The sequence below is a fragment of the Pleurodeles waltl genome, chromosome 7 (assembly GCF_031143425.1).
Source record: "Pleurodeles waltl isolate 20211129_DDA chromosome 7, aPleWal1.hap1.20221129, whole genome shotgun sequence".
NCBI lineage: Eukaryota > Metazoa > Chordata > Amphibia > Caudata > Salamandridae > Pleurodeles > Pleurodeles waltl.
Window position 1 is genome coordinate 1,108,666,970 of NC_090446.1, and position 72,089 is coordinate 1,108,739,058.

Here is a 72,089-nt window from a genome sequence, read left to right on the forward strand (position 1 = left end):
GGACTTGCAGGCTCTCAACACCACCATGATCTCCATAGCAGAGGTGCTGGAAGACATGGCCAACATCATGAGGGACTGGGCAGCACACCAGTGGGCCCCTACCATTAGCCAGCCTATTGACCAGCCCTCCACTTCCGCTGCAGCTAGTGGGCAGGAGGCCCCACCACAGGACCAACAGGCCACCAGCACCCCTCCCCCTGCAGAAGGTGAACCACCCAGTAAACATTCCCTGTGACCCATACAGAAGCCAGAGACACTTGCCAAGACCAAGACCACCACCAGGAAATGAGACTCTCCTGATTGTCCCCCTTGCGTCCCACCCTGTCACCTTGTCCACTTTGAACTGCCTTTGCTCCCCTTCCTATGGCCCCTTGGACACTGGACCTGTGCTACAAACAGACTGGAACAATATCCTGGACTTTCCTCTACCATCACCTCATTCCATTGCACTTTTCAGTCAAGTATATGCAACACAATAATCACCCTTGAACACAATATGAGTGACACCTTTTTATGTGTTGGAAATGTGCATTTATGGGAACAGTCACATCTAGTGCAAATTATCTGAACACTGTGATAGCATACAAATAATGACCTGTAGCTGTCTGCAGTAAGCACATCAGGACACTGTTGACATATCACCAACATCTGTAGAAAAACAAGCCATAGGTGACAGTAAGTTGAGATGCAAAGAATGTGAATGCCTTCATGCTACAGCCACACAGAAAACATTAATATTCAGAGTAATGGTCAGTTGCACTGTCTCACCTGTGTGTCATTGGAAGTATTGATGTATAACTGATGTTCTGTTGTTCACATCCTCTGCCTCCTCATCCTCACTGTCCTCATGGTCCACTGCTGCCACAGGTGCATCTCCAGTCCCCTCCTCCTGCAGAAAAAGCACATGTCATCTGAGGGCCAGGTTGTGCAACATGCAGCTTGCCACTACTATCTGCCAGACCTTGTCCAGTGAGTAGCACAGGGATCCACCTGTCAGATGCAGGCATCTGAACCTGGCCTTCAGGAGGCCGAAGGTCCTCTCAATTATTCACCTGGTTCGCCCATGTGCATCATTATAACGGTTCTCAGCCCCTGCCCTGGCATTCCTCACAGGGGTCAGGAGCCACAATAGCTTTGGGTAGCCAGAGTCACCTGCAAATAGTGTGGGACAAAATTTAGCCTTACACAATCCTATGGGTATAACACTTGAAGGCATACACTGACATACAGTGGGTGGGGACTCTGGCTCCCCTATTAGCCACACACTGTGCCTCTGTAGTTGGGCCATCACATTTGGGATGCTGCTATTCCTCAGAACGAAGGTGTCATGCACCGACCCAGGGATACTTGACAGTGACGGGGGAGATGTACTGGTCCGCCAGGCACACCGTTTGCACATTCAGTGAGTGGAAACTCTTGCGATTACTGAACACCTGTTCATTCGGGCAGGGGGTGAACAAACGCAATATGTGTACTGTCAATTGCCCCAATAATATTGGGTGTATGTCCCGTTGCATAGAATCCGGCCTTCACAGTGGCCAAATCCTCTACCTGGGGGAAAGAAATACAGCTGCACATGTGTTTCACCCAGGCACACAATACCCTTGCCAGCACAATTGGGAACATTGGCTGTGACATTCCTGCTGCTAAGCCCACTGTCACTTGGAAAGAACCAGTTGCCAGGAAATAGGGCACAGATAGAACCTGCACAAGAGGGGGGATCCCAGTGGGAAGACGGATAGCTGATTTCAGGTCCGCTCCAATTGTGAACACAGCTCTGTACATGTGGGTTTGTCTCCTCCTCCTATTCATTACCAGTGGTAGGTATCCAAGGGACACAAGAGTGAGTAGGCCATCAGAATTTAAACATTGGAACCACCAGCTCAGTGTGCATACAGCATTAATGTGATGGAACAGTGAGAATGGCAATGTATGTGCAATTTTCGGCCATGACGCAGTTATGGAAGATCTGTATGTAGTCCACCACCACAAAATGGTGACTGCCTGTCCTGTACCTAGGGACAGGTAGAAGTAAGGTAACTCCACCGATGTTGGGCGTCATGGCGGAAGGTGGTCTTGCACCACCATTCAATTCCTCATTGGATAATATGGGGCTCTATGGAGTACAGTGGTCAATGGTGATCAGCTTCGGCGGTGACGGTGTACACCGCCACAGACGTGGCTACAATTTTCTGTTTATAACCTCACTTGATTCATGACTTTCCAATGGGGAACACTTACACGACTTGTGCTGCTGTGACCTGTGTCTGGAACCTACCATGGCCCGTGAGACCGGGGAAAGGGCCCCTGCCTTCACTTCGGAGGAGTTGGAGCGCTTGGCGGATGGGGTCCTACCCAAGTATGGACAGCTTTATGGGCCTCAAGACCAACAGATGAGTGCACCTTGCGCACAATGCATGTGGGAAGGATGCATGGAGTTGTGCGTGCAGGCATGGTGTCATTTGGGGGGGATGTCTGTATGTAGTGTACATTGTGGCTGCCAGGTGATGTGTCTGCCAATGAATTTGGAAACGGGATTTGTGGGCCATATGTGTGACAGGCTGGATTGTATGTGTAATGGTGTCCTCTTGTCTGCATTCCCTCTGCAGGTCAGCGCCCATCAAAAGAAGGGATTTTGGTGTGCCATCACCAAGAACGTGTGGACCCTGGAGTTCTACAGCAGGCGGAGCACCCACTGCAGGAAACAGTGGGAGGACCTGAGACGCTGGGCATGGAAGACCGCAGATGCCCAGCTGGGGATGGCCTGCCAACGAGGAAGGGATACCCATTGGAATCTGACCCCGCTGATTGCCCGCATACTGGCCGTGGCCTAACCAGAGCAGGATGGGCGCTTGAAGGCATCACAGCAGCCACAAGGGGGTGAGTACAGTGGGCATTACCACAGTAATTGGTAGGTGGCATGGGAAACGGGTGGTGCCTGTGAGTTAGTGGCTGCATCTTAATGCTAGGCCAGACCTTGCAGTGTGATCCAGGTCAAGGGTAATGGGTGTATGGCATTCCATGTCAGTCAGGGCTGTGTGGGTCCCAGGAGGTGTGCAGTTGGTGGTGTTTGGGCCTCCTCTTGCTATGACATCTAGCCAAATCAATGCCAGTGCAATGCATAGTGCTCAATCCTGATCCTTGTGTGTGACGGTGCTGTGTATGCCAACTGTGGTGTTGGTGCTGTAATTGACACAGTTCTCCCTTTCTCTCCCTTCCCCCCTTTCTCCTTCGGTCATCCTGTCCATGTGTGCATTAGCATCATCTGGCAGAGGAGCAGGGGCACTGGCGACAGAGGGAGCTGCATCCCACAGGACCCAGGAGGCTTAGTCCACCGACGCCGAGGGAACAAATGGGACGGATGGTGAGGGGAGCACCGCGGCAGAGACAGGAGGTGACAACACTGACTCAGATACCTTCTCCGATGGAATCTCCCTGGTGATGGCGGACACCGCTGTGACCACCCCAGCTCTAGGTGCAGCCGCCAACCCAGTACCAGCACCACCCTCCCAGTAGCCCCTCAGCGAGTTGCCGGTGCCTGTGCATCTTCTTCACCCCAGGTACCTCAGGCCCTGCCCCAGTGAGCCCTGCTGCCCTGAGTGAGGAGGCTAATGACCGCCTGAGATCCATCTCTGTTGGGCAGTCAACCATTGTGAATGCCATCCGGGGGCTGGCATTCCAGATGCAGCAATACAATGCATTCCTGGAGGGCATCCACGGTGGCCCAACAGAGATCGATTCAGGCTCTGACCTCCTCTCTGATGGCAGCCATTGCCCCTGTTCCTACCGTCCCTCCTCCAACTACCACTTCCCTGTCCCAGTCTCATCAACCCCAACCCATCCCATGCACACATATAGATGAGCATGCACACAAGACATCACACAAGAGTGGCACAGTCAAACACAGGCACCACACTTCAATCCACATGCACTCACACAAACACCAGGCAGTTGCACACACATCCACATCCACTGCCTCCACTGTCTCCCTCTCCTCTTCCTCCTCCACCTCCCTCACAGTCACATCCACACTCACACCTGCGTGCACTGCTTCAATAGCCACCACCAACATCACCGCACCAAGCAGCATACACACCTCACTAGCAGACATCTCCACAACATCCATCCACGCGTCCCCTGCGTCCTCTCCTACCCTGTCTGTCACCCCCCCCTCCTAAAGGACACAAACGCAAGCACTCAGACACCCAACAGCCATCCACCTCACATCAGCACACAGCCCATGCACCTGCACCCAAGTCCAGCAGACATACTCCTCCAACAACCATTCCCTCAACCTCTGTTCCCATCCCTCATCCCACCCCACCGTCCCTAAGAAGCTTTTCCTTCCCCAAATTGACCCCTTCCCTCCCGCTCCCCCCTTCCTGCCCATAAGAGAAAGGGCCCCAAAGACCCAGCCCAGCACTTCAAAACAAACAGTCCACGGGGACAGTGGAGGAACCTCCTAGTCGTGGAGCCAAGACAGTGAAGGATCCCACTCCACCAGCCAGGAAAGGGAAGGATCCCACTCCACCAGCCAGGAAAGGGAAGGATCCCATTCCACTAGCCGGGAAAGGGAAGGATGGATCCCACTCCACCATCCAGCAAAGGAAAGGATCCCACTCCACCATCCAGGAAATGGAAGGATCCCACTCCACCAGCCAGGAAAAGGAAGGATCCCACTCCACCAGCCAGGAGGGGTAAGGTTCCCACTCAACCACCAATGCATGAAAAGGTTCCCACTCAACCACCAATGCAAAAACAGGTTCCCACTCAACCACCAATGCAAGAAAAAGTTCCCACTTAACCACCAATGCAAGAAAATGTTACTACTCAACCACCAATGACAGGCAAAAAGCCCTCACCTCCAGCTGGAACACAGCAGCCCTCACCTCCAGCAGAGGCTGCCCAGGTGACACCTCCCCCAGCAGAGACAATGCAGCCCTCACCTCCAGCAGAGGCTGCCCAGGTGACACCTCCCCCAGCAGAAACAATGCAGTCCTTACACCTCCAGCAGAGAGCATTTAGGCCACCCTCCAGGGACTGTTGTACAAGGAGCCCCATCCAGGATCAGTGGGAAACTTCCCCACCTCACTGACTGTGACCTTGCACTCCACAGCATTGGGAAATGGGCATGGAACCCCCTCCAGAACCAGTAGGCAAATTCCCGACTTCAGCTGAGGTGCCCCCACCCGCTTCCCCCTGAGGTGCCTGTCCACTTCCGTGATGATGCCCCTGCACAGTGTTGTGCGGAATTTGTCAGGCTCAAGTTGGGGCTTGGACTGTGCCCTGTGGCCATGTGGGCCTTATGTACTTTGGACTGGGTATTGACCCTTTCCGGACATTTGTTTATGTCTGTCTATTCAAAATTGGTTCTTATGGTGGTTTTTGCTTTGCAAATACATTTTCAGTACTTCCGACCTCTAGTTCTTGTATTATTATGCCGTGTGTCGTGTGCCATTGGTTTTCCCCTGCAGCTGGTTGTGTGTATGCTGTGTGTGTGTCTGGTGTGTGTTGTGCGTGTGTGTGTCACTCTTCTTTCCCTCCCTCCCTCCCTTGTGTGCTAGGCGGCTGTACTCAGCGTAGTCGTCTTTGTCAGCGTTGGTGTTCTAGGTGGAGCATGGCGTAGAAGAGCATCGGGAAGACTTGAAGTTCCGGTTCCATGGCGGCATTGATCTTCTCTGTGTCTCTGTTGGTGAGTCTTTGGTCTTCTGTGATGTGTTGGAAATCGTGGTGGTGTGGGGTCATAATGTGGTGGGCGGTACCTTGTCTTCCATCTGGCTGTTGATGGCTACCGCCGTGGTGCGTGGTAGTTACGCCCTGGCTGATGGTGTGGTACATTGGCTGTCTATGGGAGTTATCACTGCCAAGGTCAAAATTTGGCGGTAATTACCGCCAGCTTGTTGGCGGTATTACCACCACTTTAACAGTCACCGCCAATGTCATAATGACCACCTAAGTCTGTTTGGCCCTGAGACTTCAGGAACAGTAAAAAAAGCTCAATCCAAGACCTTGAAGAGCACTTCTCAGCAGAGCAAGAGGTCAGGAAGGCAGCAGGGCAACAGCAAAACAGCAGTCCTTCACAGCAAAGCAGTCCAGGTGTGTCCTTTGGGTAACCAGTCAGCTCCTTTTGGCAGGTTGCAGGATCTGGTTCTGAGTGTCTGTCCCAGAAAGTGTCTCACTTGGTAGGGTCAGGGACCTAGTTTACATACCCAAAAGTGCTGTGAAGTGGGGGAGACTTCCAAGAGTGGTGTTTAAGTGCACAAGGTCTCCTTTCAGTACAGATCTGTCTGCCAGGGTCCCAATAGGGGATGTGGCTGTCTTTTGTGTGAGGGCAGGCCACTAGCCTTTGAAATGTAAGTGTCAAGCCCCTCCACCCTTCCAGCCCAGGAAGACCCATTCAGTATGCAGATGTGTGCAAGCATGACTGAGCATCCTGTTTTGTGGTTGTCTGGGTGAAAGGCACAAGGGACCTGTCAACCAGCCCAGACATGGATTAGAGACAGGCTGTAAGGCACAGATGGATTTTAAGTGCAGAGAAATGCTTACTTTCTAAAAGTGGCATTTCGAAAATAGTACTATGAAATCCAACCTCAGCAGTCAGCAGGATTTTTGCATTGCCATTCTGGCCATACTAAATATGACCTATCTACCCCCTTTCTAATCAGAATCTACCACTCAAACAGTATATCAGTGTAGCCCTAATGTTAGCTTATGAAAGGCGCAGGCCTCACAGCAGTGGAAAATGAAATTAGGAGTTTTCCACTACCAGGACATATAAAACACACAGGTACATGTCATGTCTTTTACCTACACAGCACAATGCCCTATGGGTTACCTAAGGCCTACCTTAGGGTTGACCTATATGTAGAAAAAGGGCAGTTTAAGGCTTGGCAAGGACTTTTAAATGCCAAGTAGAAGTGGCAGTGAAACTGCACACACACAGGCCTTGCAGTGGCTACTTATATGGTTAAGGGGCTACTTATAAGGGTGGCACAACCAGTGCTGCATGCCCACTAGCAGCATTCAATCTAGAGGCCCTGGGCACATGTAGTGCACTTTACTAGGGACTTACAAGTAGATCAAATATGCCATTTGGGTGTGAACCAATGTTACCATGATTTAAGGGAGAGAGCATATGCACTTTGGTAAAGTGGTAAAGTGTGCACAGTCCTAAAACCAGCAAAAACAGTGTCAAAAAATTGGAGGGAGGCAGAAAAAAAGTTGGGGGTGACCACCCTAAGGCTGTCAAGTCTAACATGTGCCCCCCCAGCTGAAAGTGGGGTGAGCTACCCAACCCTTTGGGAGCAATCATCGCTAAGGCAGAAGTATCTGGAGAGACCATCAACATTGGTGTGGTCAGTCCCCGGGCGATGCTCCACCGTAAAATCCATCCCCTGTTGAGAAATGGACCACCTCAACAGTTTAGGATTTTCTCCCCTCATCTGCATGAGCCATCTGAGGGGCCTGTGGTCTGTCTGAACCCAGAAGTGAGTCCTAAACAGGTGTGATTTCAGCTTTTTCGGTGCCCAGACCACAGCAAATGCTTCTTTTTCAATAGCACTCCAGCTCTGTTCCTGTGGTAATAGTCTTCTACTAATAAAGACTACCGGTTCGTCTAGGCCCTCCTCATTCAGTTCTGCTAGGACCGCCCCTATGCCATGCTCTAAAGCATCTGTCTGTACGATTAATTCTTTGGAGTAAGCAGGGGCCTTGAGCACAGGGCCATGCACATGGCTTCTTTCAGGGAGTCAAAGGCTTTCTGACACACAACTGTCCAATTCACCAACCTAGGTTGCTTTTTGGATGTGAGTTCTGTTAAGGGGGCCACTATGTGTCATAGCCCTTACCGAATCTGTGGTAATATCCAGTGCGACCTAAGAAGGCTCTCACCTCTGTCTGGGTTCTAGGTGGTTGATTCTTTAATCTTGGCCTGGAGGGGCTGCACCTTGCCACCACCTACTAGGTGTTCCAAGTACACCACAGAACCCTGCCCAATCTGGCACTTAGTGGCTTTGATGGTCAGGCCTGCCTGTTGCAGGGCCTTGTAAGAGAGCTTGGTTTACACCCAGAGAGACTTTACTGACCCCTAAGGAACGACCAAAGGAAGTTCCCTTGACGTGTGTTCTTACGTATAATCCTAAAGCTAACAGGATCAGATCAATGATAGAGAGTAATTGGAAAATATCATATCCTTTGGATATACCGAAACCTCTTTTTTTCTTTTAAAAGAGGCCATAATCTACAAGATTCTTTAGTTCATGCCTCTTTTACAGACCCAAAGAAAAAAGATTTTAGACAAATGTTAACTCTGCCTCCTATCATAGGACACTATAAATATAACACCTGTGCAGCATGTAGATTCACAGAAAACACTAAAAGTATAAGTGTTTATGGAGAAATAGACAAACAAGTTAGATTCTTTAATTGTAATACGAAAAACATTATCTATTGTATAAGATGTCCCTGTACATTGGTATATATTGGTCAAATTGTACAACCAGTTAAATTACGCATTTTGCAACATACATCCAGAAACAGATGTATGGTACAAGGGGCTCCTTTAATAGAACATTTTATAGACAAAGCCCATAAAGAAGATGACATTTGGTGGTCAGTATTATATGTGGCAGAAACACAACAACCAGGAATGAAGGTGAAAACCACATTAGACAAAATGGAGGCCAGATTCATTGAGAAGTATAGCACAGCTAGACGCTGGCTGATTGACCTAAATGAAATGTGGTCTCTTATAAGATGTTAAAATTATAGATGGATGGTACATTAAGTTCTATGTTGTATATATAGGATTGAAGCATTTCATGCCTGTGTGTATTGATATTATCTATTATTATATTCAATATCTATGTGCTCCTATTTTAATTTGTGATAGCCTATGCGTCGATGGGGTTAACACGCGTCCCTTTATTTGTTTTTAAGCACATGCTATGGTTCTTTTATGTTTATAAGTCTGTTTTTTAGGTTTACCAATATTTTGATCCACATAATCCCCTGGTATATGTGCGTTAGAAGATACATTCACAGTTCCATTCCTTTTTTCAGCCCCTTCCATATTACATATGGTAAGGGGATATGCAATTATATGATTTTGCGGCATCTACCATCATTTGTAAATATGGCTGCCAAGTCACGCGCCCACCGCGCCCCTAGAGAATCAATAGTCTGCTTTCCATTTCTTATAAATATGGTCATAAACATACACAAGAGTTTCATTAACACTTGAGGAGGGCTTTGCACTCGGTACCATAGAGGGATTCAACCAGTGATGCCATATAGCCACGGGAACATCGTTTATATAAATGTGAGCCAATCGATTTGTGAATATGTGCCTTTTCGTAAGAAAACGCGCGACCTTTGATGCAATCGTGGCGGCGCGTATTTTTTTATTTTATTATTTTTTTAGAAGATAAATTCACAATTCCCTTTCTTTTTTAGCCCCTTCCATATTACATATGGCAAAGGGATATGTAATTGTATGATTCTGAGGCATTGATTGGCATTGATAAATATGGCTGCCAAGTTATGCACTCACCGCACCCCTTGGCAACCAATTGTCCATTTTCTATTTTCTATAAATATGGCTACCAACATACGCAAGAGTTTCATTAATACCGATGAGGAGTGCTTACACTTTGTACCATGGAGGGATTCAACTATTGATGCCATGTAGCCATGAACATCGCCTATATAAACGTAAGTCAATCGACTTGTGAATGTCAGTTTTTTAACATTACGCACAGGCTTTGGTGTAACCTTTGCAGAGCTTACTCACTTTGGCATTACGAAGTAACTCCATTGTTGTTTTTATCTGAACTTTCACGGGTCTACTGATTATTAAATGAACATCGTTAGCATTCAAATGATTTGCTTTTGCGAAGTTTAATGAACTGTGACCTGTGTATGTATGTAATTTAGATTGACTAGCATTAATCTGGGAATAAGTGTAATCAGGAAGGTCATATATATTTTATTTTTTAGTTCGGTTCGGATTTAAGTGTCTATGGCGTCTACATGAAGTTAACTCCTGAAGAATCTAGACTGTCTCACCTAGAATAATATGTTCGGGAAGATACCTGACATCATCAAAGGTTAGAGCTTGTGTATACTAACTGTAAGTGCCATTTTTGTATATTCCACGGTGTCAAAGAAATAGTTAGGTTTCTTCTAAGCACCTACTTTTCCTTACTATTTTTTCTTATTATTTTCCATTTTTGGTTGCTTGATTCTGCTGGGTGGGACGCAGTGTTAACCTCTCACTCGCTATGGTATGAGATGTATATGAATGTTAAACACTTAATAATATGCATATCTTATATTGCACTGCTAGGTTTTAGTACTTCAAAAATGTTCACAGGGTGTTGTAACACATGTTTTCTGGTGAACAGGGTGTACTGTGACCCTGGTGGCGTTAGATATTTTCTATGAATATGATAATGAAGATATACATCTTATAATCACAAATAGGTACCGCTTCCTACGTCCTGATGAGGCCAAGAATTAAAGGGTCAAAAAGCGTCGACTAAAAACTGGAGGAGTTTGATGAACTTATAAATTTAAAGACTTTGATATATGATTATACCGCATTTAAGTAGACTTGAGTAATTTTCCATCACAGACGGTATTAATCATCACTACCTCAATTGAAGGACTGCTTTGAAAAAGTCATTTGGCAGCCCCTAAAAGTGAATTCATTTGGAAGCTTTTAGTGCTAATTTGCTTCACACTTAGTACCTGTTTGTATAAATATTTGTTCATTGTTTATATATATATATATATATATATATATATATATATATATATATATATATTTCTTTATGTATCTTGTGGAGTGACATATATGTTATATTTTGTAATAGTGACTTTTTTAAATATTAATTATATATGTTGTGGTTTATGTAGAAGGGCGAGACAGGAGACAATAATATAGATTTTGATAAATAATATGGTTTTGAAATAAAACATTTTTCCAGTGAATAATTAAGGTTTTCACTGTGATGCGTAATTTATGGGTATCTTTCCCTACAATACACTATTTCTGTTTTACCACAGTTTACTAGCTCGTGTATAGCAAGGTTACTAGGGCTTCCCCAATTCTTTTGGTTGTTGTTGCAGGGCCTGAAGCACCTCCTTAAGGTAGAACAGGTGTTCCTCCCAGCTGGAACTATAGAAAGCAATGTCATCTAAATAGGCTGCGCAGAACGCATCCTTGACAGCTGGGAACGCGTTAACCAACTGTTGGAAGGTAGCCGGGGCATTTTTCAGTCCAAAGGGCATTACTCTGAACTGGTAATGACCCTCAGGAGTAGAAAAAGCAGATCTCTATTTTGCCCCCTCAGTCAAGGAGATCTCCCAGTACCCTGATGTGAGATCAAAGGTACTGAGGAACTTGGCAGCGCCTAGCTTGTCTACTAGCTCATCAGCTGGGGATGGGGTGAACAACTGTCTTTGTGACAGAGTTGAGACCCCCTGTAGTCCACGTAGAACCTAAGCTCTGGCTTGGCACCGGGAGTGGCAGCCTTGGGAACCAACACCACTGGGCTGGACCAGGGACTGCTGAACTTCTCAATCACTCCAAGAGCCAGCATCTTGGCAAATTCCTCCTTGTTGCTGGACCTCACCTTATCTGACACTCTGTAAATTGTATTCTTTATTTTATTCTCCTGTGTCAATATCATGGACAGACAAGTGTGTGAGTCCAGGAGTGTGGGAAAACAGGGAAGAGAACTGTTCCAATAATTGGCAGCAGTCGCCACTCTGCTCGAGGGTCAGGGAGTCTGAGAGATTGACACCCTCCACTGACCCATCAACTTCCTTGGCAGAGAGGAGGTCGGGGAGAGGCTCACTCTCTTCTTCCATACCCTCATCTGTCACCAGAAGCATGCTGACTTCAGACCTCTCAAAATGAGGCTTCAGTCTGTTCTGATGGAGCACCCTTATGGGGTCTCCAGGGGTCTTGAGATCCACTAAGTAAGTGGCCTCCCCCTTCTGCCTTGATCTCGAATGGGTCAGTCCAGCAGTCCTGGAGAGCTCTAGACTCTACTGGTTCCATTACCTATACTTTGTCTCCAGGTGAGAATTCAACCAGGTTGGCCTTCTGGTCATACCATTGCTTCATCACCTCTTCATTGGCCTCGAGGTTGCTCTTGGCCTGTTTCCAGAAGCGTTGCATCTGGTTGCAGAAGGCCAGCATGTAACTGACCACATCCTGGGGGGGGGGGGGTTCCTGGGAGCTTTCTCCTACCCCTCTCTCACTATGCTTAGGGGTCCCTTGACAGGGTACCCATAGAGAAGTTCAAAGGGGCTGAACCCCACCCCTTTCTGGGACACCTCTCTATAAGCAAAGAGAAGGCATGGCGAGAGGACGTCCCACTTATGCCTCATGGCCTCAGGCAGGCCTGTGATCATGCCTTTTAGGGTCTTGTTGAACCTTTCCACAAGCCCATTGGATTGAGGATGGTAAGGTGTGGTGAACCGGTATGTCACCCCGCACGCATCCCACATGGACTTCATGTACGCAGACATGAAGTATGTGGCCTCTGCCAGACACAATCTCCTTTGGGAATCCCAGATGGGTAAATATCCCCATCAGAGCTCTGGTCACCACCGGTGCAGTTACTGTCCTTAAAGGGATCGCCTCTGGATAGCGGGTGGGTGGAATGGTCCACCAAAAACAGGATAAATCTGTTGCCTAGGGCAGTTTTGGGTTCCAAGGGACCAATGACGTCAATACGCACCTTTTCAAAGGGGGTGCCAACGACGGGGAGTGGGACCAGGGGGGCCTTGAGCCTTTTTCCTGTTTTCCCGCTAGCCTGGCATGTTGGGCATGACCTACAGAAAGCATCTGAGGCCACCGGCATTCAGGGCCAATAAAAGTGGGTGACACACCTGGCAAAGGTCTTGTCTTTCCCCAAATGTCCCACCAGGGGGATGTCATGCTAACCCCAGTAGGAAGGCCCGGTAGCACTGGGGGACCACCAGCACATGTGCTGCCCCAGCTTCTGGCACCTTAGGCTCACTGTAAAGAAGATCATTCCCCCAATAGGTATGGAGATCGCCAGAGGCTTCACCTGCTGCCTGGGCCGCAGCCTGTCGCCTCAAACCCTCAAGTGTGGGGCACTCTTTCTGCGCTTTGCAGAATCTCTCCCTGGTTGACCCACCTTCAACTTGTCAGCCAGCAAGCTCAGGCAGGTTACGCAGGGGGGCAATGTCCTTCCCAGTTGGCTCAGGGGCCTCCTCTTCTGGGACCCCGTCAACCACCACAGGAACTTCTGTGACTGGTTTCCTGCACCCCTTGCCCCTTCCTTTTGCAGCTGTCTGGGCCGTTGTTCCAGGCTCCAGACACCCTTGACTCCCTCCCTGACAGCCATGGACCTTGTGGTCATGCAGACCCACTCAGCCAAACCTAAAATCTCCAGGTGATACCTGAGCTCCACCTCCTTCCAGGTAGTATGCTCAAGGATGTTGCCTAACAGACAGTCTACAGGCATGGCAGGACTCACAGCTACATTCAGAGTACCAGAGCCCCCCACTCAAAGGGAACGAGAGCCACCAGTAGGTGACTCTCACGATTGTCAATGACTATGTCCTGGTGGAATGTACTGGGGATGACCTGCTCTGCTGACACCAGCTGACCCTGGCAGTAGTCATGCTGGCTCCTGTGTCACGCAGAGCCTCCACCCTTTGCCCATTAATGGTGACCCACTGCCTATACTTGGACGTATTTGCAGGCATTTGTGCTTTTGGCACAATTTCCTCATCTCCCATGGACACTAGGGTTACCTCTATCTGTTCCCCAAAACTATCTGGTACTACCTCCTCCCTGAGCGCTATGGTAGCCACCCCAGGTGTCTGCCCTCCAGTGGGGGGCTGTGCCTGCATTGGACACTTGGAGTCACCCTTGAGGTGACCATACTTGGTGCACTCTAAGCATTTGGGTACAAACCTCCCTTTCTTTTTGTCAAAGAACCCTGGCTTCTTTTCAGAATCAGGTTGTGACTGGTTACCACCACCCCTCTGGGAATTATTTTGGGGGCCTTCTGAGAACTTCTTATTTTTAAGTTTTCTCCCCCCTCTTCCTTCTGATGGGAATCCTGACCATCTTTGTGGGTGTGTCCCCCAGATACCTTTTTGGACACTCTGATGCTAGCCCAGAGGTCCACCTCCTCAGCAAGCTTCATAGGATCAGTCAGCTTACTGTCAATCAAGTGCTGACACAACCCTGTAAAGCAAACACTGAGCATATGCTCTCTCAGGATCAAATTATACAGCCCCACATAATCCCTTTGCTTTACTACCCTGCACCCATCTATTCAGTGCCATATTGGGAAAATCAAAGAAGGCTACCCAAGTCTGTGTGTAAAGTTTGGGCTGTCCCTGAACCTCCGATGGTACTTCTCAGTGGTCATTCCAAACTTGGCAATTAAAATGTCCTTCATGAGTGTTTATGTGTTGCGGTCCTCTGGTGCTCCTCCCAATGACTAGAACATGTTTCCACAGACCCGCTCCCCATTGATAGCAGAAACCCTGTGGGCGCTTAGTGCAGCTTCATACGCATCAAACCATTTGTGAATGTCATCTCCCACCACATAACTTGGCACCACATCTTTGGGCATACAAACCTTCCTTTCTCCTGCAGGTCCTGCATGTATGCTGCCACCATCACTGCTGGACTCAGGCTGCCTAGACTTGAACTCCAGCTCTATGAGACTCAGTTTGTGAGCCAAAAGAAGTTTCTTCTCAGCCAAGGCCCTTTCAGTCTCAGCTTGCTTGGCTGCTCTCTCAGCAGCATCCTCTTTGGCTTCTCTCTCAGCTGCAGCCTGTTTGGATTCCCTCTCAGCCTTCCTCTCCTCTGCCTTCATGTTTAACCTTGCCATTTGCAGTTGAACCTCTCTCTCCTCCCTCCTTTACTCTGTGGTCAGGTCGTGGCTAGAGACACTGCTCCCTGGTTTAGCAGGGGGCACAATTCCAGGGGTAACTTCCCCCACTGCTGGTGGCAAATCCTCTGAAGGGCCATCCTCTGGCTCCTCCGCCTCAACATCCTCTTGTGAACGGGCTTCTGCCCAGGCCCTCAATGCCTTTTGGTACTGCTCCTTCGTGGAGGCACCCTGGGTAGGTACTCCCACCCCCTTGTAGAACCTTTTCAGCTGGCTGACAGTGTATCTCTCCAGCTTGGCAAGGTCAAAAGCTCCTACTTGAGACCCAGCCAGGTCCTGTTTGAGGATTAGGTTAAAATATCAAGCAGAAAAAAAGGAATTGCAGCAAAAAGAGAAAAAATCAAGTTGACCTTTAACTGTGGGTAGGTAGTGTACACGTAGCTATTGTATGTTACTGCACAAATACAAGTCGTATCCCATCGCTGCCACCACTGTTAGAAATGGGGTCTCTAGTTGGCAGAGGTATACACCCTTGTCCAAGATGAGACCACAATCCTAGTCAGGGTAGGTCCCACACAATCCAAATTATCCTGTGCCCACCCTCTGGTAGCTTGGCATTGAGCAGTCAGGCTTAACTTAGAAGGCAATGTGTAAAGTATTTGTGCAATAAACCATGCAATAACACAGTGAAAACACTACAAAAATACACCACACAGGTTTAGAAAAATATAAGATATTTTTTGAGTAAATTAAGGTCAAAATGATCAAGATTTGATAAGCATAAGTTGAAATATCACGTTTGCAATGATAAGAAGAAGTCTTAAGTCTTTGAAAATCAACAACTGTCTCTTGTGTGTACAAAGTACCTGGTATGCGTCAAAATTACACGCACGGAGACGCAAAGGAGGAGATGCATGGGAAAAGGAAGGTGTGCGTTGGATTTCCGGACGCGCACAGAGGATGCATCAATTCTTCCCACTCTTCAAGGGCTTGGCATTGATTTCCGACACGCAGTCTTGAATCCTCACTGCGATGCGGGTTCTTTTGATGCCCAGGGATGATGCGTGGAAATCCTAGGCATGCAGGACGAAGTCAGAGGTGCTGCATCGATCCGGTGAGTGATGCGTCAAAGTTTCGGTCGCATGGCAGGTGCTGTGTCAATTCCTCACGCAGGAAGTCAGGCTGCGTCGTTCCGGTTCGGTGATGCATCAATCCGTTGGGCTGTGCATCAAAGTTCTGATCGCAACGTTGGCGCTGCATCGATCTCCACTCGGGGAGCCGGGCTGCGTCGTTCTGGGTCAGCGATGCTGTGATTCTTTCATTGCTAGGCAGGCTGTCCATCAATTCCGGCATGGTGTGCGTTGATTTTCAGCGCACAAGGAGTTCCTTTGAAGAGATGAAGTCTGTTTGGCCCTGAGAATTCAGGAACAGGAGGCAAGCTCAATCCAAGTGGATAGCACTTCTCAGCGGAGCCAGAGGCCATCAAGGCAGCAGCAAGGCAGCAGTCCTTTACAGCAAAGCAGTCCAAGTGAGTCCTTTGCGTAGCCAGGCAGCTCCTCTTGACAAGTTGCAGGATCTGGTTCAGAGTGTTTGTCCCAGGAAGTGTCTGAGTTGGTAGGGTCAGGGACCCAGCTTATATACCCAAAAGTCCCTTTGAAGTGGGGAGACTTCAAAGAGTGGTTTTGAAGTGCACAAGGTCCCCTTTCAGTACAGGGCTGTCTGCCAGGGTCCCAGTACGGGGTGTGGCAGTCCTTTGTGTGAAGGCAGGCCACTAACCTTTGAAATGTAAGTGTCAAGCTCCTCCACCCTTCCGGCCCAGGAAGACCCATTCAGTATGCAGATGTGTGTAAGTATGACTGAGCATCCTGTGTTTGTGGTTGTCTGGGTCAGAGGCACAAGGGAGCTGTCAACCAGCCAAGCCCAGACGTGGATTGGAGACAGGCTATAAGGCACAGATGGATTTTAAGTGCAGAGAAATGCTCACTTTCTAAAAGTGGCATTTCTAAAATAGTAATATAAAATTCAACCTCAGCATTCAGCAGGATGTTGTATTACCATTCTGGCCATACTACATATGACCTGTCTACCCCTTTCTGATCAGAATCTACCACTCAAACAGTATATGAGGGTAGTCCTAATGTTAGCTTATGAAAGGAACAGGGCTCACAGAAGTGGAAAACGAATTTAGGAGTTTTCCACTACCAGGACATATAAAACACACAGGTATATATGCCTTGCCTTTTACATACACAGCACCCTGCTCTATTGGTTGCCTAGGGCCTACCTTAGGGGTGACTTGTATGTAGAAAAGGGGGAGTTTAAGGCTTGGCAAGGACTTTTAAATGCCAAATCGAAATGACAGTGAAACCGCACACACAGGCCTTGCAGTGGCAGGCCTGAGACATGGTTAATGAGCTACTTATGTGGGTGGCACAACCTGACTTACCCTGACTTTGGGCAAGGGTGTATACCTCTGCCAACCAGAAGCCCAGTTTATAACACTTAAACACTTATTTTTTGGCTTTTGCTTGTGGTCAACCTGCCATAAGGGCTGGCACTAGCCACGGTCAGGCCACGTTCTCAGTAGAATGGGCTTTGCATCAAAACCTGATAACTCCAGGAATCCTCCTTTGATGCAAAGCAGCGTAAATTGTTTTGCTCTGAAAAAAGGGCACCTTTCCAGTGAAAATGCCTTTTACACTGGAAATGAAATACAACACATTGCACTGCTTCACACCAGGCAGATATTAGCTCACTCAACATACAGCTGTACACTAGTCCCCCCACTGGCCACCATCCTAGGAGATTTGTATAACTTAGTCCAGGAAGCCTGCCAGGTAATCTGTAGATATAGGTTACACCCCTCCCCCCGGGAATCTAAAAATAAATACAAATATTTAATTAGCATAACTCTAACAACGGCAGTCATCTTCTGCTCAATTTTAACCAATGCTGTCACGTTTGTGCCTGTCTCTGAAATGTGAAGCCTCACTCTTATGACTCTCATGCTTGGCATTGCAGGTGAGAATGTTTTGAATAGCTTGCTAACTCTAAAAGCTCATATTTCTGTATCAGTCATTTGTTCACTCTTGACTTCAGATCCTGCCTATATATATGCAAATATATATATTTGGTTCTTGTTTCTGCTTAGCCAGATTCACAGAATAATTTTTCTTATGTTAATAAACACTTGCAGACTTCAAATTCGACTGTGTGCATATGATCTTGAAAAAAATTGGGGGCATATTTAAGAAAAGTGGCTCTGCACACAGTGCAGTGTCACTTTTCTTGCACCCCTTAGTGCCCTCCTTATACCATCATGTGTGCACAGTATTTAAAATATGGCTCATGGCGGAAGTTAGGGGACTAGCGTAAGAATTTCTGACGCTAGTTTGGAGCTTTGCAGGATTAGTGTAAAAAATGTTGACGCTAATCCTGCAAAGCTAATTGAGTCCCAATGTCATCAATGGTGTGCCGCCTTTTAACGCCTGTTCTGAGCAGGCGTTAAAAGTACCGAAAAAAATGATGTAAAGAAATCTCTTACATGGCGCAGGCATAATGTAGCGCAAAGGGTTTTTGTAAATCTGGCTCAGTGACTTTGGCCTCGCTGGGCCACATTAGCATAAAAAAAATGACGCTAATGTAGCGCACGGAGGTGCTGGGGCTCTTAAATATGCCCCTGGGTGTGTTGGTGCAGGACAGTGCCTGTGTTTGAAAGGACTGCGGAAAAGAAGCTGTAGGTAGCTGACGCTAAATAACAACTTCAGGTGCTAAGACGGAGAACTCTCCAAGGGCAGGAATTCGGATGGAGTATGGACCGCTGTCCTACTCACTGTTCAGGCCAGACAGTGCTACCATTCTGTTAAATTCATGTAATATGACGTTTTATTGTGTTTATCAACTGATACATTTAAAAGTAGGTAACATCTGGGCAAGTGACGTCAGGGCAAACCTGTTTTTGGGTAGGTAGAGGGTGAAGTCACAGGATAGAAGGAGTTAAGTGGTGAGTGAAATCCATGGTTTGGAGCAGGAGGTTCCAGATAGGTGAAGAAGAAGGGAAACGATACAGAGGAGTGTCTAGAACCGAGGCATAGACACTTGTGGTTAAATGTGTGAGTGTAAGAGGGACGCTGACCCAGTCTCATAAAAAATCATGTGACTGATAACAGGCTGTGACTGGAGACGTTCGAAAGGAAGGGGGTCAACAGCCTAGTGTTCAGAAACTTTCCAACCTACCTCCAAGATAAACAAATGGGGAAGGAGTTGTTAGTATCACTCTATCCTCATTCCCCTCCCCCTTATATGGGTTGGGGTGCAGCACAAGGGTATCAGACACCTAACTGTTTTATTTCTGGTGCATAAATGTTGGGGAGGTGGGGCAGAAAAGTCAAAACCAGAAAATGCTGCAGCAAAAGAAACTCCTGCCCTTGAGATGTACAACCCTCATGGAAAAGTATATGCAAGTACAGTGGGTTAGACTGTTAGACACACTAATGAGGATGGGAATGAGTCCTTTCCTGAGAAAGGTACCACTGATAGAGAATGTTTAAACAATCTTAGAAAAAGACTAAACTGATCTAAAAGCAAGTCAGATGCAAATCAATGTGTGTTTTTTTCTGAATTTGTCTTAGTAAGCCTACAAATATAAGCAACAGTCTCAAATGCTGGGTATGAAAGAAACCCACAAGAGACTAAAATACCGAATTACCCACTTGGACAGAATTAGAGCTTGTCCCCTTGCATAATTAGCATGGGAAAATGGGGAGTATATTTCATAATTCTCCTGCTAACGATAATGCCAGCATATTTGCATTACTGAAAGCTAAAAGGGTGCCGGCAATTGAGGTGCAAGTGAGCACAGCTAGAGTGCTTCATGCAGTCAGCATAACCAACAACAAAGCACAGGAGGACTGTGCAGTGCATACAAGATGAGAGGCTGATTCCACAACACCATACCCGCCCACAGGAGCCCATTCTCAGCACCCAACCATTCTGATGTGCAATATTGGAGCAGGAAGAAACGCAGCCGAACTGTAACCTTTGACAGTCTGAGGTGTACAGAAGGTTGGAGAGTGAGAGAACCTGAAAGAAATCCTTCAAATGTACAACTTACCTTCTCCTCAAGTGAAACGTACAGTGACAACTCCAAAGATGCCCCTTTCCGACCCGCAGATGCCCTCCTACCTTTAAGAAAGTATCCCAGCTGTAGGACCGGGACCAGGTCACCACTTATATTTCCTGGTCCCTTACCAACCTAGTACATATAAAACAACATCCCCAATATCCGTCATCTTTTACAGACCTACACCTAACACCTCAACATTCCAAGACAGTTTTCTAGATACTGTCTCAAACCTTATAACATTATACTCAACCCTACATCAGATAGTACACAATCCCACACACATCGATGGACACATCCTAGATGTCATGTTTGCAAAGCCTGAACTAGTTACTGTTCAAAGGATCACACCAATCACATGGTCAGACCACCATTTGATAACTTTACAACATAAAACACCACAAATCAACACACCCCGTAGCAACTTACATGCATGCATCCATCGACGATGGAGCAAACTCAATTTTGAAGACTTTTGAAACACAACTAACAGCCAACACAGATCTAGATACAATTAAATATTTTCTAAAACTTTATGAGTGGCTACAGGAAGCTTTCGATATCCTAATACCACTCAGAAAAACTAAACAGGACAAAAGAAAACCAACACCTTGGAGAAAAACAGAACTTGAAAAGTTAAAGCAACAAATCAGAAGGTTGCAACGGATCTAGCTCAAAACAAACAACATTCAAGACAAACATCTGCTACACAAACTTAACAGAATATACAAATCATCAATCAAAAAAGCTAAAAAAAGGTACTACTCAGACAGAATTCTAAATGCTAAATCTACAACTAAAGAATTTTATAAAATTCTCAATGAATTAAAAAAACCTAAACACATGAAAGGAAGTCATCCCACTACTCAAGATTTCACAAACTGGCAACTCATTACACAACCAACGCAGATGCATTGGACTCCTATCTAAAACAAAAGAAAACCATCAGCACCAACCATTTTCCTAAAATCACCCCCAAGAGTAAACCAACCCAGCTGCTGCACTCCTTCAAATAAATATCACAAGGTGAATTTATGGATTTGGTGAAAGCGAGTTAACTATAACTTACAACCCCACAATGCCCTGCTTATGACCTCACATATTACATCACTCATGACATTGTCAGTGACATAACTTTTAGGTCGAGGTCATGAAAAGGTCCAATGGTCCAGCTGGAGAAGTTCGGGCGGTTCCTGGTTCGAGCGGGAGCAGCGGCTGAACATCTGGAAGCTGGCGCACAGAGGAGAAGGGGTCCACTTGCAAACACACTGCACAGAGGGACTTAATGGCACGTCTGCTGGGTCCCCTTGGAGGGGGGAGGTCACAACCGCTTGGGAACCACAACAGTCCAGCTGGTTGGTTGGTGTGGTGTCCAGGGAGGTAGGGTACAGCACAAATGGGTCAGCCAGGCGTTGCACATCTTGGAGTCCTCACAGTCAGGGGTAGAAAGTTTTGAGGGTGGATTGCAGGTCAGCAGGGCCACTCAGGGGGTGGATCTCAGATGTCCTGAAGTCCCTTGACTGGTGTTTGCTTCTGTGCTTGTGGGAGTCTGGAGTGGACTTTGCTTCAGGGTGTCCAATGTTGGAGGTTGGGTACCATGGGACTGGTACGCCACAGCCCTAGAACGTCCTAGTGCCACCAAACTTGGTGGTCTGGTCCTCTGGAGCTGTTGTCCCTTTTTTGGTGGTCTTGTCCTCTGGAGCTGTTGTACCTTTTTTGGTGGTCTGGTCCTCTGGAGCTGTTCTACACTTTTTGACTGGGCTGCTGGGTCTGAGTCGCTGGTCAGCAGCAGGTCAGTAAACCAGATTTCACTGGTTCCTTCCCTGCAGGGTACAAGAGAGTGATACCTTCACTCCGAGGGAGGCTCTTTACAATTTTTAGAAGGCTGGAGTTGCTCTGGGTTTCTTTAGAGTCCTTCAGGTTTCCAGGCAACACCTCAGTGGCGATTGTCGAGTTGTTGAAGCAGCAGGCAGGGTTTGGCGCCTTTTTCTTCTGCAGCAGGGCTTCAGTTCTCCTGCCTTGGGTCTTCTTTGTCCCTGGTCTTCTTGTGTCCAGTGAATCTGAGATTGTGGTCAGGGGATGCCCTCTAAATACTGTATTTAGGGGCCATGGGGAGTACCTGGTAGGGGCCAATGATCCATCTAACTTAGGGTAGCTACATCCACCAAATGACCACTTCCTGTGGGAAAGGGACCCATCCCTGGCCCTGATTGGCTATTTTTCCTACCATCCAAGATGGAGGAAAATGAAATGGAGTGGTCACCTTGCCTACCACACCTGAGAGGTGGTGCTGAGGGGGACCATTCCCCCTATTGTTGCTCAGTTTCCAGCCGGTTTTCCCATCTAAAGTGAGGGGCAGAAACATTGGGCTGCCTTCTGCTGATAGAAGCAGAGGCAGGAAACAGATTTTCAAGGCAGCAACGCCTTTTAAGCTGACTGCTGGAGCAGGCTGTCTGCCTGGGGTAGGAGGTGTGACACCCCCGCTCAAGAACGGCTTTGTTTCCTGAGAGAAAAGGCTCTCACCCCAGGAATCCAGAATCTTGCCTGGTGGTGGTAGGCTGGTTGAGACCAATCAGCAACCATGCCAGGGCTATTAGGTTTTGCAGGCGGCACCTCTAAGGTGCCCTCTGGGTACATTTTATAATAAAACCCTCACTGGCATCAGTGTGGTTTTATTGTTCTGAGTTGTTTGATAGCAATCATCTCCGGGTTAAGAGAGGCAATCATGTAGCTGGGGAACTCATAGTGACCAGTGTCCAGCACATGCATTTGCTATGGCTTCCCTGTACACTTACTATGTCTAAGAATTGGCAACGACTCAGTAGGGGCATATCTGCTCATGCACATATGCCCTCTCATCCATTATAGTGCACCCTGCCTTAGGGTTCTAAGGTCTGCCAGAGGGATGATTTACCTATACTGCATGCAGTGTTAGTGGGCATAGCACACATGCTGAGTGCCATGTCGAGTTTGCAACTTTGAGTACACCTTGTCATGCACTTGAAATGGCAGTTTGAATTAAGCTGGTGTGGGACCTCTCCAATTGGCACAATTGGTGCTGCAGCTCCATGGGGCCCTCTTCAGTACCCATGCCCTAAGTACCTGAGGTACCAATTACTAGGGACTACAAGGGTGGCTGAAGCACCAATCACAGTACAGTTTTGGAGAAAGAAATCTGGCCCTGGGAACCTGTTTAGTAGGGTCCTAGGGTACTTAGAGTTCGAAACCACATCATGCTCCAGGTGAAAAAGTGGGGGGCTAACCATGTCAAAAGAGGCACTTTCTCACAGTGACTACATTGGTGAGTGAGTGGGTATGTCAGTGGATGTATGGGAGAGTGAGTGGCTGTATGGGTGGTGAGTGTGTGTACGTAAGTGACTGAGTGAGTGAGTGGGTGTCTGAATGGTTGCATGATTGGATGGCTGGCAGTGTAAGTGGCTGTATGGGTGAGTGAGTGGCTGTTTGAGTGACTGTTTGGTTAGGTGAGTGGGTATGCAAATGGCTGTGTGGGTGTGTGAGTACTTGCATGAGTGAGTGGCTGTGTTAAGAGGCTATATGGGTGAGTGAGTGGGTGTGTGAGTGGCTGTGTAGGTGCGTAAGTGGCCATGTAAGTACCTGTATGGGTGAGTGTGTATCTCTGTGAGTGTCTGTACGAGTAAGTGACTGGTTATATGATCAGCTGTATGGGTGACTGTTTGGTTGTGTGAGTGCCTGTATGAGTGAGTGGGGTGTGTGAGTGGCTCTTTGAATAAGTGAGTGGTTGTGTGAGTACTTGTATGGGTCTGTGAATGGGTATATGAGTGGTGGTGGGGGTGATTGGGTGGGTGCATGAGAGGTTGTATAGGGGTGTGAGTGGGTGTGTGAGTGCTTCCGTGGATGATGTAATCAGTGATGTCATTTGAGGTAATCTGTGATGTCACAGACCATGTCATGAGTGATGTAATATGTGAGGTTGTTGTGTAGCCATTTTAGTTATAGCTCCATGGGCGTTGTTTTAGCACAGTAGGCCTGCCGCTGTGCAGTTTTACCTAGATATATTTTATTCAGCTTTGTTTATTATTTCAACAATAGCCATAGCGGTCTTGTTTTATTTCTCTCTGTCTGGCTGTTCTTTGCTTAGGCAGCACTGTGTTCTTAAAGAAGCACTCGGTGCTTCTCTCAAGGCTACAGTAAGACAGGTTGCCGGTGAACGTGGTAACGTTTTGTCTCTGGTATTCATAGAAACATACACATCCTTATGTAGGGACATTTTCTCAGAACATCAGTTGTTTTATTATAAAAACACTTCCCTGTCCCATACACGTTAGAGGGAGATTCCAGCCAGATGACTACGACTGTATGCTGATTGCTGAATGCTTCACTACAGCTGCTTATGCAGACTTCAGGCCTTTGCTCAGGTATGGGGGATGGTGTCTTCCCAGGGGAACCTGAAGGGCAGAACTAGAGCTTAACACGCTGTTCTCTAATATAGCCTAGGTAGCAATTAGTCTATTGACCCTAGTGACAATATGGTAGCGTTATTTCTATGCTTCACTCTCTTTGTCACAATTTTAATCCTGTCATGCTTTATCGTCCTGGTTATTGCAGTACATGCTTTATTATCTAAGATGCAGTTGCTTCATTAAAACTTTATTGAAACATATACTGCCTCTGGTTGTTATTGTATATGTTAGACCAATGTCACTGACAGAAACGGATGAGATGTGAGTGACCATGATTTCCCTGAGGAGTCAATTGCGCCATGCGCTCGGCTGCCCAATCATCCCTGCTCTCGGGTAGAGATGAGGCACTGCTAGTTAGCCGGAGCAAAATCCAGATTAGGGCAACAGGTGTCACACGTAGTGGGTTAGACTCAGTCTCCCACACCACAGGTGATTCTGCCGCTCACACCCAGTAGTCTCATTAGAATAATGAGAGCCTACTCAACATGGCGCCACCAATGTTTGGTCAGGCTCTAATTTTCAGGTCCTCCTGAGTATCTCTGTCTCACTACATACAAAGACACCTCAGTACTATATACGGAGAAGTCCGTGGTATTGAGGATTTTCCTCCTCAGCTAAGTAGGGAGTACCTAACTAACGCTGTAGGTTGTTCAAGCTTGAGTCATTAAAAGGATAATCCCCATTTGGTGTGCTTATCTCTGAACAAATTTACCATTCATTATGGCAAATCCACAACAGGTAGCAATTGCAGTCAATATGAGACCACCCCTTACTGCCCATTTACTGGCACACGGCCTAACGGCCCAGGGGGGTCCAGTCATATTTGTTGTTGAGGCTCATCCAGCCCATAGAGCAGAACTTTTTTATTCTTGGATCACATTTCCAGAAGTTGATGGGAACACAAATACATTTCATCACTACACCTGCAGATATACCTGCACAATTCAGGTGCATATGCATACTTAGAAATACCCTTATCTTATCAAGAACATAATAATAATTGGCTTGATGGTACCCTACCCCACACAATTTTACATGTTCAGTTAGGTCTTCTAAGTAATGATGGTCCTACCTGGTCTTTATTGGCCACTTATACACCTCACCCTGTTGCAGCGGACCTAACGGTAGCTGAGGTCCGCCACTTATACGGTGAGCTGACGGAAGTACATAGACGATTAGTACAAATTATAATGCAAACATTAAACACAAACCTAGCATGTGCTGCACCAACGCAACCACATGCAGTAATGCCAGGCATTAACCCAGCGAATGTACATTCGATCATGGGCAAAGTACTAGCCAAAGGAGAAGAAATTCTGTTTTGGTTAGCTCAAAAGATAAATGTGCTGGAAGCAGTATTTCCCCATACGGGACCTCAGGATAAACATAGAATATTAACAATGAGCTTGCCATTTGAAATGGTTCCCACAGTAGATAACTGTAATACAAAGGGCACAGTATTTGCCACGATCTATACTACCGCACACGGCACACCGAAACTTGCCAATTTACCGGAAGTGTTGAAACAAATTCAAGATGAATACGGGGCTGCCCCGGCCCTGGACTTGGGGATGTAATTAATGGGAAACTTTGCCACAGTATTGTCAATTATATTAAGTAACCTTAAAGGGGAAGCGGTCGTACTAGCAGTGCGCATGCGGCTCCGGTACGTTCCTCCACAGGATCAAGAACACGAGCTGCCAAAGATTATCACGCAGACCTACTCTAGCATTGCTCGAGATAGTCTGGGGGCCAGACCAACAAAACCACAGTTTCAAGGTAAATCTAATAAAGATTCTACCAAGCAAGCTCCTGAGGGTACTAAGAAATGCTGGGATAAAAAACAACAAACTCCTAAAAAAGAAAGGGGAGAATCTCTGCGCACGGAAACCCCACAGAATAGATATAATCTCAGAAATAGAGATAATATAAAAACGCCTGTCAGATATCAATATACTGATACACGCCATTCTCGTTCCTTTCAGGACTCATCGGAAAAACGCAGTGAGAGAGGTGGGCGGTCAGAGCGAAGAACTGAATACATGAAACCGAGACAGGAATCACAACGCTCAACAGAAGTTTCTGTTAAAAAAGAAGAGAAACTTCCCCAACACAAACCACAATTCAAAAAGAAAAAGGTCGCAGCAGTTGCAGTTTGACATGCCACCCAAGAAGAGGGCTCTCTTGAAGAACAAGAAGTGGGCACTAGCGCTCTTAGACAGTGCAGCAGAGGTCACAATAGTTTGCCAGAATCTTCTAGAGCATCTGGAGGTGAAAGCAACTGATGACTTCCTACAAGTAGAAACTGCGGACATGCGTGTCTCCACGCCTCATAGGGTGTACAAAGTAACGCTAAAGTTAGAAGGAGACATAGAGTGCACAACAGACGCAATCTTTTGGGACTGCGTCATAAACATATATGATATTTTGCTGGCCGAAAAGGATTGGCCACCTGAATTTGTCCGTTCTTGCCCATACAGGGAAGATGTTATTAAACCTTCTTTCTCGCCTCTTGTTCCCGAGGAGCTGACTGAATCCTACGCTGTTGATTGGGCATTGGCGCAGGCACCTGCATTATATCGCAACCACATAGGATGGGATGAAGATTCCCACTACAATGTCATCCCTATTAAAAATCAACCCCAACCTCAACCACAATATCCAAAAACAATGATGCCAAAGCACCCGTGAGGGAAATCCTCACACAACTGGAGTACCAGGGCGTAATCGAACCCTGTGTCTTACTAATGAATAATCCCTTATTCCCAGTAGCTAAACTGACCATTTGTATAGAATAGTCTTAGACTACAGACATTTAAACAGTCATACACACACATATGCTATACACAACTCACATAGCACAGTACTCATGAACAACATAGTGCACAAAAAATACAAAACAACACTGGACATTTCCAATGGATTCTTCTGCCAAATATAGCACCTGAGAGTAGAGACTTAACAAGTTTTAGCGCACTAGGCTCCCAGAAAAAATTGTGTTGTTTACCTCAGGGGTACAAGAACAGTCCAGTATTGTTCGCAGCTTGTGTGACTTCAATATTGCACGACACTGACCCTGAAGCATTGTCCTATGTAGATGACATTTATCTCACTTGTGATGAATTGCTGCAACATTTAAGATGGGTAGTCCCCATTGCTGTGGGATTTGCCAAGTTCGGCTACAAATTCAATTTAAAAAAACAAAAATAGCCTTCCTTAGCATCCTGCTTCTGGGATATGAGATCTCAAGTGAAGGAAAGAGCCTAGCACCACAATTCTTGGAAAAATGCACAGTTACAACCTCCAAATACAATTAAAACACTCCAATCCCTATTGGGTTTCATAAACTTTAGCAGAACCTACATTCCTGATTATGCATCACGCATAAAGCCTTTATATGTCCTGGCTTTTCAAGTAAATTTTGGACAGTCGAACACACACGCATTCTCAGAGCTTTACAAACAGACATTCTTGCAGCACAACACCTACACACAAGGGACAACAAAACACATTTGGTCATCAGAGTAATTTCTGATGCCATTGGTTTCACCTATGTAACTTTCAACGAGGGTGAGACAGTCCCGATAGCATACAAATCGCATTCAGCAGAACAACGCTTTGCTCCCACTGAGAAAATTCTTGCCGTTGTTCAGATGGCCGTCATTAAAGAAAGACCTCTACCCAAGGTAACGCATTATTGTCACCTCTCTAATCCCAGCCCTTGAGGCTGTTACCAAAGCCAGCATTCCAAATAATAAAGCATAACATCCACGTTGGATTTAATGGACAATGTTTTTGACAGCCACTGATGAAGACTACATTTTTGACCCAATATGACAAACTCAAGAATTTCTGCAATATGACCTAGAATAGCCAGTTCCAGCAAATACACTGCCTATTGATCAGTATCAAGAGTCATGTACACCAATGGCTCAGCACAACCTGCAATTGGCACAAAACATCAATACTCCGCTGCTTGCGCAGTCGTAAGCAGCTACATGGAGGATCGTAAATTATGTCCCCAGCATACGTTCACGCAAACCCTAGGGGATTGCACAGCACAACTAGCAGAGCTAAAGGCTCTGGTGATGGCACTGGAACATATGGATCCTGCACAGTTAACACTGATTGTTTGTGATTCATACTATTGTGTCCAGTCCTTCAATGAACACCTGCATTACTGGCACCAGAATGGGTCCAGAGATTCTAAAGGCAACACCATTAAACACAGACTTCTGTGGGGGAAAATAGCGGATCTGAAGGAAACGCTACCAAATGTCTATGTTGTACATACACTTGGACATCAGCACGTTGGAATACACGTTGCTGGAAATACACTGGCTGATGAAGCCGCAAAATGAGCAGTAGCTACAGCTGCTGTTGCTGCAGTAACCCGCTCAGAAGCAAAACCGGACTATGACATATGGGCTGCCGTGAAAGCTACGGCTGAAGGCACGCCCTATACACGAGCATTTCCTGCAAAATATTTCTTCAGAATGGGAGGCTGTCTAGACGCCGAAGTAAAAATACCAGGCATGGGGGTTCGGGTAATTCCCAATAAAGACATAAGATCAAAGTTGATTAAAGCAGCACATGAGGGGGTAGCATCTGCCCATGCTGGTGTGGCAGCTACAATATCATTGTTGCAAGCACGTTAATGGTGGCCAGGTCTATACAAACAGGCCAAACAGTATGTCCCTTGTTGTGACATCTGCCAACAAATTAAGGTTTCCACTGCCAAACGCCCACCGCAGACACCCCACATAATATCCAACAAACCATTGCAATGTGTGTACTTGGACCATTGTGATCCCCTAACACCGGACAGTGCATACAAATACATTTTAGTCGCTGTTGACTCTTGCTCCAGATTTCTATGGGTGTGGCCACAACGCTCGGCTCACGCTCGGAGGGTTATAAAAGATTTGCGAGTCTTTATTGGTACATATGCAGTTGCGGCGTTCCACTCGGACCAGGGCCCTGCTTTTGCCTCAAGGGCATTCAGGGCCACCATGGTTTCATTAGGGGTCTGTCGCAGGTCGAACAGTATGAAGACCACTGAGGCGTATTTTAGGTGATGGTAAGTGGTTTATTTTTTTCTTATGATAGGGGGGGGGTTGGAGTAGTTTGCACAAAATCACAAGTTTTATCGTCTTTCTTAGTCACTTTGCTCTTCCTTCGTATTGTTCCCAGGTTCCTGATGGTGTATTCTTGCTTCTTATTTTACAGGTAACCCAGCTGCCTTGCTCGCTCGTCGGAGTCCAGGATGGTGCCGGAAATAGAAGGGAGAACGCCAAGGTAAGTAGTGGTTTTTGTAATAGGATTTTTCCTATACTCTTAATTTTGGACTGGGAGGTGGTACACACAAAAGGAGGGGGTTGGTGCCAGTGAGGAGTGGTCAAGGGACTAGTGTGCACACTTCTATTATTAGTGTAGGAATAAGTGACCTCGGTGAGTTACTTATAGTGCCCTTCCTTCTACCTCCCTTTCCAACCCTCCTCTCTGACCCCTCCCCAGTCCCTTCTCCCCAATTTCCCTTCTTCCTGTCCAAAAGGACCGTACCTTGTTAAGCCACGACCCTCCAGGGTCGTGGCTGGCTTGGTAGTGTTCCTCCTGCTGGTGTCCTGTTTCCAGGTTCAGGAGCTCTTCTCTTCTCTCTCTGTCATCCAGTTCCTCGTCTGCTTCTTTCCTGGTGCTCTTTTCCTCCTCGCTCTGCTCTTGCCTTGGTCTCTCCGTGTTGCCTTTTCTCTCCGCTCGCCTTTCGTTCTCCGCGTTTCTCTCCCCCTTCCTGTCTCTCGCGTCCCCTTTTTGTTCCTCTTTAACCCGGGAAACATACTTCGTTTCCCGGGCAACGCCGTCCTGCCGGCCGCGCTCCGGCCGCGTCTCCCTGACAACGGGAAGACGCAGAAATGACGTATCGGCTTCGCCCGATACGTCATTTGCTGTGTCCGTAGCCGGGATCGCCCGGCTACACTCCCCTCCCCAGGAAAGGTCCTGCTCGAGGACCGTAGCAGCGTCCGGGAAGCAAGATAAATAGTCAGCTGGGGCCTGTTGGCGACCTGGGATGTGACGGACCTGAAAGGAAAATGGCTGCAGTTTAAGGAACCATCGCAATATCCGAGAATTGGTATCCTTGTGGGCAGATAACCACGTGAGGGGAGCATGATCTGTAAAAAGTATGAAGGGGCGGCCTAGAAGGTAATATTGTAACGTATCCACGGCCCATTTTATGGCCAGACATTCTTTTTCAATGGTCGGATAGTGTTGTTCCCGGGGAAACAGCTTCCTGCTGACGTACACTACCGGGTGGTCTCTACCGTCCTCGTCGGGTTGGGCCAATACTCCCCCTAAACCCACATCTGAGGCATCAGTATAGAGATGGAAAGGTTTCGAGAAATCTGGGCAACGGAGTATCGGGTCTTTGGTTAGGAAGGATTTTAGTTGTTCAAAGCTGGACGTCTGTTGGGCCGAAAAGGGTGCTAGCCTATTAGGATGGGATTTAGACAGAAGGTCCGTGAGAGGGGCAGCCACGGTAGAATAATCAGGTATGAATCTTCTATAATACCCTACTAACCCTAAGAAGGATCGTAACTCTTTCTTGGTTGTCGGTCTAGGGGCATTTAGTATGGCCTCTACTTTTTTTGTTTGGGGTTTTAGGTTCCCTTGACTAATTTTGTATCCCAAGTAAGATATGTCGGGAGTTCCTATGACACATTCTTTTGGATTGGCTGTTAACCCTGCGGTGACAAGGGTGTGGAAAACTAGCTGTAAATGTTCTAGATGATCATTCCAGGTTTCACTGAAAATTACTACATCGTCTAGGTAGGCCGCTGCAAAAGACTGGAAGGGATTTAAGAGTTTATCCATTAACCTCTGGAATGTAGCTGGTGCTCCATGTAAACCAAAGGGTAGTACCGTGAACTGATACAGACCGGACTGGGTGGCGAATGCTGTTTTCTCTTTATCCTCTGTGTCTAAGGGAATCTGCCAATACCCTTTTGTCAAATCTAGGGTAGTCATATATTTGGCTTTTCCTAGTTTCTCTAATACGTCGTCAACTCTGGGCATAGGATATGTGTCAAACAGGGAGTTTTCGTTAAGCTTCCTGAAATCAATACAGAATCTAATAGTACCATCGGGTTTTGGTACTAAAACCACCGGGGAACACCAGGAACTATTTGATGGTTCAATCACCCCTTGGTCTAACATTTTCTGTATTTCAGCCTCCATAATCTGTTTCCTTGCTTCAGGAATACGATATGGCAGTAACCTCACAATTTTCCCTGGTATGGTTCTTATTTTATGAGTTATCAAGGTGGTCCTACCTGGTAACGCTGAAAAGAAATCCCGGAAATGTTCTATTACTCTGTATACCTGTTCTTTTTCCGCTTTTGTTAAGGTTTCATTTACTGGGGGTAGATCTTCCCCGTTGCTGTGTTCGGTTGGACAGAACTCAATACTTGACTTATTATTTGGACATAGGACTCCTGCCAACACGCTGGCAGTGTTCGAGGGGTCTGGGTCTTCCCATTTTTTTAGAAGATTTATATGATAAATCTGTGATTTCTGGGGAGTGCTCGATAACTCAACCAGGTAGGTAACTGGAGATACGGCTCTTATGATCTTATATGGGCCCTGCCATTTGGCAATTAGTTTTTGTTCTGAGGTCGGACGCATAATTAAGACCTGATCCCCTGGTTGTAAAACCCGTAACCTGCTTCCGCGGTCATAATATCGTTTTTGAGTGTCTTGAGCTTGTTCCATATTTACTTTGACCGTATCCCATAGATTTTGTAGCTGCGACCTTAAATTGTGGGCATACTCTAGAAGGGGTCTTCCCCCTTCTTCGGCCTCTTCCTCCCATGTTTCGATGGCCATGTCAAGAAGAGATCTTGGCTGTCTTCCAAACACCAACTCAAAGGGGCTGTGTCCTGTAGAGGACTGTTCATGTGTTCGAATAGCATATAACACTAAGGGTAGTTTTTGATCCCAGTCTCTCCCTGACTCTTCCATCACTTTTTTCAGTAAGGTCTTTATTGTTTGGTTATATCTTTCCACTAGTCCATCCGTCTGAGGATGATATACCGAGGTACGGATTTGAGAAATACCTAAGGTTTTACATATTTGCTTCATAAGAGTGGACATAAAAGGAGTCCCCTGGTCAGTGAGTATTTCATGCGGGAACCCTACTCGGGAAAAAATGTTAATCATGGCCTGGGCCACTGTCTTAGTTGTCATACTTTTTAAGGGAACGGCCTCTGGGTATCGTGTGGCATAGTCAACCATGACTAGGATATACGTATAACCTTTTGTGGATGGTATTACAGGTCCAATTAGATCCATTCCTATCCTGCTGAAGGGAATGTCGATAATGGGTAGGGGTATCAGAGGGGCTTTCTTAGGTCTGCCGGGTTCAGTGAGTTGGCATCTGGGACATTGGGAACAAAACTTACGTATGTGAGCAAATACTCCCGGCCAATAGAACCGTCTAAGAAGGTATTCTTCTGTTTTTTCCCTCCCATAATGGCCTCCCCCGGGTTGACAATGTGCCATCGTTAGGACCTGATTTCGATAATGATCGGGTACTACTAATTGCTGTTTATGTTCTCCGGTACCGGTAGTGGTTATCCGATATAAGAGGTTTTTCTTAATGAGGAAGTAGGGACCCACCTCTTCGGTTTCTTCTTCTCTGGCCGACTTCCAAGCGTGGGCGAGAGAAGGATCTATTCTTTGCTGATGGGGAAAACTGACAGGGACTTCATGGGTTTCTGCAACAATGCCTGTGTCCGGTCCTGCTCTCTCCTTCCCCAAGTAAGTCAATTTTTCTATTCGTTTCTCTCTGCGTGATAATTTCCTCCTGATTGTGGGGCTTTCTATACTGCTATTGGAGAAAGGAGCTTCTCTCCACCAATCCTGTGTCAGTTTGGGTTGTCGAACATAATCTAGTATTTCTTGGAAATGTTCATAATCAGTTCCAATGATACACTCCTCAATCAAATTGGACATTATACCCATCGACAAAATATCCCGGTGTTTTCCCCATTCGACTGTGACGTCACATAAAGGGTATTGTTCCTTCTCTCCATGTATGCAACATATATTCACCCATCGTTCTTTTCTTTCATCTACTATGGGCACTACGTCTCTTCTCACCACTGACTGGCTACACCCTGAGTCAATAAGGGCCCATATGGGTTTCCCGTTGACTGTCAGAAGCTGTTTAAATTTTTGGTTACCTTTTCCGGTACACAGTACCCGTCGCCTAGTAACTCCGATTTCCATTGGCTCACTACTATCCTGTTTTCTGGGACACATTCGGGCAATGTGGCCCCATTCCCCACAGCTGTAACATTGGGGTCCTGCTACCGAGGGAGGGTTAGGAACTCGGTGAGGTACTGGTTCCTCCGGAAAGGTTCTTAGTGCAATTTTAGGAGTGGGAGGTCCTGGTTTTAGGCTGGGTCGGGTGGATATATTTCTTACATCAGTGGAGCGATTATAAGCACACGCTAAATCAATTGCCATGTCAGTAGTCACTTTTGGATGTTGACGGATCCAGTGTTTAGTGGGGGTAGGCAGGGATTCTAAATACTGTTCAAGGACGATTGTTTGGATCACTTCCTCCCTACTATTTCCGGAAGACCCCAACCACTTTAAGGCCAGGTCCCTTACCCAATAATAAAAGGTTCGGGGGTCTTCATTCGGTCCCCATTTGATTTTTCTAAATTTAACCCTATATTATTCCGTGTCGTGTCCCACGCGTTCCAAAATACTAGTCTTTATCTCTTGATATGGCGTGGTTCCACCCGGGTTTTCTGCTTGATATGCTGCTTGTAAGATCCCTGTAAGTAAGGGGGCGACATACTGACCCCATCTATCCTCAGGCCATTGGGCGGATGACGCCACTCTCTCAAAATTAGTGAAAAAAGCTTCGGGGTCTTCTCCGTCTTGATATTTCTGTAACACGGAACTTGGGACATTGGGATGTACTTTACTACTAGCAATGGTCTCAGTCAATTTTTTCATGGCCGTCTCATGTACCAGTTGATTATTCGCGAGGATGGTTGCCTGACTTTTCAAAGCCGACTGCAATGCTTCCCTGTCCTCTTTGGCCTCTCGCTGGTGGGCCTCCCACACCAGTTGGAGATGACGTTGGCCCTCGGCCAATTGCTTTATCATATCCTCCAATGAGGGTTGGTCACTCATGGTTATACTGTTCGATTACTGCGAGGGGGCTACACAGGTTTAGATCCCACTTCTGACACCACTGTCGCAGGTCGAACAGTATGAAGACCACTGAGGCGTATTTTAGGTGATGGTAAGTGGTTTATTTTTTTCTTATGATAGGGGGGGGGGTTGGAGTAGTTTGCACAAAATCACAAGTTTTATCGTCTTTCTTAGTCACTTTGCTCTTCCTTCGTATTGTTCCCAGGTTCGTGATGGTGTATTCTTGCTTCTTATTTTACAGGTAACCCAGCTGCCTTGCTCGCTCGTCGGAGTCCAGGATGGTGCCGGAAATAGAAGGGAGAACGCCAAGGTAAGTAGTGGTTTTTGTAATAGGATTTTTCCTATACTCTTAATTTTGGACTGGGAGGTGGTACACACAAAAGGAGGGGGTTGGTGCCAGTGAGGAGTGGTCAAGGGACTAGTGTGCACACTTCTATTATTAGTGTAGGAATAAGTGACCCCGGTGAGTTACTTATAGTGCCCTTCCTTCTACCTCCCTTTCAAACCCTCCTCTATGACCCCTCCCCAGTCCCTTCTCCCCAATTTCCCTTCTTCCTGTCCAAAAGGACCGTACCTTGTTAAGCCACGACTCTCCAGGGTCGTGGCTGGCTTGGTAGTGTTCCTCCTGCTGGTGTCCTGTTTCCAGGTTCAGGAGCTCTTCTCTTCTCTCTCTGTCATCCAGTTCCTCGTCTGCTTCTTTCCTGGTGCTCTTTTCCTCCTCGCTCTGCTCTTGCCTTGGTCTCTCCGTGTTGCCTTTTCTCTCCGCTCGCCTTTTGTTCTCCGCGTTTCTCTCCCCCTTCCTGTCTCTCGCGTCCCCTTTTTGTTCCTCTTTAACCCGGGAAACATACTTCGTTTCCCGGGCAACGCCGTCCTGCCGGCCGCGCTCCGGCCGCGTCTCCCTGACAACGGGAAGACGCAGAAATGACGTATCGGCTTCGGCCGATACGTCATATGCTGTGTCCGTAGCCGGGATCGCCCGGCTACAGGGTCCAACTCCATTACTTGTCTCCATTTCATCCAGAGGGAAATAGTATTGTGGAGCGACGAAACCGTGATTTAAAGCAATCCTTAACAGCCAGAGTCTTAGGTACTGGTCGTAGTTGGCTTAATCACCTGTATGGAGTCCAGAGAGCACTTAACAATCCGCCTAGAAGGTCCCTGGGGGGTCATACTTCATATGAGTGCCTGTTCGGAACTATAATGTAGGTTCTTGATCTTGATGGTCCTGGCGTGGAGGCGGCAGAAACACCCTTTGACATAAATGAATGTGTCACTGTCTTACAGGAATTACAACAGTTCCATGATGACAACGCTTCTGCCAGTGCTGCCTCCACAGGAATTAAGGATGTGCCAGTAACACCTACCAGCTGGATTCCTAAAGAGGGGGATCTAGTACGTGAAAAGGTTGCTGTGAAAAAGGAGTTTGGTCCTTCTTATTGTGCACAGGTCTCAGTCTTGGGAATACATGGTACCAGAACTGTCATTCTACCACTGTTGGCTGGTGCTAAAGAAAGTCGCTTTGTATCTATTGACAATGTCAAGTTATACCATGTGGCCGGTCCTGCACAGTAGACCAAGAGGAACATCCAGTAGTTCCCGAATCCCTCTCACTACTGTTCAAGGAGTCCCTCTACAAGTTGTGGGCACCAACACTGACACCTCTCCGAGCTTGGGGATGGTGGAAAATGATCTTGCCTTAGTTCCACTAACATCTGTTTCAACAAACAATACAGGAATAACTGATCAATTTTACACAACTTCAACACAGACGGATGGCGTCATTTATTCTGAACCACCGCAGGAAACCCCCACCGGTTCTCCACTTACAGACACGGCTCCAGCTTTTGTACGAACTGCTTCTTGATACTTTGCCGACATCAACGACACCTTTTCAGACTCATTCACCTCTTCTACATCTGAACTGTCAAAAACGCGTAAGCTGAAAAACTGGCTTAAAACAAATTAATTAATTTTCCAATGGAACTATCTGTGGCTTTCTTTGACTATATTAGCTTTCCTCCTTTGGATTGGTTTTGTCATAACATTCTTTCTATTAATACATGGTCATTTTCTTCCTGAAAGATCAACAGTTGAACTGGTGGATGGGGTCCTAAAACCCCATTTTTCTTCTCACAAGGTCCTCAGAGACTTGTCTTTTGTGAACATTTCCGCTATACCAATTCCTGATGGGATTGTTTGGGATAAAGTGAAATTCGATATATACAGCCCGATAGAGGTCATTCAAATACCATATGTGTTTAAACTCTCATTGAACGATGTAATAATACCTGGAGTTGTTTCTGATGACTGGGATGTGAAAACAGTTGATTCTATGATGACTGAGTTACAGTATTATACTTTATTTGAAAGTGAAGATGTTTGTCAATCTAAAGAAAGTATGGTGATATGTTTTGCTATAATTATTATGGGCGCCATTTCATTCACAGAGCAAGTACCCCAAAGACTGTTTTTGATTACACACAATGGGAACATTGTCCAACTCCACCTCAAGGCAGTTCTAAAACGTATTCTGAAAAGTTTGCATATTTTTCTGGGCACAATGTTAAAAATGCTGAGTCGTATTATTTTAAATTGCCATCAATGGAAAATGTACACATATTATTGACAGATACAAAATTCCTTTGTTTCCCGGTTGACTGTAGAAGGCTATGAATATTGGCTGAAGTCGATTGACTTGAAAAGTGTGTGGGGAACACGAAATAGGAAAATAAGGGGGAAGGAAGCTTCATTTAGAGCATGCCTGATACCTGTTCAAATGATATTTTTGAATGAAACTGTACAACAAACTTTTTGTTTAGGCTTAGCAAAGATTAAGAAATTGAATGCGCCCAGCATTACTGCCCCTGCAAAATTTCATAAATGGCAAAAATATATAAATGCAACTGAATATCAGCTTGATGAATGGGTCCAGAATGGTACGTTTAATGCTTAACTGTCACGTCTTGGCAGGTGGTTATTATGGCCAATAGATACCAATGGGTGTCACAAACGTTATATAAACTCCACAGGGGTTTTAGAACTAGTAGGCCAGACCCTCGCTATGTGTCATACGAACATGTGGGTATAGTAACAACATAGAGTGTAGGGAAACTATGCCAGCAATGGTTGAAGAGTTCCTCACTAGATGCGGTTAGAGAACACCTCAGTCTCCTGTCTAATAACACTGACTTACAGGACTTCCTGTTAGGCCCCAATAAACAATGCAGAAAGCTGTTCTTATCTGAGGTATATAATGAAATTTGGAAGCTTTACCAACAGGAAGCTGCTGCACAGTTAAGGCAAATAAACCAGGAAAACTTACAGAAGGCATTAGCTGTTGTAGATAATGTGAATAATTTCCTTTCCGACCGGATATACACCCTGAATAACATAGGCCCTCATTACAACCCTGGCAGACGGTGTTAACTTGGCGGTAGCACCGGCAACAAGCTGGTAGTAACTACCACCAAATTATGACATTGGCGGTTTGGCTCAGACCAAACCGCCAATGTACCACACTGTCCGCCACGGCGGTAACGACCGACAGGCTGGAGACAACGGACTCCAGCCCGGCAGTCGTCACTATTCTGCCTGCGGGATAATGAACCCGCATAACGCCATGGTTTTTGTGGCGTCTGTACTGCCATGAAAACCATGGCGGTAGGCACTATCAGTGCAGGCAAATACCTTCCCTGGCACTGATAGGGGTCTCCCCCACCCCCTCCCCTGAGTCCTCCCCCAACAGCCACAGCCCCCCTACCACCTCTCTAAGCTGATAGGGCCACCTCCCCTCCCCTGCTCCCCTGAACTCCATGGGCCCCCATACATATCCCCCACCCCGCCCCATTCAAACACGCACACACCACTCACACACATACACGTGCACACACATGCACACATGCACACACATGTACACAATGCATGCCTGACACACATCACACCCCCGCATACATACATGCACTCACACACCCCCTCTAAACACTCACAGTCACACCCCATTCACGCACACACCACACAACAACCCCCTCCCCCCTCCCCTGTAGGACGATCACCTTACCGGCCTCAGTGGTTGTCCGGGAGGGAACGGGTTCCATGGGGCCTGCTCTGCCAGCAGCACCCCATCACCAGAACACTGTCACGCCGAATACTACAACGTAATTCGGTGGGCAGTGTTCTGATGACGTGACGGTGGCGGTGGAGCACCCTCCACTGCACCGCCGACCGCCAGTATGTCTGCTGGCGGCTCTCTGCCCAAATTATGGCGGAGGGTGGCCAGCAGTCATAATATATGATTGGTGGAAGACCGCCGAGGTCATAATGAGGGCCAAAGTCTCTTCTGCAATAGACATAATACAAAGTGATATGTCTTCGTTACACCATGGACAAAGTCAACTAAGGTCCATTATGCAGCTGGGTTGGACACTTCAAACATTGAAGGCAGGTCGTGTTCCCTGGCAACACGTTAGTACAAGGGACATATTTTCTACATATAATTTGACGTGACAAAACAACTAATGGCTAAGAAAGAAGCAACTTATGTTATGTTAAACATCGAAAAGTTCGAAAAGTTGCCTTTTACTGTGGCTGAAATACCATCTGCTGAGTGGTCACGGAGTCATAATCTGCCTATTCCAATACTCCAATTCACGTCCTGTTTAAAACACATTCCGGTAGGCATATATGAAAGGCTGTGAGATAGTTACATCCATGAGGTGTGGGAGCTGCCCTTCTTGTACAAATTTATCAGTGGCATGAAAGAAGTCTTTCTTAGCGGTAGTGAATGCGAGACTTCTGTCAGTCATTCAATAGTTTGTAAACAGCTGTCCTTGCACAGGGCGCGTAATGCTTCGGCAGCGACCTTGGCTTGTTATCCGAAGGGAGTTCCAGTCCCCTTGATTAGACCTGCATTCCAGGTGCTTTCAAATGGCAGCTATGTTCTCTTCAATAGTGAAGGCTGTTGTGGGATGCGAGCCGGAATAGTTGATGTTGTTTCGGTCTCTAAGATTGTTACATGCTGCGGCGGGAACGTACTCTTTCCTCCCACCAGACAAAGAGAGGTAGCTGACATTTGGCCCCATATTGCTACTTCTAATGTGAATTTTGACAAGCGGAGCAGACTCAAGGCTTTATTGTTTCAAAAACATGAGGCGCTCATATTTGCACGTGAGACCTAAGCACTTCAGGTGGCAAGGTCATCAGTAGAGATACAGTCCCTTTTAAGTACCAACTTTCCAAGACACTTTGGTGAGCTCATGGGACGAATATTTAATGCATCCAGTACTACTGGAATTGCAAATTTCTTTAAGGCTGTTGGTTCTGGTTTCGGTCACACCTTTTCCTCTATATTCGGTTTAATATCATCAGCCATCCACTCAATATTCTCCAGTATTTTCGCGGGATTTCCGATAACTTTGGCTATAATAGGTGGCATTTTGCCATTACTACTTATCTACGCAATAGCTGTCCCACCGCAACAAGGACGAATGAAAGCGCTCCCTCCAGCGCAGCTGTGTCATGAACGCATGATGCAGTACTTCAGAGCAACAATCCTGGAGCAATTGGAGTGTGACTGGTCTCTGTCATTCAGACATTCAGGATGCATTGTGTGCAGCCTGTGTTTGGTGCCTCTGGTGCTCATTCAAACATGCACTGAAGCTTTGTCTTTTTACGCAGTGCTTACTTTCATTGGACGCTGATCTGTTGATGTTCTCGCTGAGGGTTCATTACCGGACATGCGTGTTGAGGGTGCGTTTGCTACGGGAAGTTGCTTATGAGTTGCCCTTCCTGGAGGATGCAGCTCTGAACTCATTATTCGGCACACCACGGAATGCTGCTGCCTTGGCTGAAGCTCAGGCTATGGAACACGAATGCTCCTTGGTCCTTCATGGTGATGCATTTCCAACTTTAACACCTGCCGTAGTGGAAGATTTCTTGCCTTCAATTGTCCCGGATTCGATTGGCAACTTCCAAAATGACTCTGACTCTTGAAATTCGGCCTTTTTACGTCACAAGTTAACATTTTAAATTGTCCTTTAATATAAGCTTGAATGTCTTTTTAACCTGTCATTATTGACATTTTTTATATATATATTCTAGGTTGAGTTTTAGTAGCTTTTATACTTATTAGGCTTTAAACCACCTTCAACCGGCAAGGGGAGGGAGTTGTGTAGCCATTTTAGTTATAGCTCCATGCACGTTATTTTAGCACACTAGGCCTGCCGCTGTGCACTTTTACCTAGATATATTTTATTCAGATACATTTTTTATTTTAACAATAGCCACATTTGTGGTCTTGTTTTATTTCTCTCTATCTAGCTGTTCTTTGCTTAGGCCAGCCCTGTGTTCTTAAACAAGCACTCTGTGCTTCTCTCTAGGCTACAGTAAGATAGGTTGTCGGTGAATGTGGTAACGTTTTGTCTCTGGTATTCATAGAAACATACTCATCCTTACGTAGGGACATTTTATCAGAACATCAGTTGTTTTATTATAAAAACACTTCCCTGTTCCATACACGTTAGAGGGAGAATCAAGCCAGATGACCACAACTGTATGCTGATTGCTGAACGCTTTGTTACAGCTGCTTATGCAGACTTCAGGCCTTTGCTCAGGTATGGGGGATGATGTCTTCCCAGGGGAACCTGAAGGGCAGAACTAGAGCGTAACACGCTGTGCTCTAAAATAGTCTAGGTAGCAATTAGTCTATTAACTATAGTGACAATATGGTAGCGTTATTTCTATGTTTCACTCTCCTTGTCACAATTCTTTATCCTGTCATGCTTTATTGTCCTAATTATTGCAGTACATATTTTATTATCTAAGATGCAGTTGCTTCATTAAAACTTGATTGAAACATATACTGCCTCTGGTTGTCATTGTATATGTGAGACTAATGTAACTGAGAGAAACGGATGAGATCTGAGTGACCACTATTTCCCTGAGGAGTCAATTGTGTCATGCGCTCAGCTGCCCAATCGTCCCTGCTCTCAGGTTGAGATGAGGCACTGCTAGTTAGCCAGAGCAAAACCCGGATTGGGGCGACAGGTGTCACCGTAGTGGGTTAGACTCAGTCTCCCACACCGCAGGCAATTCTGACGCTCAAATCCAGTAGTCTTATTACAATAATGAGAGCCTACATAACAAGATCATAAGCAGAGCATTGCGGAGGCGTAAGCTATAGTTAGCCCAGGTAACTATAACTGCTGAATTTCACTGGTTTTGTATGAGTGAAATGTGAGCCTAACTATAATGTACCTGTAATCTTTGGTTTTTTTGCAGTGACTTTCTAAGGTTTTTTAAATTTTATTTCCAAACTGTATCCATTAACCTTTGACAGTGAGTGTGTGAGTGAGTGCATATGTGTCTTTGAGTAAGTATGAGAGTGTCTGAGTGGGTCTTTCAGTGGATGTATGAGTATCTGAGTAGATCTGTGAGTGGGTGCATGAGTCTCTGAGTGGGTCTGTGAGTGGGTGCATAAGTGTCTAAGCAGGTCTGTGAGTCGGTGCATGAGTGCCTGAGTGGGTCTGTGAATGGGTTCATGAGCCTGAGTGGGTCTGTGAGTGGGCACATGAATGTGTGAGTGGGTCTTTGAGTTGATGTGTGAGTGCTTGAGTGGGTCTGTCAGTGGATGAATGATTGCCTTAGTTTGTCTGTGAGTGAGTGAATGAGAGCCTGAGTGGATCTATCAGTGGGTGCATGAGTGTCTGAGTTGCTCTGTGAGTGGGTTCATGAATGTCTGAGTTGGTCTGTGAATAGGTGCATGAGTGTCTGAGTGGGTCTGTGAGTGAATGTATGAGTGTCTGAGTGGGTCTATGAGTGGGTGCATGAGGGCCTCAGTAGGTCTGTGAGGGGGCACACAAGTATCTGAGTGGGTCTGTGAGTGGTTGCATGCATGTCTGAGTGTTTTTTTTGAGTGGGTGCAAGAGTGCCTCTGTGGGTCTATGAGTGGGTGCTCAGGAGTGTCAGTGATTCTGTGAGTGGGTGCATGAGTGCTTAAGTGGGTCTGTCAGTGGGTGGATGAGTGCCTTAGTGCGTTTGTGAGTGGGTGCATGAGTGTCTGAGTGGATTAACCAGTGGGAGCATGCGTGTCTGAGTGGATCTGTGAGTGGGTCCACAAGTGTTTGAGTGGGTCAGTGAGTGGGTGCATGAGTGTCTGAGTGGGTCTGTGAGTGGGTGCATGAGTGTCTGAGTAGGTCTGTGAGTGCCTTAGTAGGTCTGTGAGTGGGTGCATGAGTGTCTGAATTGATCCACCCCAAGTGTGGACCTAAAGATAATACTCATAAATGCCCTTTGCGAATTCCCCAAGTCGTAAACATAGACGTTTGGTCTAAGTTTAGACCAAATGTCTAAGTTTACATTTGTGAATCAGGCCCATCGTATCTCACCCATACTACAATTTACATATCTATTTACAAAAGCATGGAGCCACTCATATACCCAGTCTAACAAATACAAAGGTTCTTATAAATTAACTCACAGTCAAACATCAGTTATGTATTTAGCAGTATTACAGGCAGTTCCACACACACTTACATACCCCTGTACTCACCAACACAGCCAGTAAGTAGGATAAACACCTACTTACATACACATTTATAGACCTATACACTTCCTATATGAGCCAGTCATGTACTAGCAAAGTTAACTGTCTGGTTGCACACCCATAGAGGTATGGATGCCTTCACTCAGATATGTAGTCAAGTATTGACACAATGTAGTCAACCATTCAAGTAATTCTTTAAAAATGGCTCAGGCCTACTTCTGCAGGGCCTGGGTGTGCAGATTTACTGCCAGTTTGAATTGGCATAAAAACCCCTTTGGCAAGCCTTAAACTCACCTTTTAGTACTCCCCCCTCAGGTGGACTGTATGTACGCCATAAAGAAGGGTGCTTTGTGCTTAAAATGTGACACATGTCCTTTTGAGTTTCACTGAGTTGCAAATGCACTTGTAGACCTCTAAACCCAGTAATACATCAAGTATCCCACCCATACAGTAACTCACATACCTATTTACTGAAGTTTAGAGCCACTCACACACCCACTCAGACAGCGACAGAGCCACTTTTATGTTCACTCACATACCCAGACAGCAGTTATGTATCCAGCAGTATCGGAGTCTGTTGCACACACATTTACATACCCCAATACTTCTCCATACATTATCACACCCAGACACTCATTTATGCATATATTGAGACACCGTAAGACACACTGACACATATGGTTAGAGACACAGAACACAATGATGCGTACAGTAGTATAACCTGGCAAAGACTGATACATACGCTGACACAGACAGAGGCACCCAGATAAAATCATGGAAATTAGTAACGTTACAGTGGTTATGCTATAGCAATATAACTGTTTACACTGTCAATTAATGCTTTAATATGTAATTTCATAGTATGTAATGAAAAGCTAAATGTACTCAATAGTTTTTTTATTTCCAGCCATCAACTTCTCATTAAAACCACAGACTTACAATACCCAAAAAAACAGAAAGAAGAAATAAACAGGAGCAAGTATATTATCTTCTTGCAACACAGAAACAAAAGGGGAAACATGCAGACAATGTGGTGAAAGAGAAAAGAGCTGCTGGTAAGCAAATTAAAAAAGCTCAATATAATAGGTGGACAACTGAACATGAGCAAAATATGAAACAAAGTTTCAAATCAACCAAGAAAGGAGAACAAGTACAAAACATGAAGTGTAAAAAACCATACAATAAATCAGAGTTTAACCAGTAGATAGAGGCAGTTTAAGGAAATCAGAGTTAGACTTTTCGTAGTAGGGTAATTCAGAATCTCATAAGAATTATGAAGCACTATAAAAGAAGGAAAGAAGCAGTCAGACAGAAGGAACCCATTGAGGCTGTAGTCAATAAGGTGTTTGCTCTCAAGTTGAAGCTATCTGTTTTGAGTCTATGCAGAATGAAAACGCTGGACTGTCTATGAGGAAAATAAGCCAAAAGAAAATATTTGTCAATAGAAGTAACTTTTGCAAAATTTTCAGTGGTGAATAGAAACATACTTTCAGTACTGAGCCTTTCTTTAATGGAGACAGCTACTTCCAAGTGAACACATTAGCACATGCAGTTGGAGCATCTGGTCGATGTTATGATATGAAGGATAGTAGTAGTCCTATTCCAAAAGAGGAGATGGTAGCTAGAAATGTAGAGGAAGTGATAGCTGCAGAAGTATAGAGAAGGCGTAGACAGGCCTCTATATATAAATGAAACTGTAGTAGTTTTTGCAGTGTTCAGCAGGAATCTATAGATATATTTAGAAATGTCCTACATATATTTCCCTGCAGAAGTCCAAAACATAAAATAGGTATGTTGCAAGGATTAGATCCATGCAAAGTAAGAAAGTATACTAATTTACAGGGACACTTACAAATAAAGTATGCCAAATTTCCTTCCATTACTTCAGATTGTTAGCTGTACACCACTCGAAAATACACACTTTAGTTAGGAGGCTTTACTATGTCGAAACTCCTTCCCTATGTTTAGGAGAAACTAACATAGCTCTTTTGCATGGTACAATAGCAGAGGTGGAAAGAATTTGTGAAGATGTTCAATTTTGTTTCTTTGGTCTTGGACAAGAATGTATGGAAAATGAGCACTTGGTATCTGTAGATGTAAAGGAACAGGACACAGGTATCAGTGTTGATAACGTTTGAGAGGAGATTACGAAGTTTAACACAAGTTCTTTCGAGAAACTGAACTGTGTTTTTATATGTTGGTAATGCACTCACTACAAAAGTCAAACTCTTAATGTTGTTATCTATTCTAAAACTGGAGAAGAAAACAGAAATAAGTTGCAAGAATTTGCTGCTTATTTGTTTGTGGACGAACGGTTTGATTGTTCCACACAATAAATTATATGTAAATACTGCTATTATAAGTTAGAAGATAATAAAATGCCAGCGAGAGCAGTACATAACAAGTTAAAAGGTTTCAATTCCACAAATGTTTATGAATCAATTATTGTGCAATGTATACATCCTTTTCAAGCTATAGTTTGTATGGCACCAAAAACAGGAACATTATCTCCAACAGAGCTTCACAAAGGTCTTAGAGGTAGAGTTGTGTGCTTGCCATTAGATTTCAAACAGAATATTAAAACTTTAGTGGTCCAGAGAGAATTTGATGAACCACTTATTATTCTAGTTAATGGTGTCCCTACCAAGAGCAAAATAATGGCAAGAGTTAATGGATGTTAGTAAAGTAAAACAAGCAATATTATATGTATATTATTATAAAAATGTTGATGTTCTTCAAGATATAACACATATGGAGGATGAAAAATTAACATCAAGCGGTCAGATTGATAAGGTGGGTCAATCCAGATCAGAAGGAATTTATGAACACTACAGTATCTATCCCCTGCATTCTAAAGAAATTATTTGTGATGCTTTTGATATCTTTCAAATAAAAGATGCAAAAGGATCTACCATGAGTGTGTGAGAGAAAAGTTTAGAAGCTCGCTGTTTTCCCAGTCTATTTCCCACTGAAGTAGGTGGTTGGTATGATGACCCTTCTCTACAAATACCAACAGCCAAGTACAGGTCAACTAGAGTATGGCCCTCATTACGACTTTGGCGGTCTTTTCGTAAGACAGCCGAAACCGTGGGGCTGCAGTCGTGCTGGCAGTCAGCGGTTTCACTGCCAGCACTACCATGCCAAAAGGACACTGCACATGGTATTACAACCAGTAATATGGCATGGCGGTGTCCTGATGGTGGGGTGCTGCCGGCGGTGGAAGCGCCGGGACCCGTCCCCTCCCAGCCGACCCTCTCGACAGACAAGGTAAGGTTATCATCCAACAGGGGAAGGAGGGGTGTGTGTGTGTGCGTGTGAGTACAGCTGTGAATGTCTTGAATGCAGGGGTGGGGGATGTTTGTGGGTGCATGTCTGCATGTGTGAGTGATTATTTGTGGACGGGGTGTGAGGGGTGTGTGAGTGTTTGTGGATGGGGAAGGGGGTGAGTGTCTGAATGAACAGGGAGAGCGGGTGAGTGCGTGTATGCTGTGCAGGGGGGGTGAATGTATGTATGTGCTGGGGAGGGAGGGTGAATATATGTATGCACTGAGGGGGCGGGGAGTGAATGCATGCGTGAGTGCGGTGTTTGTGTATGTGTGTTAGTGCAAATGGGGGTATATGACGTGAGTGAGTGGGGGGGTGTTTGTGTGTGGGAGTATTTGGTTGCATGTGTACGGGTATGTGGACGTGTGTGCGAGTGTATCCAGGTGACATGAATGCTTATTCCTGTCACCAGGATGCAGGACCACCAGCTTTTTCTCACAGTGCGACTGCAAGAAAAATGCTGGCGTTCTCCTGCATCGTAATACCCCTAGCAGTATTACGGCATCCGCTGTGCTGGAGGTGCTCACCTCCAGCCCGGCGGACAGTGGAAAAGTGGCAGGATGGGCAGAGTATCGGAGGTTAGGCTTCGGCCAAACCGCTGAACTTGTAATTTGGCGGTCTTCACCGCCGGCCCCTCAACGGTGAGACCACCACTGCGCCCCTGGCGGTCTTCGGATATTTTAACCACAGGTTTCAAGCCATGATGTATTTTATCTGCAACAGATCAAATCTTCCTCTTGGTGAAGTAACTGATTTCTTTTGGTGTGAAGAGTACCAAGCAAGAGGTGCTCCTCATATTCACATGCTGTTGTGGATAAAAGACGCACCAATATTTGGAACAGACAGTGATGAGTCTATCCTGTTTTTCATAGAACAGTATGTACCATGCGCCATTCTAAAAAACAGTGATGAGAAAGGCCTAAGACAACAAATTCTTTTGTTTCAAACTCATTGATGTGGCAAGTATTGTCATCTAAAATAGAGGTGCAAAGAACATTTTTACACAAGATGTCGTTTTGGATTCCCTCGGCCAGTCATTTCACGAGGAAGACTAAACTGCTTTTTACCTGCAGTTAGACGTACACTGACACAAAAATCAACGAGAAACACATACAACCTGAGAACAACAGAGGCCTACAAGTATATTATTAATTACTATAATTCAATCATTCTGAAAATGTGGAATACCAACATGGATATACAGTTTGTTGCACACAACTCCATTGCTGTGTCTCGTTATGTAACTTCATATATCTCAAAATCAGAAATGAAAGAGATGAAAGAAATGTGGGAGGAGTTTTCTGCAGAAAAGAGTCTTACCAAGAAACTGCACAGCTTCAACTTGAAAATGCTTTGCCAGAGAGGAATAGGGTCCTATAAGTGTTCGGATCGGTTAAGTTCAGATAGTTTGTTCTCGAAGTCAAGGGAAATTGTTTTGGTAAGTCTATGCCTTGCAAGCACTTGAAATAGAGTGTTAAAGTCTTTCCCAGAAATTCAGGGCCTCATTTATGAGGCACTAGTGCTACCAGAGCATCACTTTTTGCACTTGACAGTGCACCATATCCACAAGATTACTTTTCCAGGCTTAGATGTGAACCATTCCAAAGCAGTTTTCCGCAGATAAGGACGTGCAAAGGGTGTTGCTGTTGGGGTACCCAAGCAACACTCATTACTTTTTGACATTGCCTCAGATTTACAAGAAATCGCAAACCTGAGGCAGCGCCAAAACCTAATGATTCCCCAGGGGAGGCGTTAGAGTGGCGCTCCTTGTTTTTTGCTCTTTCTATGTGTACCACATTCTGCAGCAGACATAGAAGGAGCAAATCAAGCTGAAAAGATTGTTTTTGTACAGGAAGGTGTCCCTACTACACAAAAACAATCTACCCCACATTGTAGCCATATTTGCACCACTGAGCAATGGTGGCTGCGTTGGCGCTAGGCACCTAATTTAGCACAGGGGGAAACACAAGAATGTGCCATATTCATTTAAATGTGGTGCATCCCTGCATTTTGGAAATGACACAGCTCGGTGCAGTAAGATTGCTTGCAACACCATGATGCGTCATTTCTTGTAGATGAGGCCCTCAGTATCTATCAAAATTTAATCCAAAAAATAGAGACATAGTGAAATTAAATAAATTGGACACATACTACCCAAGAAGGAGGCCACATCTAGAAAACATGTGCCTCTAAGAAATACTTCAATACTACGGATATAGAAGTAATGTAACAGAAAACATAGATGAAGGAAAATATGCAGTACTTGGATGTCACAGTTGTTTGGTGAGGCATACCAAATTAAATCTAACTAACCACAGAAGACTTAGGGTCTCATTATGAGTCTGGCGGTCTTTAGACTGCCAGACTTGATGAGGCAATTGCACCACCACACTCCTGGCGGTCCAACGGCCAGGTTAAGATCCTAGCGGTCAGACCACCAAGGTACTATCGCCAGAAACATGGTTCCCAACGGGGTGGTGGCTGTCGGGTTGTGGTCAACTATGCCTCGCTGAGTTCAGTCCTGCTGTGCTGATCACAAGTCCTGTGTCTGCCAGCATTTTCATGGTGGATTCCCTGCTATTAAAAGGCTGGAAGAAAGCAGTGCTGGTGGCCCCCATACTGCCAGCACCCTCGGAATGTGCACTGTCTGCACAGCAGACAGTGTGCATTCCGAGGGTGCTAGCGTGCCACAGCATTGGCCTCGGCTCCCTTAAGAGTCACGGCTAATGCCGTGGCACAGTTTCCGCCAGTCTGACTGGCAGAAACATGGTAATATGATCTTTTCGCCCATCAGCCCAGTGGAAACATCGTAATATGACTCAGGGGAAGCCACTGGTATGATGGCAGCCTCCTCCCTGCGACTTTGGCGGTCAGCTCAGTCCAACCTGCGGCTTTGGCGGTCAGCTCAGTCCAACTGCCAAAGTTGCAATCTGGCCCTTAGTTGACAAAGAGAGTTTTTCTACTTTGCAATTTTGCAACTATTCTGTCATGCTGAATGAGAATTGCTTGGAGACTATGGCCCTCATTATGACATTGGCGGTAAAACCCACTTACCGCCATGCTGACTGCCACCAACATACCGCCGCCGTCGCGGATATCCGTTCATCATATTATGACACACACACCAATGCATCACTATTCAGCCACATACACAATTCCACCACACCGGAGGTCAGTGATAAACTGGCGGTATCCAAGCCCACACTGTTCCGCCAACAGAACAACTCCCATCACATTATGACCCACGAATCACCATGGCGGACATTCAATGGCGGTAAACCATTGGGGGTACATACTGTCACGCTCAAAATACACAAACACATATAAAACAACACCACATTGGACAATTCAAACAACACACACCTGACACCCATACACACACCATATCCACACACTCACACCACTATAAAACACACACCCACATTACCCACAACCCCTTACGAATACAAACCATTGGCATGAGACAGACACCACGACTACAGACAAGACCAGAGCCATACACTACCCTCACCTATACACCACCCACACACCCCACATCACACACCCCAACACATCACCCTACACACCCTCACCTACACAACTCACACAACACCCATGGCACCACAAAGACACCCCAGATTCTCAGAGGAAGAGCTTAGGGTCATGGTGGTGCAGCAGATATCTATTGCTAGGAAGATGGAGCTATGGCGGAGGATTGTGGACAGGGTCAACACCATGGGACAGCGCCACAGAACAAGAGACGATATCAGTAAGAGGTGGAACGACCTATGGGGGAAGGTATGTTCCATTGCAGCAAGACACCAACTTGCTGTACAGAGGACTGGCGGTGGGCCTCCACCTCCTCCCCCACAACTAACAACGTGGGTGGAGCAAGTCTTGGCAATCATGCATCCTGAGGGCCTGGCCAGAGTAGCAGGAGGACTGGACTCTGTACTATTATCACCCCCCTACCTGCATGCCATCACATACTCCCACCCTCATCCCCATCACTCCACCACCTCCCACACACCCCACCATCACTCTACAACATCCGAGTAGGCTTCTATTTTAAATATTTTACTGTGATTATGACTGTTACTATGAATTTGCTTTTAATATCTTAAACTTGTATGCTGTAGGAATTCCACTTTGGGGCTTTTTAATTTTATTGCTGATCATTGCTCACTGTTTTTTATTTCTTGTTTCTTTGCGAGCACCGGAGCCCGTGTTTAGTGGCTACAGGTTGCTCGGATCTCCCCTCCTTCCTGCTGGGGACATTTCCGACCGCCATTTTAATTGGTTGGCGGTCTAGTTCTTTTTTTAAAGCCGGCTTAGGCTGCCTCTCGTCAGTATTTAATGACTGAGGGGCGCCGGCCGCGCAGCAAGCAACATCCGAGTAGGCTTCTATTTTAAATACTTTACTGTGATTATGACTGTTACTATGAATTTGCTTTTAATATCTTAAACTTGTATGCTGTAGGAATTCCACTTTGGGGCTTTTTAATTTTATTGCCGATCATTGCTCACTGTTTTTTATTTCTTGTTTCTTTGCGAGCACCGGAGTCCGTGTTTAGTGGCTACCGGTTGCTCGGATCTCCCCTCCTTCCTGGTGGGGACATTTCCAACCGCCATTTTGATTGGTTGGCGGTCTAGTTCTTTTTTTAAAGCCGGCTTAGGCTGCCTCTCGTCAGTATTTAATGACTGAGGGGCGCCGGCCACGCAGCGGACGCGTGCAGCGGGCGCGCCAAAGGCAAGCCCGTCTGCGCCCGTCCGCGCCCTGGAGCGCCCTGAGCCCAGAGATGCTGCCCTTTTTGCCCCCAATAGGTTAGTCTACTCTTCTTCCCAACTGCCGGCGTTTAGAACCACTGATCCCTGCTTTTCCCCTTCTAGCGACATAAGCCTCCCTCCTCTCCTTTCCTGCCCACGCTGTGGGTGGACTGCTTTGCCATCTATGTCCTCCGAAGTTCTTTCTCCCCACCTCGGCAGAATGATGCTGCTTAACTGCCGATCCCTCCCAGCCCACTCCCTAAACATCTATAACCTCCTCGAAGAACTCCTGCCTGATGTACTGTTTCTCACTGAAACTTGGCTCGACGATGACTCCACAGTACACATTTGTAATTCCCTGCCTTCCATTTATTCTATGATACATCTAGATAGACCCGCCACCAGAGGTGGTGGAATAGCCATTATTCATAAAATTACTATTAAATGCACCACTTCTCCTCTGGATATTCCTGACTGTGAGAGCTTAATGTTTTCACTATATTTGTCCTCCACTTTCACTTTTTCAGGAATCTTGCTTTACCGACCCCCGGACCTGTCTCACGTTTTCTGGATACCCTTCCGGAAATTGCAGCCAGCCTTATTTGCAATCTCTCTAATTTAACCATTTTAGGAGACTTTAACATTCACCTCGACAATTCGGACTGCCCTTCGGCTAAACTATTGGTAACCTCTCTCTCAGCACTTAAAATAACTCAGCACGCATCTGGCCCTACGCATTAGAAGGGTCATATGCTAGATCTTATCTATAGCAATATTGCTAATTTGTTGGCTGCCCCACCCCCTGCCACTACTATGGACTGATCACTCCCTTCTTTCCTTTACCTTCCCTTACGACGCCATTCAAGGGCAGCTCCCTAGTGCCACAACATCAGGGCGTATTTGGTCAAAACTGATCCCTGAGGAATGGCGTAATGCCCTCCGGGCCCCTTATAAAACCTACCAACCTTTTGTCCCAGAAACTGCAGATTCTTTTGATAAATGGATTTCATCCTCTCTGGATGCCATTCTACCCGTCAGAACCAGAGTAATTCCTTCATCCCAAAAATCTAAACCCTGGTTCTCTCCTCACCTGCTTGAACTTAAAAAGAACTGTAAAAAATTAGAGAGGCTGTGGCGGAAAAACTACAGTCTCCCCAACAGAGAGATTTACAAACAATCGATCAGAAAATATCATCATAATATTAAAATTGCCCAGTCCACCTATTATGGTGAGAAAATAGAAAGTTCTTCATGTCCCCAGAAATACATTTTTCAAATTTTCAAAGAACTGACTACACCCCCTATATCTGCCCCTATGACGGAGGCCTCCGTTACCCACAGCGATCTACTGGCATCATTTTTTCAAGAAAAGGTCATCAGTATATACTCTGGGTTCCCCTCCTCTACGAATCTGCTTCCTATTTGTAAGGACATAGATTCCCGTTCTGTAGGAGTCTCTTTAACCACCTTCTCCCCTCTCACCGATGAGGTGACTAATAACCTCCTGTCCAAAATCAAATCTGGCTCTCCTTTGGACCCTGCCCCTCCTTCTGCTCTCTTGCGGGTATCAGACACCATTGTTCCTCCGCTCACTAAAATTCTTAACAACTCTCTATCCTCGGGCTCTTTTCCTCAGTCTTTTAAACACGCTGTTGTTAAGCCCCTTCTGAAGAAACCTAAACTTGACCCCACTCTACTGGAAAACTTCAGACCTATTGCCCTCCTCCCTATCTCCGCCAAGATTCTTGAGAAACACGTCAACTCTGAACTAACTAGCTATCTTGAAAGCCATGAGCTCCTCCATCCCACCCAAATGGGCTTTAGAGCCCTGCACAGCACCGAGTCAGCTCTTCTCACTGTAACAGAGTCGGCTCGCCAACTCTTAGATCTAGGGACTCACGTAGCCATTATCCTGCTTGATCTAAGTGCAGCTTTCGACACAGTCGATCACGATCTTCTCTGCGGGAGACTATCAGATATAGAGGTAGGAGGCTCCGCCCTTTCCTGGTTTTCCTCCTTCCTTAAAGGTAGATCCTTCCAAGTTCTGGACCGTACCTTTTTCTCTGGCCTCTTCCCCCTGGCATGTGGAGTCCCCCAGGGCTCGTCCCTTAGCCCCTCTCTTTTTAATGTTTATCTGTCACCATTCGCTAAAGTGATCGCCACTCATAATCTGTCACTGGTCACCTATGCAGACGACACTCAGTTGGTGGTGTCCCTCTCCAGCTCTGGAGACTCGTCTGTGGGTAACCTCTCCCGCTGTATGAGCGACATCGCCAACTGGATGACTGAGTCCAAACTCAAATTCAACGATGGGAAATCGGAAATTTTGGTCCTGGGCAATGGTTCCCCTGCTCTTCCTCTCCCATCGCTTTCAGACACCTTCAGCAATCTTCCTCCTCCCAAACCTCAAGTTAAGACTCTAGGTGTGCTGCTTGACCCTCGGCCTACTATGGACTCCCAAGCCAATAAAGTCTCCTCTACTTGTTTTGGTCTCCTTCGCATGTTTAGGAAGATTCTCACCCTTCTCCCTCCTACGGCCAGAAGAATCCTCATTCAAGCCTTAATCCTTTCCCAGCTGGACTATGGAAACTCCCTGTTCCTCAGCTCACCGCTTTATGTTATAAAGAAGCTGCAGGGAGTGCAAAATGCAGCTGCTAGGCTTCTTACTCACTCCTCAAAATATTCTTCCGCCAAATCGGCTATCTCTACTTTTCACTGGCTCCCCATCAAAGAACGGATCAATTTTAAATCTCTCTGCATTGTCCACAGGGCCCTACATGGTAAGGGTCCCATCTCCCTGAGAAAACACATTTTCCTGCATATTCCATCTAGGAATCTACGATCCTCCTCTCTCAAGTATGCACACATTTCTCGGTCTAAGAGAGCTTGGGGCAACAACTCCTTCATCAGCAAGGCTGCCCATCTTTGGAACGCCCTTCCCATGGAGCTCCGCTCAAAATACACAAACACATATAAAACAACACCACATTGGACAATTCAAACAACACACACCTGACACCCATACACACACCATATCCACACACTCACACCACTATAAAACACACACCCACATTACCCACAACCCCTTACGAATACAAACCATTGGCATGAGACAGACACCACGACTACAGACAAGACCAGAGCCATACACTACCCTCACCTATACACCACCCACACACCCCACATCACACACCCCAACACATCACCCTACACACCCTCACCTACACAACTCACACAACACCCATGGCACCACAAAGACACCCCAGATTCTCAGAGGAAGAGCTTAGGGTCATGGTGGTGCAGCAGATATCTATTGCTAGGAAGATGGAGCTATGGCGGAGGATTGTGGACAGGGTCAACACCATGGGACAGCGCCACAGAACAAGAGACGATATCAGTAAGAGGTGGAACGACCTATGGGGGAAGGTATGTTCCATTGCAGCAAGACACCAACTTGCTGTACAGAGGACTGGCGGTGGGCCTCCACCTCCTCCCCCACAACTAACAACGTGGGTGGAGCAAGTCTTGGCAATCATGCATCCTGAGGGCCTGGCCAGAGTAGCAGGAGGACTGGACTCTGTACTATTATCACCCCCCTACCTGCATGCCATCACATACTCCCACCCTCATCCCCATCACTCCACCACCTCCCACACACCCCACCATCACTCTACAACATCCGAGTAGGCTTCTATTTTAAATATTTTACTGTGATTATGACTGTTACTATGAATTTGCTTTTAATATCTTAAACTTGTATGCTGTAGGAATTCCACTTTGGGGCTTTTTAATTTTATTGCTGATCATTGCTCACTGTTTTTTATTTCTTGTTTCTTTGCGAGCACCGGAGCCCGTGTTTAGTGGCTACAGGTTGCTCGGATCTCCCCTCCTTCCTGCTGGGGACATTTCCGACCGCCATTTTAATTGGTTGGCGGTCTAGTTCTTTTTTTAAAGCCGGCTTAGGCTGCCTCTCGTCAGTATTTAATGACTGAGGGGCGCCGGCCGCGCAGCAAGCAACATCCGAGTAGGCTTCTATTTTAAATACTTTACTGTGATTATGACTGTTACTATGAATTTGCTTTTAATATCTTAAACTTGTATGCTGTAGGAATTCCACTTTGGGGCTTTTTAATTTTATTGCCGATCATTGCTCACTGTTTTTTATTTCTTGTTTCTTTGCGAGCACCGGAGTCCGTGTTTAGTGGCTACCGGTTGCTCGGATCTCCCCTCCTTCCTGGTGGGGACATTTCCAACCGCCATTTTGATTGGTTGGCGGTCTAGTTCTTTTTTTAAAGCCGGCTTAGGCTGCCTCTCGTCAGTATTTAATGACTGAGGGGCGCCGGCCACGCAGCGGACGCGTGCAGCGGGCGCGCCAAAGGCAAGCCCGTCTGCGCCCGTCCGCGCCCTGGAGCGCCCTGAGCCCAGAGATGCTGCCCTTTTTGCCCCCAATAGGTTAGTCTACTCTTCTTCCCAACTGCCGGCGTTTAGAACCACTGATCCCTGCTTTTCCCCTTCTAGCGACATAAGCCTCCCTCCTCTCCTTTCCTGCCCACGCTGTGGGTGGACTGCTTTGCCATCTATGTCCTCCGAAGTTCTTTCTCCCCACCTCAGCAGAATGATGCTGCTTAACTGCCGATCCCTCCCAGCCCACTCCCTAAACATCTATAACCTCCTCGAAGAACTCCTGCCTGATGTACTGTTTCTCACTGAAACTTGGCTCGACGATGACTCCACAGTACACATTTGTAATTCCCTGCCTTCCATTTATTCTATGATACATCTAGATAGACCCGCCACCAGAGGTGGTGGAATAGCCATTATTCATAAAATTACTATTAAATGCACCACTTCTCCTCTGGATATTCCTGACTGTGAGAGCTTAATGTTTTCACTATATTTGTCCTCCACTTTCACTTTTTCAGGAATCTTGCTTTACCGACCCCCGGACCTGTCTCACGTTTTCTGGATACCCTTCCGGAAATTGCAGCCAGCCTTATTTGCAATCTCTCTAATTTAACCATTTTAGGAGACTTTAACATTCACCTCGACAATTCGGACTGCCCTTCTGCTAAACTATTGGTAACCTCTCTCTCAGCACTTAAAATAACTCAGCACGCATCTGGCCCTACGCATTAGAAGGGTCATATGCTAGATCTTATCTATAGCAATATTGCTAATTTGTTGGCTGCCCCACCCCCTGCCACTACTATGGACTGATCACTCCCTTCTTTCCTTTACCTTCCCTTACGACGCCATTCAAGGGCAGCTCCCTAGTGCCACAACATCAGGGCGTATTTGGTCAAAACTGATCCCTGAGGAATGGCGTAATGCCCTCCGGGCCCCTTATAAAACCTACCAACCTTTTGTCCCAGAAACTGCAGATTCTTTTGATAAATGGATTTCATCCTCTCTGGATGCCATTCTACCCGTCAGAACCAGAGTAATTCCTTCATCCCAAAAATCTAAACCCTGGTTCTCTCCTCACCTGCTTGAACTTAAAAAGAACTGTAAAAAATTAGAGAGGCTGTGGCGGAAAAACTACAGTCTCCCCAACAGAGAGATTTACAAACAATCGATCAGAAAATATCATCATAATATTAAAATTGCCCAGTCCACCTATTATGGTGAGAAAATAGAAAGTTCTTCATGTCCCCAGAAATACATTTTTCAAATTTTCAAAGAACTGACTACACCCCCTATATCTGCCCCTATGACGGAGGCCTCCGTTACCCACAGCGATCTACTGGCATCATTTTTTCAAGAAAAGGTCATCAGTATATACTCTGGGTTCCCCTCCTCTACGAATCTGCTTCCTATTTGTAAGGACATAGATTCCCGTTCTGTAGGAGTCTCTTTAACCACCTTCTCCCCTCTCACCGATGAGGTGACTAATAACCTCCTGTCCAAAATCAAATCTGGCTCTCCTTTGGACCCTGCCCCTCCTTCTGCTCTCTTGCGGGTATCAGACACCATTGTTCCTCCGCTCACTAAAATTCTTAACAACTCTCTATCCTCGGGCTCTTTTCCTCAGTCTTTTAAACACGCTGTTGTTAAGCCCCTTCTGAAGAAACCTAAACTTGACCCCACTCTACTGGAAAACTTCAGACCTATTGCCCTCCTCCCTATCTCCGCCAAGATTCTTGAGAAACACGTCAACTCTGAACTAACTAGCTATCTTGAAAGCCATGAGCTCCTCCATCCCACCCAAATGGGCTTTAGAGCCCTGCACAGCACCGAGTCAGCTCTTCTCACTGTAACCGAGTCGGCTCGCCAACTCTTAGATCTAGGGACTCACGTAGCCATTATCCTGCTTGATCTAAGTGCAGCTTTCGACACAGTCGATCACGATCTTCTCTGCGGGAGACTATCAGATATAGAGGTAGGAGGCTCCGCCCTTTCCTGGTTTTCCTCCTTCCTTAAAGGTAGATCCTTCCAAGTTCTGGACCGTACCTTTTTCTCTGGCCTCTTCCCCCTGGCATGTGGAGTCCCCCAGGGCTCGTCCCTTAGCCCCTCTCTTTTTAATGTTTATCTGTCACCATTCGCTAAAGTGATCGCCACTCATAATCTGTCACTGGTCACCTATGCAGACGACACTCAGTTGGTGGTGTCCCTCTCCAGCTCTGGAGACTCGTCTGTGGGTAACCTCTCCCGCTGTATGAGCGACATCGCCAACTGGATGACTGAGTCCAAACTCAAATTCAACGATGGGAAATCGGAAATTTTGGTCCTGGGCAATGGTTCCCCTGCTCTTCCTCTCCCATCGCTTTCAGACACCTTCAGCAATCTTCCTCCTCCCAAACCTCAAGTTAAGACTCTAGGGCCCGTATTTATACTTTTTTAGCGCCGCATTTGCGTCGTTTTTTGACGCAAAAACGACGCAAACTTGCAAAATACCATTGTATTTTGTAGGTTTGCGCCGTTTTGCGTCAAAAAGCGGCGCAAATGCGGCGCTAAAAAAAGTATAAATACGGGCCTAGGTGTGCTGCTTGACCCTCGGCCTACTATGGACTCCCAAGCCAATAAAGTCTCCTCTACTTGTTTTGGTCTCCTTCGCATGTTTAGGAAGATTCTCACCCTTCTCCCTCCTACGGCCAGAAGAATCCTCATTCAAGCCTTAATCCTTTCCCAGCTGGACTATGGAAACTCCCTGTTCCTCAGCTCACCGCTTTATGTTATAAAGAAGCTGCAGGGAGTGCAAAATGCAGCTGCTAGGCTTCTTACTCACTCCTCAAAATATTCTTCCGCCAAATCGGCTATCTCTACTTTTCACTGGCTCCCCATCAAAGAACGGATCAATTTTAAATCTCTCTGCATTGTCCACAGGGCCCTACATGGTAAGGGTCCCATCTCCCTGAGAAAACACATTTTCCTGCATATTCCATCTAGGAATCTACGATCCTCCTCTCTCAAGTATGCACACATTTCTCGGTCTAAGAGAGCTTGGGGCAACAACTCCTTCATCAGCAAGGCTGCCCATCTTTGGAACGCCCTTCCCATGGAGCTCCGCTATGAATCCTCGGAGCGACTCTTCAGGAAAAAGCTCAAAACTATTCTATTCCGTAATTAACATTGATCCCCCTACCTATTTGTGTCTTTCGTTGCTTTAGCGCTGGGATGCCCTTGGGTCGCTATGCGCTCTATAAATTCTAAAAACTAAAAAACTAAAAACTAAACTCATCCAAATGTCAAGCCCTGCATACCATACCAATGCATGGACACCACTCACAGACCTGCATGGACACCTATCACTAAAGCATGCACACTAGAGAGAACTAATCATCCCACCATACACCAACATACACAAGTGAAAGCTGCCAGGGCAATTACAAACAAAGAGGGCAACCCACTGATGCACAATATGTCACACACAGAAACAATAACTCTGCACTTACATCCCCACAGGTATCCCAGCCAATGTCAGCAGTGAAGAGATGCCAGCACTATCCAGTCCCCACACAGAAGAGGCCCACAGTGATGACAGCAACCCTGGTCGCCTGGATCTGGATGACCTACCTGGCCCATCAGGGACCTCTGGACAGCCGGTTACCCAAGCCCAGTCACACACCACCACAGAGCCTCCCCCATCTGGAAACACCACCACAGGACCCACCCCCTGTACCCATACCTCTGTCCCCAGGACACGTCAATCATCAGTGTGTCCACCACTACAGGGACCCCAGGGCACACCTCATACCCAAAACAATCAGGGACCTGGAGTCAGTGGCAGTGGGCACACGGTTCAGGGGACAGAGGCACAGGACAACAGGGAAACTGGGAGGAGTGCTGCGTCAGGAGGAGGACAGGCCCACGGAATCGACTCTCCAGGAGGCACTTGCAGAGATCCTGGGAGCATACCAACATTCCCAGGATACACTGGACCAGATCCTGGACAACGTGCAGGAGAACAGGTGGCTGCAGGAGGGACAGTACCAGGGAATCAGGGAGGACTTGCAGGCCATCAACACCACCCTGGTCTCCATAGCAGGGGTTCTGGCAGACATGGCCAACATTATGAGGGAGGCAGACTCACACCAGTGGGCCTCTGCGACTAGCCAGACATCTGAACTGCCTTCCACCTTCGCTGCTGCTAGTGGACAGGAGGCCCGGCCACAGGAACAACAGGCCTCCAGCACCACTCCCCCTGCAGAAGGAGAACCACTCCGCAAACGTTCCCTGCGATCCAAGCAGAAGCCAGAGACTATTGCCAAGACCCCAGCCAGGAAATGAGACTCTCCTGATTGTCACCCTTGTGTCCCACTCTGTCACCCTGTCCACCTTGAACTGCCATTGCTCCCCTTCCTATGTCCCTTTGGACACTGCACCTGTGCTACAAGTGGACTGGAACAATACCCTGGACTTTCCTCCATCATCACCCTATCCCATTGCATTTGCCACTCTTCTTCTTAGCACTTCAATAAACACACTTTGAAAAAATACAAGTATGGAGTATGTCAAATGTTTTAAGTATGTATTCGTTTAACGAGGTTCAAACATTGCAATTCAACTGTACAGTAAAGTTCATATAGTAAAGACCTGTAGTTGGCTGCAGTGATTACACCAGGAGCGATAGTGGGGCACCAACATCTGCAAAATGAGTGCCAAAGGGTACAGTGAGTGGGCATAGAAGTGGGAATTAAAAGCATGCCAGTGCCATAGATAATCCAAATAATGACAATGAAATGTGAAGTACCACTGTCTTACCTGTGTGTCATTGGAAATATTGTTGAATCACTGAAGTTCTCTTGTCCTCATCCTCATCCTTTGCCTCCTCATCCTCACTGTCCACAGGGTCCACTGCTGCCACACAGCCATCTCCAGCCTCCTCCTCCTGCAGAAAAGGCACATGGCGTCTCAAGGCAAGGTTGTGCAACATGCAGCATACCACTTGGGTGAGTAGCACAGGGATCCACCTGTCAGATGGAGGCATCGGAACCTGGCCTTCAGGAGGCCAAAGGTACGTCCGATAATCCTTGTTGTTCACTCATATGCCTCATTGTAACGTTCTTCTGCCCTTGTCCTGACATTCCTCACATGGGTCAGTAGCCATGACAGGTTGGGGTAACCAGAGTCACCTGCAAATATCGAGGGACAACATATAGCCGCACACTACACTTTATGGCCCATACACCAACATATACTGGGTGGGAACCAGGACTCACCTATTAGCCACACCCAGTGCCTCTGTAGTTGGCCATCACATTTGGGATGCTGCTATTCCTCAGGATGAAGGCATCATGCACAGACCCTGTATACTTAGTATTGACATGGGACTTGTACTGGTCCGCCATACACACCATCTGCACATTCATGGAGTGAAACCTCTTTTGATTTCTGAACACCTGTTCATTTTGCCGGGTGGGGGGACAAATGCAATATGTGTTCCATCTATAGCCCCAAGTATGTTGGGGATATGTCCCATTGCATAGAAGTCAGCCTTCACTGTGGCCAAATCTTCAACCTGGGGGAAAATAATGTAGCTGCACATGTGTTTAATCAGGGCAGACAACACTCTTGTCAGCACTATTGAGAACATTGGCTGTGACATTCATGCTGCCAAGCCCACTGTCACTTGGAAAGAACCAGTTGCCAAGAAATGGAGCACAGATAGGATTTGCACAAGAGGGGTGATCCCAGTGGGGTGGTGAATAGCAGATATCAGGTCAGGCTTCAGTTGGGCACACAGCTCCGTGATTGTGGCCCTGTCAAGTCTATAGGTGAGGATAATGTGCCTGTCCTCCATTGTTGCCAAATCCACCAGGGGTCTGTACACGGGGGTATGTCTCCATCTCCTATTCATCTGCAGCAGTAGCAATCTGTGGGGCAAAAGAGTGAGGAGCCGGTCACAAACTGAACATTGTAGCCACAACAGTACAATGCATGATGTTAATTTGTAATGTATAAGTGGTATTTGTCCTGTATGTCCTATTTTGAACTGTGATGCAGTTATTATCCAGGGCCTCCCCCCCCCGAAATGGCGTTTGCCTGTCCTGTGTTGAGGGACAGGTGGAAGTGAGGTAATTCCGCTGTTGTGCACCGTTGCGGGCGGCAGTCGTGAACCATCGTGCAATTCCTCATTGGTTAACATTGGGTCCTATGGGGTACAGTGGCCAATGGTGATGTACGCCGGCGGTGACGGTATGCACCGCCACGGATGGGACCGCCATTTTCTATCTGATCACTCACTTGCTACCTGACCTTCAACATGAGAGGACCTACACTGCTTGTGCTGCTGTGACCTGTGTCTGGAACCTACCATGGCTCGTGTGACTGAGGAAAGGGCCCCTAACTTTACCTCGGCTGAGTTGGAGCGACTGGTGGATGGGGTCCTACCTCAGTACAGACTGCTGTATGGGCCTCAAGACCAACAGGTGAGAACACTGTGAGCACGATGCATGTGGCATGAATGCATGGAATGGGATGTGTGAAGGGGGTGGGTGGATGTCCCCTGGGTGGCGTGCAGCTTGTGTGCTGGGCCCTGTGTGTGCAAATGGCGATGTGAAGTGGTATGGTGGGCCATAAGTGTAACAGGCAGGACGGTTTGACTGATACCATTTCCTGTGTGTATTTCTCTGCAGGTCAGCGCCCATCAAAAGAAGGGTATATGGCGTGCTATCACCAAGGATGTGCCGACCCTGGGGTTCTACTCAGGCAGAGCACCCACTGTCAGAAACGGTGGGAGGACCTGAGACGCTAGGCACGGAAGACGGCAAAGGCCCAGCTGGGGATGGCCTCTCAATGAGGAAGGGGTGCCTGTCGAACCCCGACTCCCCTGGTGGCCCGCATACTGGTGGTGGCCTATCCGGAGCTGGATTGGTGCTTGAGTGCATCACAGCAGCCACAAGGGGGTGAGTACAGTGACCATCATCACTACTTACGCATGGTAGGGGGGTGCCCAGGTGGGGGATGTGTGTCCGTGGGTACCCCTAGGGCAGGCCTGACATTGCAGAGGAGGTCCCATGGTGGACAGGGTTCTGAAGTGATAATTCTGCTACCCAGTTTGTAGGCATCCACAACTAGTCAGGGCTGTGTGGGTCCAAGGTGTGCTGCATTTGGCAGCATGTGCCCCTCCCCATGCCTTGGTGGCTAGCATTATAACAGGTAGTCCATTCCATAGTGCGTAGGACGGTTCCCTGTGTGTGACAGTGGTGTGTACGCCAACGGTGGTGTTGGTGCAGCCACTGACCAAGTGGATCCTTTGTCTCTTCTCCCCCTTTTTGTTTTGTCATCCTGTCCTTATGTGCATTAGCATCATCTGGCAGAGGAGTAGAGGCACCAGAGATGGAGGGAGCTGCATCCCACAGGACGCAGGAGGCAGAGTCCACCGATGCTGAGGGCACCAGTGGGACGGAGGGTGAGGGGGAGCACCACAGCGGAGAATGGAGGGGACAGTTCAGACACAGATACCTCCTCCAATGGAAGCTCCCTGGTAGTGGCAAACACTTCTGTGACAACCCCAGCTACAGGTACAGCCACCACCCCCATACCAGCACCGCCCTCCCAGCAGCCCCTCATTGAGTTGCCCTTGACCGCTCACCCAGGAGGGTGGGCATCTTCTTCGCCCCAGGCACCTCAGGCCCTGCCCCAGTTAACCCTGCTGCCTTGAGTGAAGAGGCTATTGACCTCCTGAGATCCACCTCTGTAGGGCAGTCAACCATTGTGAATGCCATCCAGGTGCTGGCAGCCTAAATGCAACAGACAAATGCGTTTCTGGAGGACATTCACACTAGCTTGGCGGCCCAACAGAGATCAATCCAGGCTCTGGCCTCTTCTCTGATGGCAGCCATTGTCCCTGTTTCTACCGTCCCCCCTCCAACTTCCTCTTCCCAATCCCATTCCGATCAATCCCAACCTATCCCAAGTACACAGGCAGACGAGCATGCACACAGGACAACACACAAGAGTGGCACAGGCAAACACAAGCACTAAACATCATCCCCCAGGCACTCACATAAACACCATCCAGATACAGACATACCAACATCCACTGCCTCCACTGTGTCCCCCTCCTCCTCCTCCTCCTCCCTCACCTCCCTCCCAGTAGCCTCTACTCCTGCATGCTCTACATCCTCATCCACTACTAGTATCAACACCACAGACACCTCTACAACAGCCATACACACGTCCCCTGTGTCCTCTCCCACTGAGTCTGTCACCCCTCCTCCCAAGGTACACAAACGCAAGCACTCAGACACCCAACAGCCATCCACCTCACAACAGCATCCAGCCCATGCACCTGCACCCAAATACAGCAGACAGACACCTCCCACAGCCACTCCCTCTTCCTCCACTCCCAAACCTTCTCCCTCTTCCCGCCCCAATGTCCCTAAGAAGCTTTTCCTCTCCACCATTGACATCTTCCCTACCCCTCCCCCCGTTCTTCACGTCTGCCCAGGGTGGCAAAAACCGAGGCAAGCACCTCAGCCACCCAGTGCATGGGACCAGTAGTCTTCACACCCATTTGTGGTAGGAAAGGATCCAGGGCACCAGCCAGCCTCAAAGAAAGTGTGCCTGCCCAAGCTGCTGCCCGGAAGGCAAGGAGCCTGCCCCAGCTGCTACCCGGAAGGGCAAGGAGCCTGCCCCAGCTGCTGCCAGGAAGGGCAAGTAGCCTGCCCCAAGTGCTGCCAGGAAGGGCAAAGGGCCTGCACCAGGAGACAGGAAGGACAAGGGGCCTGGTGCATGGACCTAGACAGAGCCCCCACCACCAACCATGGTTGTGCAGCCATCCGAGGCTGCAGGGGATGGGCTGGAGCCTCTCCCCACCACCAGCAGCAGCGCCACCACTGAGCAACTGTCACCGCCGGCGGACGGTATGTAGTCCTGCCTCCAGGGGCTGCTGTGCGGCCTGCCCCCTGCAAATCCTGTGGGTATGATACCCAGCTGAGAGACTGTGACCTTGCACTCCCCAGGACAGAGCACTGAGCATGTTGCCCCCTCCAGAGCCAGTGGGGTATTCACCCACTTGAGAGACTGTTGCCTTGCACTCCCCAGGACAGAGCACAGGGCATGTTGCCCCCTCCAGAACCAGTGGTGTTGTTCCATCTGCCGGCTGAGGCGTCCCCCCGTACCCCGTCCCCCTGAGGTGTGTGCCTGTTTTCCAACTGATGTCCCTGCGGTGTTCTCTCCGTGTTGGTGCAGGTGACAAGTGGGGCCTTGGACTTTGGATGTGGCCCTGTGGCCCATGCACAATGAGGAGTGGGCAGTGTCCCTTGACCTGTACATATGTATATACCATGAGATTGACTTTTTGTATTTCTACTGTGTTGTTATTGTTACAGTCATTTTACCACATTCCTGTAGTCCTTTCATTATTTCTCAGGGGTATGGGGTAACTATGTTTTAGTACTGCAGCTGATTGTGTGTACGGTGTTGGGGGTAGGGGGTTTGTGTTGCATGTGTGAGTCACTGTTGTTTTCCTCCCCCCTCCCTTGTGTGCTAGGTAGCTGTACTCACCGTCATCGTCTTCGCCGGTGTTGGTGTTCGTGGTGGAGCAGGACGTATAATATCATATAGAATATTGGAAGTTCGGGCTCCATGGCGGCGTGGTTCTTCCCTGTGTCTCCAAAAGTGAGTCCTTTCCTTCTGAGTTCTGTTTCCGCCAGGCTTTTGATGTCGTTGGTACCGCACCGGAAAAGGTGGCAGATTGATGTGTCTTAATATGGTGGGTGGAACTTTGACTTCCGTCTGGCTGTAGGCGGCTACCGCCGTGATGGCTGTTGTTTCAACCCTGGCAGTCGGTGTGGTAAAGTGGCTGTCTATCTGAGTTCTCACCGCCATGGTAATAATTTGGCAGTAGTTACCGCCAGCCTGTTGGCGGTATTACCGCCACTTTATCACCGACCACCAGGGATGTAATGAGGGCCTATGAATGCTATGAAGACTCTTTCAACGTTGTAAAATACAGCATTGAGTACCCAGTCTTTTCAAACTACCTGCAAATGTTAAAAGATGAGATCGAACAGGATGAAACCATTGCTGCTGAGATAGCTAAGGAGAGCTCACAAAGCAGCCAAAGTTTTGGACCACTGAGTCAAGATCCTCTTGGAGAACCAATTATTCAAAATGAAGCAGCTATAGCTATGAATGAGGTGGAGGCTGCAATGCAGCAAACAGGAGAGGAAACTGTTGATTTTGAACACGTAGTAACATGACTGAACAACAAACAGAAAGATTCAATGTGAATGCTCTTCATTTTGTACCAATACTACTATACATTTGTGCCCAAGCTAGCCCTGGGAACAGCTTTCTAATTAAACTTCTCACCGCTTATCTACAGAGGGCTACTGAATCAAATTTGTTCTGTGTAGTAAGAGCACCAACAAGATTAGCTGCACATAACATTAAAAGAAATACTTTACATTGACTACTTATGCTACCTGTTTAACTTGACAATAAACTGGTATACCAGAAGTTATCTGGTGAAGCTTGTCATGAGGTGTCATGATTATTGAAGAAACTAAAGCTTTCAATCATTGGTGATGTGAGCATTGTATGAAACTAAATACTTGCCTTCCTACATTTAGGAATGCAGCAGATTTTAAAAACAGAGTATGACATACTTTTTCAGAAAAGCATTTAATTGTGTTTGGTGGCTTACCGCAAAGTACCCTGTAAAAGGACAACCTGTTTTCAAAACACTTCTCCATAACGAAATCAATCATTCTTAGGAGTGTATTGACAATGTAAATATTTGATTAAACTTCAAATACAAGGAACTAATGAAAAATATGTGTCAAGCATCTGATGTGGATTATGGAAATATTCTTAAGGACATTAGATTAAGAGTTCTGACATAAGAGGGAAAACATGTTGCGCTCCAACTTCAACAAACAATTACTACTGGAGGAAGAAGATATTTTGGAAAGTACAGCTATGGATAAAATGCAACACAGGGGTGTGACAATACTGCTCACAGAAAAAAACACAAGGAAAACTGGATTCTTTAGAGGATTCTGTAGCCAGGACTACAGTATTGGAAAAGTGTGTATTGTTGTGCAAAGACTGTGGAGTAACTATGTGGCATAATTCTAATGTTGAGGCAGAGTTAGTAAATGGTACAATAGGTAAAGTTATTGCTTTCATTAGTTTTCCAAACAGAGATGAGGTTGAATATTTGGCTATATAATTTGATCAGATTGATGGTGTGAAGCAGATTGGCAGATGTATTGTATGTCTTTTGCTAGTAAAAGACATGTATTCAGCAGCAACAGTTCCCACTCTCTCTTGCATATGTTGTAACTAGCCATAAATCTCAAGGATTAAGTATAGACACAGCTTTTATTAATATTGAAAGTACAGTATTTAAAAAAGGTATGTCATATGTAGCATTATCTTGTGTTAGAAAATTGCCTTGTTTGTTTGTGATTGAATTTGATGATTGGAAATGTGGTGGTGACACAAGTTGTATAAAAGAGTACAATTGGTTAAGATGTTTATATGTTCCTCATTTCGGTGAAAATCCTGTTTATGAGAAACAGATAATCTCTCTGAAGTGGAAGCTTACAAAAGAGTTGACAGATGTTCAGGAAAAGAATAAAAACAAGGGCAAGCTAGAAGGTATTAGGAAGAAAAAAGTGGAAAATAAAGAAGATATTGTAGATTACCAGTTAGAAAACAGTTCAGGTGTCTACTGCTCAATGTACTGTTTCATTTACCACATCATGTAAATGGAATTCAAGAAAAAGTAGATAACTGATTGTCCACTGTGATAGGACTGTAATACATTCTTCTGCAAGCATTCAAAACATTGTAGATGCATGTAGTGTATCTGCAGTATTTAGGCTCAACAGTCAACAAGATGCGTAATAATTTATATTGGTTATCCTTGGAGCATTAGAAAAAGAAGAAATAAAAACTGATGACTTATTTGGACTGACTTACCATGACTGTGAAGATTGCTCTTTTACATCCGGTACTCAAATAAATTCTGAGTGATTTCTGTACTTAACACTACCAGATTGCAAAACTGCGGCTTTTGACAGATTGATTAAAATGCAAACCAAAATATGACCTGCTCAAAATTGGAGATCAGATGTTATGTCTACATTGCATCAACAAAGAACTGGAAAAATCCTTATACTAATCTCACAACAATGCATAGCAGATGGATTTGAATTGGAAACTGAAATCACAAACTTCAAAGCTGGACAAATGTCAATTTATGGAGAACTTATAGTACCAAAGATATTATTTTTCACCAAGTAGTTGATATAACGTCTGGACACTACACTGTCTATTTAAAGAGTAAAACTGGGTTGACAGAATGTAATGACAGCAGCCTTATAGTCAAACCGAATCTGCCTTTCAAACTACGAAATTCATACTTTTTGTTTCTTCAGCTAAAATTCTAAGAAGTATTTCTGAAAAAAAAGGTACAATTTTCTTCTGCGTGAATCATCAGTATTTTAGACATCATTCGGCATACAAGGGCTGATGCCTTTAGAAAGTTCTCTAAAACTGAAGATTCTTTTTACCTGCCACAAAGGAGTAAATATAACATCTAGACACTACACTGTGTAATTAAAGAGTGAATCTAGATGCACAGAATTTCAACCTTAAACTGACACAAAAACAGCCATTCAAAGTACAAAATTGTCACCTTTTGTTTCAGCAACCAAACGTCAACAACATATTTCTAGAAAAAAGTAATGTATGGTATTTCATCTATAAGGAAACATCAGTCTATTAGACATCATTTGGCCTAACAGGGGTGATGTCTTGAAAAACGTCCCCGAAACACAAATCTTTATATTTATTAGTACTATTGTACCAAATATAATAATAATAGAATTATTTTTTTAACACATTTGAGTAGATTAGTTCACAAATTGTATGTAAAACAATTGAATAAAGTCCTGATTTAGAGTTTGGCAGACGGGTTTCCCTATCACACATGTGACAGATATCCTGTCCACCATATTCTGATTCCCATAGGGTATAATAGTATCGTAATGTGTTGGACGTGCTATCCATCACATTTGTGAAGGAGTATTCTCCTCGGCCAAGATCTAAATCAGGCCCTAAGGCCCATATTTATATGTTTTTAGCGCCGCATTTGCGTAATTTCTGGACGCAAAATCGGCGCAAACTTAACAAATAACATTGTATTTTGTAAGTTTGTGCTGTTTCTGCATCAAAAAATGATGCAAATGCAGCGCTAAAAAAGTATAAATATGAGCCTAAGTGTTTTTAGTTAGTGCAATGCATAGTGTCACTTATTTGTAATAATATACTGTGCAGTTTTCTTTTTTATGCAATCCATGCTATTTTTTTCCCCACTGTTTCATGATTATTCTTTATACAAAGCAGCAATTAGGTTGTGCAAGTATAACAGCTGAGAAGAGAAAAAAAAGGGGAAAACATTGTTTTATTATAATGTGATATACTAAAACAGCATAGGTAATGTGCACTGTTCTGTTTCTGGAATTTTGTAAATGTAATTCTAATTTATATTAATAATATTTTTCTTTTTCAACAGTACTTGCAGTTATGTCTCTTCAGATGTGTCAACATACTTGGGTGCCACATGAATATTTGTTGAGGTACTTCTGGAGAGGGTCTATTTTCACATAAAGAGCAGTTGACATGCTTTGCCACTATTTACTGTTGCCTGCAGGGAATGGTGAAAAACTCCCATGCAATTTATTGCCACTTTGCTGAGGGTTGGTCCTCCAAAGATCTATGTTCAACAGTATGTGGCAACCCATTCTCATTGACACCAGATGCCACTGTGACTGTCAAATGATGTGAAAACCACAATTTAATACAGAAAAGAAAAAAGAGGAGGTGCTGAACTGACAACAGGGTATTTTTTTTATAATCCTTATGATTCTTTTTTCCCCACTTTTAACCCCTGGTACGCCACGGACGTAATCGTGGCGACACCTCTCAGGCGCCACGGATGTAACCATTACATCTGTGTACAGGCCCTCGGGTGAAGCACTAGCCCTCCCCCGAGGACCACCCCTCCACCCCCTCACCAGGTCAGGGTTGGAAGGGGAATCGCCCCCATGACAGCACGCAGACATCATGAAAGGGTGCAAAGACGCGCTGGAAGCCATTTGCTTCCAGCGCGTCAGGAGGAAAGGAGGTAAGGAGGTAAGTTTTACCTCCAGATGGGGGGGATCCCTCTAAAAGAGGCATTGGGGAAAGGAAAGGGTTTTCCTTTCCCTCAATGTCTCTTTTAGCATTCCTGCTGCCCGATCCTGATACGGTCAGGCAACAGGAATGCCCACGAGACACCAGGGAATTAGTGTGTGTGTGTGTGTGAAGGTGTGTTTATAGCGTGGGAGAGCGACCCCTTGGGCAAGGGTCGCTCTCCTTTGGGGGCCAATGTATTTTTTGCCATTTCTGCCCCCTTAGGGGCAGATCAGCCTTTTATTTTTAGGCCGTTCTGCCACCAAGGAGGGGGCAGAAAGCCACTAGAAACCTTGGACTGTTTTGTTGGCTGATTCTTTTGTGTTGGGGGGGAGGCTCCTTGGGCAAGGGTCACCCCCAAGGGGCAAAAAGCACTATTGGGCAGTTCTGCCCCCCTTGGGGACAGATTGGCCTATTTGTTTAAGGCCCTTCCACTTAGCACCAGTGATCATGTGTATGTGTGTGTGTGTGTGCTTTGTGTGGGGGGCTGGCCCCTTGGGCAAGGGTAGCCCCCCAAAGGGGGCAATATAATCTAGGCCATTTGATTGGCTTATTTTTTTTAGGCCCTTCTGCTCCGGGGGGGGGGGCAGAATCCATAAAGACGCCAGGGATTTTTTGTGCTTTCTTTCTTTTTGTTTGGGGGGTGCCCCCTTGGGCATGGGTCGCCCCCAAGGGGCAAAAAGCACTATTGGGCAGTTCTGCCCCCCTTGGCGGCAGGCTTATTTTTTTTTAGGCCCATGTGCCCCCAACGGGGGCAGATCAGCCTTTTTTTTGTTTTAGGCCCATCTGCCCCCAAGGAGGGCAGAATCAACTTAGCGCCAGGGATCATGTGTGTGCTTTGGGTGAGGGGGTGGCTCTTTGGGAAAGGGTCACCCCCCAAAGGGGACAATATATTCTATGGCATGTCTGCCCCCCTTGGGAGTAGATTGGCCTATTTTGTTTTTAGGTCCATCGGCCCCAAGCAGAGAACACTAGACATCAGGGAAAATGTTTAAATGGTTGGTGGTGAAGTATTTGCATTTATGATAATAACAGTTTATTTCTCCTTTTTGTTCTAATTCAAAGCTGTTGCTTCCTTTGCTGTGGCTTGTTGCAGTTTTGGCAGTGGTTGTCCTGCGGTTTGCGTACTTGCATGTTTTAGGTAAGTGAATACATTTACTCCAAAGAGTATTGTTGCCATGCATGAATGACGTTTGTAGGTGGTGTACTAAATGCAGGATTGTGTGTGAAATTGTCCTTAGATTTACGCACAGTGATTATTGTGTTGTCTTCTGTCTAATTTGCTTTTCTTTCTCTTTTTAGTGGGATATCATTGGTGATTGCTGTGGCTGTGCAGAGTAGTTGCTGGTGAGTCAAGCTTTTTCAGGCAAGTGGGCAGTATAGTTTTTGAGTTTATAACTGTTAGTGATAAAGCTACACTTTATTTGTCACTTATCTCACACAGTGTTTGTTGTTGGTGGTGCATTTGTCCAGTTACTTTTTGTAGGAAGGATCATGGCTAGCCGTAGGATGACCGCTCAGAAGGTTGTTGGTGTGCTTTTTGAGTCGTCTTCTGACCATGATTCTGAGACTGCATCTGAGGCAGAGGAGGAAGTGCAACATTCTGGAAGTGAATTTTCTGTGAGAGAGGAATCATCTGATGATGAAGCCACTCTTAGTGCTGATTAAGGGCCTGTTTTAGAGGAGAACACTGATGTGCCAATGGTACAGCAGCCAGCGGCTGAAAGGCTTCCCATTGGAAGACCTGACACGTGGGTTGCACCAAACATGGAGCAGCCACAGTTGCCTGCGTTTACTGGTTTCCCAGGGTGTCGAGTTAATATGGAAAACCTTTTGCCTGTCAAATTTTTTGAGTTGCTTATGGACAATATATTTTTGGAAGAGATTGTTGAGCAGACTAATTTGTATGCAGAGCAGTATTTGAGGGACAACGCTGCCAGACTTAGGCCACACTCTGGAGCTCGCCGGTGGATTCCCACAAATCTGGAAGAGTTGAAAAAGTTTATGGGTTTAACTTTTTTGATGGGGCTGATAAGGAAGCCATCACTGTCTTCATATTGGTCTAGTAGTCCCTCGATGACAACTGCTATATTTCCTGCAGTCATGAGTCGTAACCAGTATGAGCTTCTTCTTCGGATGTTGCATTTTGTAGATAATGTTTTAGCCTT

At 46.3% G+C, this 72,089-nt stretch overlaps 1 long non-coding RNA gene across 2 annotated transcripts; it reads left to right on the top strand.

The window, feature by feature from the left end:
• The first annotated feature begins 9,567 nt into the window (after nucleotides 1-9,567).
• On the top strand, nucleotides 9,568-41,533 carry LOC138245957 (uncharacterized). Of its 2 annotated transcripts, none has more exons than XR_011194196.1 (5): nucleotides 9,568-9,711; nucleotides 9,997-10,129; nucleotides 29,685-29,753; nucleotides 34,921-34,989; nucleotides 35,964-41,533. It is a non-coding gene; the product is annotated as an uncharacterized lncRNA (long non-coding RNA). The 2 variants fall into 2 exon arrangements; XR_011194197.1 differs by having other exon boundaries at nucleotides 9,997-10,106.
• Nucleotides 41,534-72,089: the final 30,556 nt, after the last annotated feature.